Source organism: Phragmites australis, chromosome 6, assembly GCF_958298935.1.
Source record: "Phragmites australis chromosome 6, lpPhrAust1.1, whole genome shotgun sequence".
NCBI lineage: Eukaryota > Viridiplantae > Streptophyta > Magnoliopsida > Poales > Poaceae > Phragmites > Phragmites australis.
Window position 1 is genome coordinate 7,134,330 of NC_084926.1, and position 60,948 is coordinate 7,195,277.

The 60,948-nt window shown below is 46.4% G+C and overlaps 4 protein-coding genes across 6 annotated transcripts; 1 reads left to right on the forward strand and 3 right to left on the reverse strand.

Annotated features, from left to right (window-relative positions):
• Nucleotides 1–28,294: 28,294 nt before the first annotated feature.
• Nucleotides 28,295–28,985, reverse strand: LOC133921410 (histone H2B.5-like). The gene has a single exon (XM_062366263.1). It carries the CDS (start codon nt 28,889–28,891, stop codon nt 28,427–28,429), a length of 465 nt encoding a protein of 154 aa, XP_062222247.1. The 5' UTR covers nt 28,892–28,985; the 3' UTR covers nt 28,295–28,426.
• Nucleotides 28,986–29,419: 434 nt separating this feature from the next.
• Nucleotides 29,420–42,408, reverse strand: LOC133921409 (histone-lysine N-methyltransferase SUVR5-like). Of its 2 annotated transcripts, XM_062366262.1 has the most exons (13): nt 42,118–42,408; nt 40,581–41,255; nt 40,311–40,463; nt 39,001–39,303; nt 38,815–38,925; nt 37,483–37,593; nt 32,550–35,312; nt 32,255–32,416; nt 31,628–31,744; nt 31,428–31,531; nt 30,219–30,356; nt 30,034–30,121; nt 29,420–29,936 (listed from the first exon to the last, which is right to left on the reverse strand). In XM_062366262.1, exons 2-13 carry the CDS (start codon nt 41,139–41,141, stop codon nt 29,829–29,831), a joined length of 4,719 nt encoding a protein of 1,572 aa, XP_062222246.1. In that variant the 5' UTR covers nt 41,142–41,255; nt 42,118–42,408; the 3' UTR covers nt 29,420–29,828. The 2 variants fall into 2 exon arrangements, with proteins under 2 accessions (XP_062222246.1, XP_062222245.1); XM_062366261.1 differs by having other exon boundaries at nt 40,311–41,255.
• A 4,463-nt stretch (nt 42,409–46,871) lies between these two features.
• On the forward strand, nt 46,872–50,697 carry LOC133921411 (protein KINESIN LIGHT CHAIN-RELATED 2-like). 2 transcript variants are annotated; one of them, XM_062366264.1, is made up of 3 exons: nt 46,872–47,129; nt 47,461–49,465; nt 50,279–50,697. In XM_062366264.1, the coding sequence occupies exons 2-3, from the start codon at nt 47,544–47,546 to the stop codon at nt 50,505–50,507; spliced, it is 2,151 nt and encodes a 716-aa protein (XP_062222248.1). In that variant the 5' UTR covers nt 46,872–47,129; nt 47,461–47,543; the 3' UTR covers nt 50,508–50,697. The 2 variants fall into 2 exon arrangements, with proteins under 2 accessions (XP_062222248.1, XP_062222249.1); XM_062366265.1 differs by having other exon boundaries at nt 47,471–49,465.
• A 448-nt stretch (nt 50,698–51,145) lies between these two features.
• LOC133921413 (RING-box protein 1a) lies at nt 51,146–53,414 on the reverse strand. The gene is made up of 5 exons (XM_062366266.1): nt 53,182–53,414; nt 53,037–53,087; nt 52,862–52,921; nt 51,477–51,548; nt 51,146–51,393 (listed from the first exon to the last, which is right to left on the reverse strand). The coding sequence occupies exons 1-5, from the start codon at nt 53,291–53,293 to the stop codon at nt 51,356–51,358; spliced, it is 333 nt and encodes a 110-aa protein (XP_062222250.1). The 5' UTR covers nt 53,294–53,414; the 3' UTR covers nt 51,146–51,355.
• Nucleotides 53,415–60,948: the final 7,534 nt, after the last annotated feature.

The following is a 60,948-nucleotide window of genomic DNA, read 5'->3' on the forward strand; positions in this document are numbered from 1 at the left end:
ATAAGGTTTTTAGGAAGCACTCTGCGCGACTGTTCAAGTTCTTCATCACGGCTTGTCTTCCTGGTAACTTAGGCACCGCTCGCTGTCATCGTCAACAAATCCGGCACGTCATCAGCATGACCGATCGTGCCGTCAACACGGTGCAACCTGCATCCTCAACAGTCTTCACAACGTAGGACCAGTACGTAAAAACCATATTACTCGTATTTTATTTCATGTGATTCCTAATTTCGAATATAGTAGATCTAATCATTTGTAATGCTATCTTACACATGTCTAGATTATATTTTGATGATATGAACATGTCAGTTTATCAGTTTCTACTCATGAATTATTTATGGATTAAATTAAACATAAAAGTGTCTTATTTTTTAACAATTCAAAAACCTTATTGTAGATACTTAGGTTTATCAATAACTGGATTTATCGATGCACTAAGATCAGACAAGTCTTCTTATGTGCACTTTTAGAGATATAAGTCAATGTCACTATGTGGCTAACAATTATGAATGTCTACTGGGTGGTTAATGGCAAACCATAAAGAACCCTTACTGCTGAGCAGGAAAATGCGTTCACGGATGCCAATACACTCTTTGTAGGATGCATGCTTAGCGTTCTTGGTGACCGTCTTTGTGATGTGTACATGCACATACAAAGCGCGAAGGAGCTGTGTGATACACTGAATGCTAAATTCGGTGCATCAGATGCAGAAAGTGAACTATATATCATGGAACAATATCATGAATACAAGATGGTTGAAAATCGCTTTGTAGTCGAGCAGGCTCATGAGGTCCGATGCATCATAAAGAAACTCGAACTCCTCAAGATCAATGTACCCGATAAGTTTGTGGCTGAAGGCATCATTGCCAAGTTACCTCCTTCATGGAGAAACTTTGCCACTGCTCTAAAGCACAAGAGACAAGAGATTACTGTTGAGATTTTGATCGCGTCTCTTGATGTTGAGGGGAAATCTGGGGCTAAGGATGCAAAAGGAGGCGAGGAACAGACTAGCACCAACATGGTGTAAAAGCCCTTCCACAATAAGAACAAAGGGAAAGATGATAAGTCAAACAAAACAACCACCTTCAAGAAGAAAAAGATAACTACATTGCTTTGTATGCGGTGAGATTGTGCACATCGTCCAGGGGACCGCAAGGGAAGAAAAACTCCACAAAAGCAGAACTCAAAGATTGCTAATATGGTAACCATTAGCGAAACTGGAAACAGAGCTGCAGGGTATGAAAATTTACCTTCAATATTTTAGTCTACTAATTGGTAGATTGATACATGGGTTAATATTTATATGTGTGATGTTATCTCAATGTTCTCTTCTTATTAGGCCACCTATGATTCTTCCGTCCTAATGAGGAACATGTCGCATGCTTCTGTGCGTGGTGTTGGCACAGTAGATCTGAAGTTTACTTCAAGAAAGATCATGCAGATGAGAAACATGCAGCATATCCCTATAATGAATAAGAATCTAGTAAGCGGCTCATTTCTCTGTAAAGACAGGTTTAAGGTGGTGTTCGAGTCTAATAAAGTAATAGTGTCAAAGTATGGACAATTTATTAGTAAAGGCTATGAGTGCGGAGGTTTGTTCCGTTTTTCTCTTTTTGATTTCAGTAATAAGTCTGTGAACCATATTTGTGGTAGTATTAATGATGTTGCTAGTGTTTGACATTCACAGTTATGTCATTTAAGTTTTGGTTCTATGTCACGACTTTCTAGCATGAGTTTAATTTCGAATTTTTCCATTGTAAATTCTAAGTGTCATAGTTGTGTGTAATCAAAAGAACCTCGTAAGCCTCACAAGGCAGCCGATGAGAGAAATTTGGTATCACTATAACTCATACATTTAGACCTATGTGAAATAAATTGTGTGTTAACGAAGGGTAGAAAAGATATTTCATGACTTTGATTAACGATGCGACTAGATATTGCTATGTTTATCTGTTGAAAACGAAAATGAGGCTCTAGATCACTTTAAAATCTATAAGGCAGAAGTTGAGAATCAATTAGAGAGAAAGATCAAAAGAATTAGGTCGGATCGTGGTGGAGAATATTTCTCTAATGACTTCAACTTATTTTGCGAGGAACATGAGATTATTCATGAGAGGATGACTCCCAATTCACCCCAATCAAATGGGGTTACCGAAAGGAAGAACTGCACACTGACTGACTTGGTTAATGCCATGTTAGACACTGCAGGATTATCTAAGACATGCTGGGGAGGCCCTGTTGACTTCGTATCATGTTCTGAATAGAGTTCCTATCAAGGCTAAGGAGAAAACTTCATATGAAAAATGTGAAATGAGAAGGTCATCACTTTCTTATTTGAGCACTTGGGGATGCTTGGCGAAAGTCAATGCACCAATATCTAAAAAGCATAAGTTCGGATCTAAAATAGTGAATTGTGTCTTTCTGGGATGTGCTCATCGGAGCATTGCTTATAGATTTTTAGTGGTTAAATCTAATGTACCTGACGTGTATGTCCATACAATGATAGAGTCTCGTGATGTAACATTTTTTAACATATATTTCCTATGAAAGATTTACAAAGCATGTCTAGACTATCTTCTGAGATAATTCCTGAATTCACTCCACCTCTTGAGATTATTGAACAAACACATGAGTAAGATCCCGAGAGGATGATAGTGATGCTCCTAGGAGTAGGAGACAAAGGATTGTAAAGTCTTTAGGTGATGATTTCACTGTGTACCTTATGGATGACACTCCTAAGACTATTTCAGAAGTGTTTACAGCTCATGATGCAGACTACTAGAAGAAGGAAGTCTGCAGTGAAATGGATTCTATCCTCGCAAATGGAACTTGGGAGGTCACAGAACGACCCTATGATTACAAACTTGTGAGTTGCAAGTGGGTGTTCAAGAAAAAGTTTAGATCCGATGATACTATTAAAAAGTACAAGGCTCAGCTTATGGCCAAGGGTTATACCCAAAAGAAAGGCGAAGACTTCTTTGATACTTATTTACTTGTTGCGAGATTGACTACTATCCGAGTGATACTTTTCTTGGCTGCCGCACATGGTCGTATCGTTCATCAGATGAACGTTAAGACAGCTTTCCTTAATGGAGAGTTGGACGAGGAAATTTATATGGAACAACCTGATGGGTTTGTAGTAAAAGGTTAAGAAGGGCTAGTGTGTAAGTTGTTGAAGTTCTTGTATGGTCTTAAACAAGCTCCTAAGCAATGGCATAAGAAGTTTGACATAACTTTAACATCTATGAGCTTTTTGTCAATGAGTTAGATAAATGTATGTATTATCGTCATGGTGGGGATGAAGGAGTTATATTGTGCTTGTATGTTGTTGACATAATGATATTTAGGACAAACCTTGATGTGGTTAATGAGGTCAAGTCTTTATTATCTCAAAGCTTTGATATGAAAGATTTGGGTAAGGCTAATGTAATCTTAAACATCAAGTTAATTAAAGGAGAGAACATGATTACTCTTACACAATCTCATTATGTTGAGAAGGTCTTTAGCCGCTTTGGCCACCAAGACAGCAAGCCTTCTCCAATACCTTATGATCTCAGTGTGATACTTCAAAAGAATAAGAAAAGTGGTAGGGACCAACTGAGATACTCTCAGATTATTGGATCACTCATGTACTTAGCTGGTGCTACGAGGCCTAACATCTAATTTTGCTATGAGCAAATTGAGCCGGTTTACTTTTAACCCGGACGATGAACATTGGCATACGCTTTAGCAAGTCATGCGTTATTTGCTTAATACTATGAATTATGGTCTTCACTATTCTAGGTACATATCGGTATTGGAGGGTTATAGTGATTCAAACTGGATATCTGATGCTGATGAGATTTATACCACAAGTGGATATGTATTCACTTTATGTGGTAGTGGCGGACCCAGCTAAAAATTTTAGTTGGGGCAAACTCGAACGACAAACTAAACCAAAAGTACAAATACATCATAAATGCATCGTATCCACGTATTGCAACCACACAAATTAGAGTGTAAAAGGTAAATAGATGTCGATTTAAGATGATAGTGATACCTCCAAAATGAAGAATGATTTAAAATACTCCAAAAGATAAAGGATCAAACTGTCAATTTAACAATGATCAATTAGTTAGTGATAATGAAGCTCTCTATTTTGCGCACCAAACCACCCACTCGACTAGCTGCAACGGGTGGAGCGCCTACCGCGCAGTCCGCGCCCCTGGGTTCCTCTTTCTCTCCCTCCATCAAGCTCATGCTGCTCCTTGCTAGGGGATTAGGGCCTACCACCGCACCGATTTGACGCTCGTTGCCTATGCCTGCTCGTCGTCTGGCGGTCACCGCTGCTCGCTAGCACTAGGTTTTGCTTTGCCCGCACCGCACAACGTTTAGAGATGGGGAGGCTGGAGGGGATCGATGATTCGATTGTTGATTGGGTTGTCTCTAAGCCGTCAAGCCCACAATGAACCAATATCCTCCTATGACCTGTCTTCTTCGTTGTTCCCATGAATAGAACAGATGTTCGTTGCTGCATTGCTTCCGACGACAGAATTCGTAGAATCTCTCGCGGTCTCTCCGGAGGAGGGGGGGAGGGCTACTAGTGGTCGCCCTACCATGCCTATAGGGTGGGTCCGCCCCTGCTAGGTGGTGTTGTTGTCTCATGGAGCTCTTGCACGAGGTCAACTATGGAAGCAGAACTCACTGTATTAGACACAATCACTGTTGAGGCAGAATGGATGCGTGAGTTGTTGATGAACTTATCTGTAGTTGAGAAACCGGTACCAATTATCCTTATGAACAATGATAATCATATGGTTATTATCATAGTAAATATTTGTAAGGATAATGACAATTTCACAAGGCACGTAAAGAGATGATTGAAGTCTATCAGGAAATTGAAAAACTCTGAAGTGATAACCTTGGATTATATCCAAATAGCTAAGAACTTGGCAGATCCCTTTACAAAGGGATTGTCACGGAATATTATAGATAATGCATCAAAGGAGATGGGTATAAGACCCGTATGAGTTATATCATAGTGGTAACCCAACCTATATGATCGAAGATCTCGTGAATTATAACCTAGGAAGAATAAGCTATTAGTCTAACTGGAGGAGAGTACCTTTGTTTTTGACCCACTCGAGTAAAGATGCAATGCTCTCAGAGATCTGTAAGGTAAGTTGGCTATTGGCTTAATGTGTTCTGTTAGCTTTAAGTAGCGAAGATGCTAACCTACAATGCATTCTTGAAAGAGCACACCTATATGAGCCTGACTGTTGGTCACAGTCTATGAGACTTGGGTGATCTCTAATAAACTCATGAAGAGATCAAGGAGTACGACTTATATGCTCCACTAGCGGGGTAGCCTATAGATAGTCAAGTATTAGTTATGATTTTAAGTGAAACTTGTTCACACAAAACTTGCAATTCGAGGTATAGCCCATTGTCCAAGTTATAGATGAGTGTAACTTGAAGCTTTAGATGGATGTTCAACTTAATAGTATTTACTGAAATGCTGATATATAAAATAACTGAGGAGATCAGACAAATCTCTATAGGACTTTGAGATCTGGTAGGAGATTGTTAGAATTATAGGAGTCCATATATTTTTAATAAATCTCAAAAGTCCATATTACATAGAGATAGCTCATAATGAGGTACACCCTCTATTAGTACCATAATGCTAATAGAGGTAGAGGTTGGGGAGTTTTCTCCCTATGTATATCCAATGACCTCCTCCTCATTGTGTGAATTATATAGACTGCTAATTAGGAATAATCCTTAAATTGAGAATGCTTTTATTACGTGAGTCTATATAAGAGTTAGGGGTTTTTTGCCTCTTTTTCTCTCTGTTGCGCTGTCGTTATAGTCTACTCCATCCTGGTGTTGGCGTGTATTGACAAACGGGAGAGCAGGTCTCTGAAATCCTCACTCTTAAGATCCTATATCAGGAGATGGCGAATAAGGTTTTTGTCAAGCGCTCTGCGCGACTGTTCAAGTTCTTTACCATAGCTCATCTTCCTATTCGCTTGGTGCCACTCACTGTCATCGTCAACAAATCTGACATGTCGTCAGCATGATCAATTATGTCGTCAACATGGTGCAACCTGCATCTTTAACAGTCTTCACAGCACATGACTACGTAAAAATCATATTACTCGTACTTTATTTCCTACGATTTCTAATTTCGAGTATACTACATCTAATGATTATCTAAAAAATCCGTCCGTGTATAAATATATTACAAACGATTCTGAAACTGTAAATAACAAACTCGATATCACATATATTTTTGTGTAAACAGAACTATAGCCATCGGTGATAAAATTTAAAATACACCTATAAATATCTGTTGCAGGTAGTGCCGGCAAACTACACCGCGTTGGCGAGGACCCAGAGCCTAGTCAAAGTAAGGTGGCTGACGGCCACGGCTCCGGATTCCTTTCACGCTCGGCGCCTCGGCGTCTGGTCGATCGGGCTCGAGCGGCACGGCTTCCCGTGGCGATCGCGACCGGATCCGGCCGCGCGGCATCAAGATCTATCTATCGCTAATTCGTTTGTCTCCTGCTCCTAGTCCTCGCTGCTGCTGCTTTGCAATGATGTGAGGTAGGCCTCATCGCTGGGTCGCTGCTTTGCTCTTTTTTGCTTAAGGAAATATGCCGCCTTTCATGCCGCTCGTGTGTTTGATGCTGTTTGGATCCATCGTTGTTTATCAGTTGCATGGATGCTGTTTCGATAATTAAGGAGCTTTGCGATCTTAATGGTCGATATCTTTTTGTTGGACTCCACCTGCACCGGTGAAAGCTGGCGTCGCTTGGAGCCCTTCAGGCAGGGGCTATGCGCATGTTACGTCCTCTTGCTTTCTTGAATTCCTCAGAGAACATAATAATTCAGGGTTCCTTTGTGTAATCCTGCTTTTGCTTATGTTGTTTTTAACTAGAAGTAGGTTATCCACGTTTCCTTAATAGCTTAAGCGTTTGGGTAGAATCCTTGGAACGCATTTGGGTAAATTGGTTGGTCCGTATAACTCGAGATATATAGTAATTCGCAGAAAAAAAAATCAGGATATTTATTACCAAAGCAAATCTTATTACTTTGAGAATGATTAACGTGAAAGATAATGTCTGAAATATGGAATCTAAATATGAAAGGTGGTGTTGAAAGAATGTTCATATTTCCTCAACAAACTCACGTCGTAGTGTCGAAATAATGTTCATATTTTCCTCAACAAACTCACGTCGTAGTGTTGAAAGAATGTTCACATTTTGCTCAACAAAAAAGAAAAACAGTGATGCATACCATGGGATGCAATTCTAGTAGTGGCCTTCGGTGTCAGGTAAAATTTCTTAACAAAACTTGTAAAAAATTCTCCAAATCTCTTCCTTTTCAGGGAATAATTAAGAAGCAGTGCGGAAACTATTCCTCGCAAAACTATTCTATGACTTAAGCATCCATGCAGTGTTTAGAGATGAAATGTTTTTGACTGCGCTGTACTTGAATACCATTGCCTTGTGATCAAATGATTGGTTAATGTGATCTGTTGGCTCTTCTCTTGTGACCCTGTCACGATTACACGCAGCCGCTCATTGGACTCGACGCTGCCTGCGCGGTGCGGTGAGCCGGCGACTCGCCGACGCCACCAGAGCACCAAACAGCAGGCAGACGCGCGAGGGGATGTCCCGGCAGGGGTCAAAACGGGCCGTATTTTTTTTCTCCGATCCCCATAGTTCGAACCGTTTTAATTGTTAATTAAATTTTGAATATTTGAAAGAAATCTTGAATAGTTATATTGAATATCGGATTTAGATATAGATGTTAGATATTCGTCGGATATCGAATATTTGAGAATAAAATTAAATATATCCGATAATTATCTGAGATTATCTTTTAGAGCTTGTAGTTTTTTATACAGAGTTAGATGTAGATGATTTTATATAAAAATTATAGTTCTCGACTAGATCAATAAGTTTATAGTTGATAATGTTTTATTTAAAATTATTAATATGTTCAAATAATTAATGAAAGCTTCAGCTAGCACATTGGACACTCATAACTCCTCCAATTTCAGTTTAATATAACTCTTTCCGTAAAAATATATTATTGATTTATTTATTGAAATTCTAATGTAGTTAAATTTTAGATATATAGAATAGTCAAACAATCATAACATGTATAATATATATATGGTTTTTACTCAATATCCGAATAAATATTTGCGATCGATATTATCTGTATTAGACTCATCACATATTCGATCTTTATTCGAGCTCGAGACTATTTACATCTGCATATATATCTGATAGTATCCATATCTAATGATTTCAATAAAAAATATAAGATAAAATATAGGATCAACGATATTTCATATTCGATCCGATTACACTTGCGCACGTCAGCACGTTTTGAAGCCAATGCTGCCGCCACGGGACTTCATTAATGCAAATGATCATGTTTGAACAGTAATATGAATACACTGCTACAATCTCCTGTATTAATTAATCACAGTCTCATGTAGCAACATTACTCTATTCTAACGTGGAGCTGATTTGTACTATAGCACATATATAGTAGCAGTTGATACTCATTTTTGGCATACTTTACTGTAGCTATCTACAGTTATCAAGATCCAGAGTGGCAGGGCAACATTGATTTAGTGGACGCGTTAGAGAGCAATGTTATATTATTAGAGGAAGAGATGCTATTCCTAAGGATATTAAATTACACTTCAAGAGTTTTATGAGTTTCATCCAAACTATTAAATTTCTCTTGAAGTGTGATATTGCTACTTTCTAGTCTAGCAATGGATTCATTGGTCAAACTTAATTGCTTGGTCAACTCCTCAACCTTCCACTTCTCTTTACCAAGAATATTATTGAGTTCAAAGTTTCTATACTTTTCAAGGATAAATAAGTCATCTTGCTTCTCAAGAATATTTTTTTTACTCTCTATCGTTTTCATTAGTTCTTTTATTTTAAAAATGATATTTTTACTTAGACCTTTTAGCAATGATTCACAACCGCCATCGCTATCTATGACCTTGGGTAGTGATTTTACCTTACGCCTTTTTACCATGAGACACTTGGGAGTGTTGTCATCGTCTCTCATGTCGTCAAAGAGGGACTTTATCAGTGTAAAGGAGCGGATGGTGATGGTGGCTACCCCTTCATCATCAGAGTCAAACTCGGAGTTGGAGTCACACGCCTCACCGATGTGAGTTTAACCTGAATAGATCTTCTTGTGGGTCATGTACTTATACTTCTTGTAAGGCTTGCCCTTCTTCTCTTGTCCTTTTTCTTCTTTTTGTTAGGGCACTCAGCGATGAAGTGGTCAACCTCACCACACTCATAGAAAGTCCTCTTGAATGGTCTTTTTTGGACTTATCTTTCTTGTACTTACTATAGCCGTCCTTGAACTTCCTTACAAAGAAAGCAATTTCTTTATCATCGGAGCTCTCTTCCTCACTTGAGCTGATTCTTCACTTTGTTTGATCTTACTTGCCTTCAATGCAATATCTTTGGTCTTGGAGATTGAGCATTGCTTGACAAGGTTCTTGACTTCATTGGCGTCCTTCTCCATGAGCTCATGAGCAAGAATCCTACTAAGCACATTACTTCGTATGAGTCTCTTGTAGTCTCTTCTTTCGTAGATGAGAGTTACCAAGGTGAGATTCCTTGTTACAAAAGCTCTCAATAATCTTCTCACCATCTTGGGGTCATCTAGTTCTTCACTTTCAAGCTTTGTAATCTTGTTCACTAGCACAATCATGCGATCATACATTGAGGGGTTTCATCATCTTCCATCATGAATCTTCCCAAATTTCCTTCAAGCAACTTTATCTTTGATTATCTCACACTCGTGATGCCTTCATGTGTGACTTGAAATGTGTCTCATATCATGTTGGCCTCCTCAAGCCCATCCACCTTGTTGAACTCCTCGGTGCTCAAGGCACCAAGCAACACGCTTGCAGCTTGTGCATTGCGGTAGAGGTTTTGCTCAAGTTCGGGAGTAAGCTCTATGTCTTCATCCGATAGTTCAAAACTTGTACACATAATCTTCTAAATACTTGGATGAAAAGATATTATATACAATTTCATTTTATACCTCCAAACAGCATAATATGTGCCATCATAATATGGAGCACGCCCGGATAGCATAAAAAATGTAAGAATGAGATGTATTTAATTTATCATACTTGAAACCTATTTTGACTCCCCTATTCTTGTCGTCGCCCGATGTTTCATCCTTTGGACTCTTGGGCTTTTCTCTGCGGATGTCGACATCTTCTAATTCTCCAAGTGGTGAAGTCTGGTAGGAGATTAGGCTCTGATACCAATTGAAATATTGAGATGTCGCATAAAAGGGGTGAATAGATGTTCCTACAAAATAAAACTTCAAAGCAGATTAACAGAATCCGGAGCTTTCGAGTTCAATCCCGAGCTTCTGGATTCTGGAAGTTCCAAACTCAACCCAGAGTATCCATGTAAAGAACAAGAATTCAAAATAAAAATGCCCCTAATCAAGTCTAATTAATTCTAATGGTTACCACATATTTCAAATAATGTCTAAAGACTTTTCCACTGTTGTGCAGTCACAAGCTCACAATAAAGTAGATCGGGCAAATCGCCTAAAAGTCAACTAGAATAAATATGAACTCAAGTAAGCAAGGAGACAAAGATTTATTTCTCGAAGTTTGGATACCTATACTTGAGGTTCCTACATCTCCGTTGAGGAGCTCCAAAGAGCTGGATCTCTTTCAACCCTAATCCTCACCAAGCGACCACCTAGATCAAGCTTGGGCTTACTCAAATATCATTTTCCCTTACGGAGGCGAGTATGAACCTTCACAAATATCCCGAGACACACCACAAGCTTGGGTGCTCATCGGGTGATGCCTAGCCATCTAGGAGGATGAACCTCCAAGATCAACAAACGCGATGTCAAATGGCTTGACGATAAATTCAAGTGCCCAAAGATGAGAATGACTCACGCTAGCATTCTTTCTCAAAATCTCAACCCAACTCTCAAATTCTTGCAAGAATTAAAGCCAATAGGAGTGAGAAGAGTTTCTAAAAGGGTTTTGAATGCTTTTGTCTCAAGTTGGTTTAACAACAAATGCAAGGTGGGGTGAGGGGGTACTTATACCTAACCCTCCAAAACTAACCGCTACAACACTTTCTTGATTTACCTAGAGCTTCCGGGTTCAACCCATAACTTCCGGGTTAACTATAGACTTAGCAACCGAGGATCCCTGCTCAGAAACATTTCGGAGGCTCCGGCACCTGGAACTTCCGGGTCAACCTAGAGCTTCTAGGTTAAACTCAGAGGCTCTAACCAAGCACCCCTGCCCAGACTCAATCCAGAGGTTCCGGCTACCTGGAACTTCCGGGTTGGAATTAAAACATGAAACAGAGCACCTTTGCTCGGAGCTCCACTCGGAGGTTCCAGCAACTCGGAACTTCCGAGTTGCACCCGGAACATTCAAGTACATAGAGCAACAAAAAACTTCCCGGTGTTCGTGGGGTGTTTTCTATATCTCATTTTTTTTGTCTAAAAAGGTACTTTGAGCACTGAGACATCTTTATGTAGATCTACATGCATCTCTCCTGATAGTACAGTATTACTAAAGTCAAATCCAAAAGTAAAATAAATTTAAATCTATAGAGTATTCACATACCGCTTCTCTTTTTACTTTTTGAGGGTTCCTAGCATCATATAAATTCTTCATAGCACTAATACATGTTAATAAACTCATTTAATTTCATTAGTCTCTTAATCGCTTATCATCAATTGTCCAAAACTCATATAAGAGGCTTAGATGTACTTCCAAGAAATTCTATTGTTTACGAATTATGGTAACGATTATATTGTTCAAAAATAATGTAGCATCAAATCTTATCCATCCATCTGAGATCAAACAGCTCATAATGTTTTAAAGTTAGCATGACTTCGATTCTTATGCAGTCATAGGATCTCAATTGGTGGTAGTCATGGCCTCGTTGCTTACAAGAGAACTTGCAAAAATGTCTCAAAATCTCTTTCTTTTCTAGAAGATAGAAAGAAGGTGCAGAAACTAATGCTCGATCGCAAAATCGTTTTTATCCCTAACTTTTTTGAAACTCCAAATTTGTCAACATGTCACCTTTGAATGCATGTACTAGAGTAAATCTCACTATATGACCAACAACTGAAAAAAAATACATAGTATGAACTATATGAACTCGCTATAGAAATCAAGAAAACATTTGTAAGTAACTTCACTAAGTAACATTTAATTTACTTCCATCAGCATCTTAAGTGTTTGAAATAATATATTAAGGGCTGGGCTATTCAAATATTATTGTCGTGTGACTACTGAAATCTGCTGCCTGCTAGGTGATTACATGTAGGGCTAGCTAGCTCGCACTAACAGATTCAGAACAAAAATAATCGGGTATCCTATTTATTAGGCTAAAGTTTTAAATATCCCATTTGTTAGACTAAAAAAATGTTATATGGATCTGATTTATATGATAGATTACTAAAAAATAAAAAAATACCTAGTATTTATGTACCCTTCACCTATAAAATGAGTCCGCCCCTACTAGCCAGTGCATAGTCGTCGTTACATGCATGATATAGGAGATGATTCCTTGCAAAGCAGAAGATTCATACTTCAGCAGATATGAAAAGCAAACACGGGTGAATGAGATTCCCCTGCAACGCCGTTCACCCTCAAGACTGATGCTTTGCTTATCCTATTCTTCCCTAAAAAGGTTACAGCCTACTTTGCAAATATGGCCTTATCGGATTTACGAATCGCCGTGCGAGCGATTTGGCGAATCTGATAGTAAGATATATAAATCATCGAGGCTTGCTGTGTGCTTGACTTTGTTAATTTCAGTAGTAGTTTGTAAGCTAGCTGGCCGTATGGAACACATGCATGTATATTTTGCTACGGAAAAAGGTGGTAAGGGTGTTCGCGTGCGTATACGAGTTATATCGGACTCGGTGTTTCTTAGAGAGAGAAAATGGCATTAGAGTTTTGCTGTTTTAGGTAGTGTTTGATTGGCTGTATGATACAATATATATATCAGTTAGTTGAGGATATAAGCGTGTAGTGATGTTTGGTTTGTTAAATTGTATCCTTCCGTTCAAAATGAGATTGTACCAATTCATGAAATATTGCTCCAGATGCTGTACCGAGTGCTGCCACGATTTTGGTCGAACGAGATCATTCAGGATCGAACGTACTGACGCCCAGCCATTTTGATCACTTTTTTTTACCAAAATTCAAAATTAGATTATATGTGATTGTATTTGTCAAAATAGATAACATATTATCGTATTTATAATTTTAGTATATATATTCGACATTTTATTTATCGAAAACTGGTTTTCAGTACACCATACGCCAAAAAACCATGGGTCCGACCATATTCGGCACACGAGATGCCGAATATGACATTGTAGCCCATATTCGACATCTCATATATCAAAAATCAGGTGTATTTGGTACATGAGGTGCCGAATATACCGTATTCAGTACCTCGCGTGCCGAATATGATCTATACCGACTGTGAGTACTTTGATGTTGTACAAGGCCGATGAAGACGATGATTTTATGCTACCAATGCCTCGATGTTCCAGCAGCAATACAGGAGAAGGTTCAAGAAACTATGTAAGAGGACGTTCACACACCATATCGACATAACGTACGATCAACAAGAAAATAGGACGTGCTGCTACCGTGATAGCTTAAGATGACGACGAGGACAACGATTTTATACCACAACTACCCTCTCCCTGAGGCCTCTATCTCCGAAGGACACTGAAGATTATGGTGGATTTGCTTTTACCTATCCTCACAACTTCCAATTACCACCTCGGCAACGACACCCATATTACCCTGATAACATGGACTGGTACAAACTGACATTCTTTCACTAGTTTATGTCGCCACTTCCTATCGTCATCTTAAGATAATCTAGGTAAACGACAGCTATGCACTATTGTCGGTGTATTCAGAACCAGGGGTCCCTAAGTCCCGAGGCCAGGCCGGCCATCCACCACATGTCACCACCCTGCAAGGTAAGAAGCAGCGCCAGAGGGAGCGCAACAAGTCCCGCGGAGGAGGCGATACCGAGGTCGTCCCCAACAACGCCGAGCTCGGCTTCCAGGAGCCCGAGCATGCGGTCGCCTTCATCGACGGGGGCGCTTACACACCCTGCTCGCGCCGTGGCATCAAGGTCATGCGGCGCGAAGTGTGCTCGGCAACCCCGAGCGAGGAGGCCACAAGACCCCTGAGGTGGTCGGATGCTCCGATCACGTTCAGCATGGCTGATCACCCCGTCAGTACTGCAGCCGTGGGACGGCTACCTCTGGTAGTGTCTCCCACTATCTGCAATGTTAAGGTCGGCAGAGTGCTGATCGACGGTGGTGCCGGCCTCAACCTCCTTTCCAAAGAGGCTTTTGAGATGCTGCAAGTATCTTCCCGACGCCTAAAGCCGTCACTCCCCTTCTGTGGAGTAACTCCCGGGCACTCCCTGCCCCTCGGGCAGGTTGAGTTGCCTGTCACATTCGGGAGCCGGGACAACTTCCGCACGGAGTGCGTTCTCTTCGATGTTGCGGAGCTCCCTCTCCCCTACAACGCCATCCTCAGGCGTCCGGCGCTTGCCAAGTTTATGATGGCCGTGCATTATGCATACCTTACGGTTAAGATGCCCGGCCCCGCTGGCTCTATCTCCGTGATCGCCGACTCCGGCGGCGTCGTCTCCTGCGCTGAACAATCATACATGGCTCTAGTCTCAGCGCAGGCCGAGGTTGATGGCTCTACAGGGGGCCCGGGACCCTCTTCATCCAGACCCCGACTCGCCGCCGACACCTCTGTTCCAACGAAGGAGGTCGAGGTGGGCGAAGACGCTACCCAGGTTGTCCGTATCGGCAGCGACCTGGGCAGCAAATAGGAAAGCGCGCTCATCGCCTTCCTCCGGGCTAACATGGATGTGTTTGCCTGGCAACCGTCCGACATGCCCGGGATCCCTAGGGAGGTGATCGAGCATCATTTGGCCGTGCGTCCGGACGCCCGCCCAGTGAAGCAGAAGGTCCGGCGGCAGGCGCCAGAGCGCCAGGAGTTTATCCGCGAGCAGGTCCGCAAGCTCCTCGACGCCGGATTCATCCGAGAAGTCCTCCACCCCGACTGGCTAGCAAACCCAGTCATCGTCCCGAAGGCCAACGGCAAGCTTCGCATGTGTGTGGACTACACCGACCTTAACAAGGCTTGTCCTAAAGATCCTTTCCCCTTATCTCGCATTGATCAAATTATAGATTCAACTGCGGGATGTGATCTTTTATGCTTCCTAGATGCAAACTCTGGGTATCACCAGATTCGCATGGCCGTGGGGGACGAGGAAAAAACTGCTTTTACTACCCCGGTGGGGACTTATTGCTACATGTCAATGCCTTTCGGCCTGCGCAACGCTGGATCCTCTTTCCAGCGCGCTATTCGTATCACTCTTAACTCGCAGGTTGGCCACAACGTCGAGGCTTACATCGACGATCTCGTGGTCAAAACCCGAGACCGCGCCACCCTCCTCGAGGACCTTGCCGAGACTTTCAACAGTCTCCGCTCTACCCGCCTCAAGCTCAACCCGGAGAAATGTGTCTTCGGGGTGCCGGCGGGCAAGCTCCTTGGTTTCTTGGTCTCTGGCCGAGGGATCGAGGTCAATCCAGAGAAGATCCGGGCCATCGAGCAGATGCGACCCCCGGTTCGACTCAAGGAAGTCCAGCGCCTCGCCGGCTGCATGGCAGCTCTCGGGCGCTTCATCTCCAAGCTCGGGGAGCGAGGGCTCCCCCTCTTCAAGCTTCTGAAGAAATCCGGTCATTTTGACTGGACGCCGGAGGCCGAGCAGGCCTTCCGCGATTTAAAGAAGTACCTCACTTCGCCACCCGTGTTGGTGGCTCCCTCTCAAGGTGAGCCCCTGCTGCTCTACGTTTCGGCCACTCCTCAGGTTGTGAGCGTAGTACTGGTGGTGGAGCGCGACGAGTGTTCGGGGCCGGGTGCTGGGTCCCAGCTCCCAGAGGCCCCCGACCACTCACTTGTCCTCGTGGCTCCCCCTGGGCAAGGGGTCGAACCCGAGCATGCTGCTCTTCCCAGCCAAGGAATCGAGCCCGAGTGCCCGGCCAGCCCCGACCATACCGCCGACCCTGGGGGCTGTGGCAGCCCCCCGGGTAGGGCCACCATCCGGGCCCGCCGGGTACAGCGACCGGTGTACTTCGTCAGCGAGGTCCTCCGGGAGGCCAAGACAAAGTATCCCCAGGCGCAGAAGCTACTCTATGCCGTGCTCGTCGCCTCCCGGAAGCTGCGCCACTACTTCCAGGCGCACAAGATTTCGGTGGTTACCACTTATCCACTTGGACCCATTCTCCGGAACCGGGAGGGCACCGGGCGCGTTGTCAAATGGGCGGTCGAGCTGGCGGAGTTTGACTTACACTTCGTCTGTCGCCAGGCAATCAAAAGTCAGGCACTCTCCGACTTCTTGGCAGAGTGGACGCACGTCCCCTGCGTCGTCCCAGAAGAGATCTCTACCTATCCCGGGCGCGACGCGCCCGGGTACTGGGTTATGCACTTCGATGGCTCCCTCTCGCTGAAAGGCGCAGGGGCCGGAGTGGTTCTCACCTCCCCAACGGGTGAAGAGCTCCGGTACGTCGTACAGTTGCAGTTCCGCGCATCCAACAACATGGCGGAGTATGAAGGTCTCATCGCCGGCCTCCGGGCTGCGGTGGGGCTCGGGATTCGTCGCCTCCTGGTCAAAGGGAACTCTCAACTGGTCGTCAACCAGGTATCCAAGGAGTACCAGTGCACGGATCCTCAAATGGCGGCGTACGTAGCTGCAGTCAGGAAGCTCGAGAGACGCTTCGACGGCCTCGAATTGCGGTATATCCCTCGCCGCGACAATGCTCCGGCCGACGAACTCTCTCGCCTGGCCTCCTCACGTGCGCACGTCCCTGCCGGAGTCTTTGAAGAAAGACTCGCACGGCCTTCCGTCCTGCCTGCCGAACAGGATGAAGGGGAAACCTCGAACTCAATTCAGGGGACCCCGGCGGTGCCCTCAGTGGGAAGCCCCGTCAGGGCGCCGCCGTCCGGCGAGTGCGCTGTGCTCGCCGAATGTTCTCAAGATGCCTCGTGGATGTCTGACATCCGAGGGTACTTGAAAGAAAAGTTCCTACCCGAGGATGAGACGTCTGCCGAAAGGGTTGCTCGGCAGTCCAAACGCTATGCCATGGTAGATGGGAATCTCTACCGACGTAGCGCAGGAGGTGTCCTCCTGAAATGCATCTCTCGGGCAGAAGGCGGCGATCTTCTCGCTGAGGTCCACGAGGGCGAGTGCGGTGGCCATTCATCGTTCCGCACGCTGGTCGGGAAAGCCTTCCGGCAAGGTTTCTACTGGCCTACAGCCCTCCAGGATGCTTCCGAGCTGGTTCGGCGCTGCAGGGCGTGCCAGTTCCATGCAAAGCAGATTCACCAGCCAGCTCAGGCTCTCCATACCATTCCCCTGTCATGGCCTTTCGCGGTCTGGGGTTTGGACATTCTGGGTCCATTCCCCCGAGCAGTCGGGGGCTATGCATACCTATATGTCGCTATCGACAAATTCACCAAGTGGCCGGAGGCGGTCCCAGTAGTCAAGGTGACCAAAAACACGGCGCTCCAGTTTATCCGCGGCATCACCAGCCGCTTCGGTGTCCCCAATCGGATCATCACCGACAACGGCACCCAGTTCACTAGTGCCTTGTTCGGGGACTATTGCGAAGATCTCGGCATCAAGCTTTGCTTCGCTTCCGTCGCTCATCCTCAGAGTAACGGGCAGGTCGAGCGCGCCAATGCGGAGATACTGAAGGGCCTCACAACCCGGACCTATAATGTGCTCGCTAAGCACGGAAAGGGATGGGTAGACGAGCTGCCAGCCGTGCTGTGGGCCAATCGGACTACGCCAAGCCGCGCCACCGGGGAGACTCCGTTCTTCCTCGTCTATGGCGCCGAAGCAGTCCTCCCCTCCGAGCTCACTCTGGGCTCCCCTCGAGTGCATGCATACTCCGAGGGTGAGCAGGAACATCAAAGGCGCGACGACGTGGACTACCTGGAAGAGCGCCGGCGGCGTGCTGCTGTCCGGGCGGCTCGGTACCAGCAGAGTCTGCGGCGTTATCATCTGCGCCATGTCCGTGCCCGGTCTCTCGAGGTGGGGGACCTAGTTCTCCGACGCATCCAGTCGCGCGAAGGAATGAATAAGTTGTCCCCTGTGTGGGAAGGTCCCTTCACCGTGATCGCGGTCCCCCGGGCAGGTTCTTTCAGGTTGGCGACGGAGGAAGGACAGCCACTCCCGAATCCGTGGAACATCGAGCATCTCCGACGCTTCTACCCGTAGATGGTCGTGCTCGCGGCTCAGGTCAGCAAGGCCGGGGGTTTCTCCCCGCCCGAGCAGTCTGAAGGCTTCGCCCCGTGGGGTAAGTCGTTGTCACCCAACCTTGTAAATATTGCACATTAAGTATTTCAATAAGCAATCGCTATGTCAAAATACTTTGTCTGGATTCCGTATGTTTAATCTGTCTGGTGAGGAGCTCGGTTGTGCGAGAAAAAGTCCGCTCTCTCATTTTCCCCGCTGACAAAAGAATCCCGATCGGTATGCATGTGAGCAGTCGCTACTGACTTACGTCCGCCATGGTAGGCTGTGGTGTTCGATGTCGTGACAGGCTCCCGGGCACTACCGAGTTTCGGGGTGCTCCGGGTAATCCCATCGCTCGAGCTGCTCGAGTAGTCCGGAGCTCGGGCCCCCGGAGCGGGCTGTCGGTGCTCGGTCTGGTCTGTCATACCCGGGCACCACCAAACCATAGGACCTCTGGGTTACGCCTTTGCCCGCTCTTGTTCGCCGGTTCGGGTATTCGAGAGGTCTCGGGTCGAAAATGAGAGCAGTCTATAACAAGTACCGCACTGACAGAGCGCACCAGACAAAGAAATCCTATTTTTTCTCTTAAGTCACAGGCTGGCGATCACGAGCAGCTCGGCCGCGAGGGCTTCAATGCCCCGGTCTCTGGTCGGCTCCAGGGTCCTCGGGCGGTCCTACCACTTAGGCATGGGTGGTCGAGATCACCCGACCCTAGGAGCCTCGTATGCCTCTGGGCACTCAGGCGCTCCGTTAAAAGAATCGAGTCCCCGGGCACCCGAGCTCGGAGGCACATCCCTCCTGGATCGATGAGCCGGAAGGCCGACAGCTGTCCGGTGAGTGGTTATATTCAGACAAGTCTGCTTTAAGTAAATTTATGTCCTCGAGTCACTCTCGGGGGCTCTCGCGGTTTAATCTGTTCGGCGAGGTGGCCTCCTCGCACGCAAAACCCTGCCGCGTGACTACTTTTTCCCAGAACGACAGAACGGTCTGCAGAAAAGAGTAGCGTGCTTGCGATAATGTCTGACCGAAGCCCTTCGTGGTGGTCGTGGTGTTCGGTCCGCTTTTAAGGACCCCGAGCACTACCGAGTCCTCGGGTGCCCTGGGTAATCCTATCGCTCGAGCTGCTCGGGTAGTCCGGAGCTCATGTCTCGGGGGCGGGCTGTCAGTGCTCGGCCTGGCCCGTTTAAAGCCCGGGCACCACCGGACCGCGAGGACTCTTGGTCACATTCTCGCCCGCACGCGTCTCCCTTCTACTAACTGAGTGGTCGCAAAGTGAAAAAGTGTTCATCAGGCACGGCGTGTTCCGAGCGGGATCGATCCATCTCCCGGGCAAGGAAGTCTCTGTCTTTATTCTTAACTTAGGCGATGCGGATTCGTGAGAGCTTGAAGGCCGACTGTGCCAGTAACAGCGATCAAGACAACTTCATCCTCGGGGACGGGAAGGTCGGGAACGGCCCGACTGAGTACTCCCCGGGACTTAGAAGTAAAACATCGGAAGAAGCATCGAACACACAGAGGAACTGGAGTTGCGAGCCCAGGGAAAAACAGCCATTTAATATTCACAGGATATTTCCAAGGCATTTTCTAAGGGTTCACTCCTACATCTACAACAAAAGAAAAGAGGCCACAAAAGATCTAGTCGGCGGCAGAGGCGTCGGCTGAATCCTCTGAGTCATCCCCGGGGACTGGCGGCGGCAGCACCTCTCGCCTGAAGCCGGCCGCCACCTCGGCGGCGGTACTCCGGACCGCTGCCCGGGCAGCCTCCCCCTCAGCCTCGACCACTCCCTCCCGCGCCGGCTCCAGTGGGAAGTTCGGGTCCCTGCTTCGGTAGCAGGCCAGGACGTGCTCGGCCACTACATGCGCCAAGCCACGTCCCTCCCGGGCGGTGAGTTCCTGGACCGCCCAAGGCAGGGCCTCGAGGCGCTCGCAGACCTGCTGCAGCCCCAACACTTGTCGTGCGGGGCCGTCACCCTTCATGTCGTCGACAAGCCGTCCAAGACCACCCTTCTCCACGGCCCGTTGCATCCGCCGGAGTATGTCCTCCAGCATATGCTCGAGGTTGACCCACGAGACAAAAGAGGTCTCGAGCTTCTCCTTGGCGGCCCGCAGCTGTGCCTCGAGTCCCTGGTCCCCGGCCGGACCGGAAGAACCGCTAGCCGCGGTGGAGGCGGCAGCCTGCTTCGTCTTGGCCACCATCTCGGACAAGGCGCGTTCGCGCTCGGCCAGTTCCGCCTCGTGCTTCGCGTTCTCCTCCGCCCTGGAAGCTGCGGCGGCCGACGCAGCAGCAGCTTCGCCCTCTCGGCGACTCAGTTCGCCTTCTCGGCGACTCAGCTCATTCTCCCACCGGGCCAACGCATCCTCCTGCTGGGCCACCAAATCCTCCCGGGCACCGAGATCCGACGCCGATAGCTCATTGTCCACTTCCCTGATAGAGACGTCCTCCTCCCAGCGCTTGAATTCTTCTCTGATCTTCCGGAGATCGTCTTCCCAGCACTGGAGGTCGGCGCGCGTCTTCTCGGCCGCGCCCTCCCGGCGGACCAGCTCGGCTTGCCGCTCCTCCGCAGCCCGCTCCCGGGCTGCGACAGCCACCTCCCTCTCCTGCGCCTGCCCCATCCTGGCAAGGGCCTCGGCAGCTTGCTGCCTCGACGCCTCGGCCAAGCGGGCGGCGTCTTCTCGTTCCCGCGCGGCCTCTGCCCACGCGGTCTTCAGAGTTTCTCGTTCCCGCGCGGCTTCCGCGCGGATGTCTTCTAGGAGCTTCTGCTCCCGCGCGGCTGTCGCACGGGCCTCCTCCTAGGCGCCCGCCAGCTGGGCCTTCTCCAGTGCCAGGCGGGCGCGCTCGGCCTCGAGCTCCCCCTCCTTGGCGTTCACCACTGCGCCCAGCCGCCCAACCGCTACTTGGACACCTTCAATGGCGGCCAGGAAAGGATCGGCGGGCTGACCGGGCACCGGTGGGGCCCAGGCTTCTCCGCAGAGTGCCTCCAGGGGGGCCGAGCTCTCCGCAGGGCCTTGCACCGCCATCCGCCCCGGGCTCTGCCTGCCCGGGGTAGGCTCCGCCGGAGCCAAGGTCTCGGACGGCGGCCGCATTCCCGCATCGGCCGCCCTGTCCACCGGCCCCGGCAGAACATCCACCTCCACCGTTATCCGCCCCGGGCTCTCCGCGCCCGGGGTAGGTTCCGCCGGCGCCCTTCTCTTGGCCGCCGCCTCCGCCTCTCTTCCAGGGGCCGCCACGTCAATTGGCGCCTCCGCCGTTCCTATGCCGGCCTCCATCGGCGCAGTGGGCGGGCTCGGCTCTGGCCCCGGCGCCTGTTCTCTCTCCGTCGCAGCAGCGCCTGCGGCCGGCCTACGGGAGACAAATGAAAATTGTCAAAACTTAGTTCGGGCCGAAAATGCCCATGGAAAAGCAAGAAAGAAGACTCACCGATACCGCCATTTGGCCGCTGGGAGCCTGATGTCCGGGTCCGGCGCCGTCGGTCCGGACTCCTCCCGCCGTCTCTTCCGCTGAGGGCTCGGCTGAGCCACTACGCGGGCCGCGGGCGCCGTCATGCGGGCCTCGGGTGCCGCCGCACGGGTCTCGGTCTCCGCCGTGCAGGTCGCGGGCGCCGATGCAGGCCCCATCCGCACCAGGCGCGGCTCCAGCACCGGAAATGCCGCCGCTGCCGTCGGCGACGGCGGAGAATCCGGCACTAGGATCAAGGCCCGGGGACGCTTTCCCCGATCTCCCGGCGCCAACTCCTCAACAACTTCAGTGGCGCCCTCCTCTCTGGTACGGCGGCTGCCGCTTGCGGCGACCCCTTCACCAGCCTGCGCCGAACTACCAGCAACCTCATCGCCAAGTAGTTCCTCCAGCCCGGGGAGTTCGGAGGCCTCAGGACTCCGGCTTCTTGGCCGGTCCACGGGCCCCTGGGCATCGAACTCCGGCAGCCCCGCCATAATGGCCACCCGGCTGGGGTTGGCACAGAGCGCCATCTCCGGCCACGGGAGCTCCGTCCGGCTCATGTCCTCCGTTCCGGTGATCACTCGGGTCATCCCCCGCAGCTCCGCCTGCCCCAGATCCCAGCTCGCGCCAATCTGGGTCCTGGTGATGTCCTCCGGCCAGGTGTAGAACCAGCTTGGCCGGGCCCGCTCTCGCAAGGGCGCCAACCGACGGCGTAGAAAGTCCACAACCACCATGACTGAGGTCAGCCCGCCCTCGCGCAGTTCCAGAATGCGCTCCAGCACCGGCTTCAGTCTCGCATCTTCTGGTGGCGGTGCCTCCCACGTTGATCGCCGAGGTTTCGCCGCCTTCTCTGGCAATTCGAGGCGCTCGTGGGGGTCAATGTCGACGAAGAACCAGTCCCGTCGCCATTCCTCCCACTTGCTGCGCATCACCTGGGGAATGTAATGGTCCCCCAGGCCTTCCCGGAGCCGAAGGTTGCAGCACCCCGCGACGTCCGCCGTGGAGTGCCCCCTCTTCTTCCCCACCGGCCGAAGGACGAAGAAGTGGCGAAGCAGCGTCGCCGACGGCATCACCCCCACGAACATTTCGCAGAGATGCGCGAAGACCGCCAACTCCACGACGGAATTGGGGCTTAGGTGCACCATTTGAATGCCGTACGTCTCCAGCACTTGCAGAAAGAAGGCGGAGAACGGCGGCACTAGCCCCGCTGCCACGAAGGAGGTGAAGAGGATGGTCCGCCCAGGGACGGTCGTCGCCGGCGTCAGAGTCGCCGGCCTCACCGCCACAGCACCCTCCTGACCCTCCGGCACCAGCAGCTTCCTAATCTTGTCCGCCGCCTCCTCGTTCCTCAGACGAGACTCCGGCAAAATGCTGTCCGAAGTCTTGTCCCGGTGACCTCCTCCAACCCTCGTCATCTCGACAGGATGGGAGGTGTTTTTTTTTGGTGGTGAAGGAAGAAAGAAGGAAGAATGCTCCGGTTGCCTGAGAATCCCCTAAAGGCTTCGGAGCACGAAGAAGGCAAGAGCACAAGTGCAAGAGAGCGTAAAAAGGGGAACGGATCGATCCGTTCCCCCTTTTATATCTCAAAATTCGAAAACTGCCGCCCGAACGGTTCACTCGGCGAAGCGTCGCCTCGATCGGCGCAACTGTCAGGCGAATCTCCCGCCGATCGCGCGATGTCAGCGGTTGCCAGGCGTATTTTCCTCGATCTGCGCGGCAACCGCGCGTGCCGCCCGTATGGTTATCATACCCTTCGGAAGTTGTGTGGACACGCGTCCACTCATTTTCCCGTTGGAACGTACTTGAGGTCTAGGTCCGCAAGGGCCACCTCTCGAAAGCTTGCCACATGGCGTTCGCGCCAGCCTTGGCCTCGGTAGCGACAAAGGGCCCATTCACAGTCTCCGTCCCATCGGCTACCAACGGGCCCGGGGGCTACTGTCGGTGTATTCAAAACCAGGGGTCCCTAAGTCCCGAGGCCAGGCCGGCCATCCACCACATGTCACCACCCTGCAAGGTAAGAAGAAGCTAAGTCCCGGGAGAAGGTGCTCGGGGCCGCCGCCTCTGGTTCCCGAGCACCCTAGTTCCCCGATGATCCGCAGAGCCCAAATACCAAGAAGGAAGTGCTCGGGAGAGAGTGCTCGGGGCTGCACGTGGCAGCCCTCGAGGACTCGGTGCCCCGAAGGTCCCACCGAAGTGCTCGGGAGAGAGTGCTCGGGGCTGCACGTGGCAGCCCCCGAGGACTCGGTGCCCCGAAGGCCCCACCGAAGTGCTCGGGAGAGAGTGCTCGGGGCTGCACGTGGCAGCCCCCGAGGACTCGGTGCCCTGAAGGTCCCACCGAAGTGCTCGGGAGAGAGTGCTCGGGGCTGCACGTGGCAGCCCCCGAGGACTCGGTTCCCCGAAGATCTCACTCAAGTACTCGGGGGAGAGTGCTCGGGGCTGCACGTGGCAGCCCCCGAGGACTCGGTTCCCCGAAGGTTCGCGCAAGATCATTCAACGACCCGAAGGGTCCCGTCGTCAGGGTGTCATCCAGTCAAAGGCCCAATGCCGCATTTAATAGGCACGCGCGGTCTGACATCCTGACATTCTCAGCTGCCCACGCCCCAGTGTCAGACCCTGCCATGCACTGGCAGGGGGGCGTGGGTCCATTAAATGCACGGGTCCCGTCCCGTTTCATCCAGGTGCCTCGGGATAACGTTGCCAGAATCGAAGCGCTCCGCCTGCCACTCTGCCCTGGCAGAAGAACAAGACAGGGTGGGTGCACCGGGCACCTCTGAGGCTGCCCGGTGGGCCCCCTTTATGGCGCCCGAGGGCTTCCACAGTGGCGGGTGGTCGGATGCGCACCGCATTTCTCCACCGCCCCTGTCACTTCGCCAAGACGAAATGATTGCGCCTTTCTCCGTGGCACCTTGGCATTCGCATCCCCTCTTTCCCATTCAGGATATGTTGAGGTCGGCGCGCCTATAAAAGGAAAGGATGGAGAACACGTAAAAGAGGACCCCCCGACGAACAAGACCGAAGGAACCGAAAGTGTGTGAAGAAGAGGACGCAGACGCTCGAACCAGCTCAAGCCAAGCTAGAACACGAGAGCCTCAAGCTCTTTGTAAACGGCTCTCCCCTTAGAACCAGATACATCCTTGAAGAATTCCCTTCAAGGATAAATATAGCGCTCACACAGGAGTAGGGTGTTACGCCTCCGTGCGGCCCGAACCTGTCTAAACCCCGGTGCACCCATCTTTTCCTCGCATTAGGGCAATCATCTCCAGCCAGCCATCGCATTTGTTTCCGTTCCCGCTTATTTCCCAAACAAGCTTTTCCAGGATCATCCCCCCGGCCGAATCTCTAAAAAGGGGTCTCTCGGGATCCCTGCGACAGGAGTTCACCCTCCGACAACTATGCATCTTGAGATCAATGATACAAGAGGGAATATTACCACTAGAGGGCGTCCTTATACCCCTTAGGTTCACTGATCTCCGTCGCCTTCTACGTGAACTAGGCATCACACCCCTACTGAAGAGCATATACATCACTAAGAAGTTTGGGATGTCTTTGTTGATCAACTCAGTGTCTTTCGTGAACGCTTAACGCAAAAGATGAGCATTTGAATCAATGGAAAAAAAATAAGCAAAATGTCCAAATAGAAAATGACGAATCTAGATGTGGGATACATACTGGTTAGGTAACATTGTCATACTTCTTTGCCTCATAGAGAAACCAAGCACAGAAAAATAGTCGGTTAGTTCGCACACCCTAAGATACATCTGACGTCGCCCATGCAAGATGGCTCTAAGGTCATTGATGGTCATATGTTAGAGTAAAACGGTTAATGTGAAATAGAAGGGTCTTGTATGTAATTTAAACACAGCTTGAATTAGGTTGTTCTCCTTGAAAGGATCATCATTCCCTCCATGCATAACCTGTAATAAGGCATTTAATGTTATATCGATCGTTGTAGGTATCCACGAAAAACATGTATTAGAAGATCCCGCTATAGATTTATTACTCCTTGACAATAATGTTCTAGCTCTGCACCAAAGCACGAATTCTTCATTATTTAAAAAACACTAAATAATTATTAAATATCAAAATTAATATGTAATAATAATTAATAAATAAGTAACAAATAAAGTTATATGTCACTGCTCCTCACCTCGCGCTCCGCTGCTCACCTCTGTTGCTCCTCCTCACTCCTTATTTTATAGCAGGATGCAGGCGACGCACCGAAAGCACCAACAGCAACGAAACGACGCATCGATGCGCAAAAGAAAGCAATATGCATGCATGCTGGCCATTCGCACATAAAGCAAAGCACCGAAGCAATGACGACGCAATAAAAGCAGAACGTGACCGCACGACAGCCGATACATGACATATTCGGCACACAAGGTGCCGAATTGTGTGCTGAATACACCTAAATTTTGGTATATGATATGCTAAATATGCGCTACAGTGTCATATTCGGCACCTCGTGTGCCTAATATGGTTAGACTCACGTTTTTTTGACGTACGGTGTATCGAAAGTCAGATTTATAAATAAAATATCGAATGCAGATACTAAAATTATAAGTATAATAATATATTATCGATTTCGTAAATAGATATGTTACCTAATTTGGATTTTAGCCCGCGTCGCTCACCCTTTGCATTACTGCTGCGCTGCCGCCCGCCTCGCAGGCCAGCGCTACCCTGTCCTCTCCATCAAGTCTTCCTACTGGGCTATCCCTCCGCCGGCACCGGAGCAAGGGAACCGCCACCGTAGCAAGCCCGTCGCCACCAGAGCGGCCCACAGCACACAGCCGCCATGCCTCCCCGTCACCTCCTCCCGCCGACATCGTGTCCCCATCGCCACCCTAGAAGGATGCCACCACCAGAGTAGAAGATCACTGACACCCGAGCAGAAGGCCGCTGACTACGGATCAGAAACCCGCCGCCACCGGTTTCGCGAGGTGAGTTCGCGGGCCATCTCGACCTCCATTTTGTTATAGATACATGAAGTTTGTCTTGATTTGTTGCACAAATTGGTAGATCTATGAGGTAGTACGACTGGATGCGAGAAGCGCTGGACAAACTGAAGGAGCAGCTGTTGTTCGAGAACAACTTCAGGCCTCTGCCGTCGTCGGAGTTGGTGGACTCGTCGAGCCTATACATGGTGGTGCCGACTGTCGCTGAAGGGGTTGTATCACTGTGCTGATGCTACTGATCCCAATCCAATGGCAGTGGCTAGCAACAGCTTTACTCGTCATCTGAACTTCCAGGAGCCAATGGTTCGGATGTTGATAATACTGGTCCTGATCACTGAGCATTTTTTTTCCTACATGATTAATTAGTAACTAATTTTTTCCTCTATTACAAGGATCTTGTATAGGAGTATCCAATTTTCTGTTGATGGTTATTTGGTTACTGCCAGTTTGATGCATCTGGTTATTTTAGTTAGTTTGTTTAGACTGATGCATTTGAGACTGACTGATGTTATTTCAGTTTGTATGTTAACTTTCACGTTCTGTCAGGTTTGAGCTTGCTGCTGATTTGTGTACGGATAGGTGATGGGCATCAAAGTATCAGGTTATGTTTAGTCCTAGTGTGAAATCCTTTTGCACTATTGGCTGTTGCGTTATGTTGGCTATGAGCATTTGTCTGACCTGTTGTATGGTGGAAATGATCTTTTGCTAAGTTGTATTAATGTTGACAAGTGATGTTATGGATAGTTATTTGGCTGCTGCCAGGTTGATGTGTCTAGTTATTTCTCATTTTGCTTTACTATTTTAATCTGCCAACTGATAAGGCTGTCTGAATTGGTTCAACTGTAGCATTATGTGTCATTTCTTCCATATTAACCAAGTCAGAAAAAACTTGCCTACAATATAGATACAAAGTTGAAGCTATACCTGGAAAATGCATAGCAGTAACTATTAGCTTGTACTGTACAAAAAACACCACATATACCATTCATTCTTATCAACTAGCGGATAAATCTCGGGACATGCCAGTTATGCATTTTCTTGTCTAAATTCTGATGTTCCTCTTGACTTGGCTAGTGGAAGCTAATCGTCTCCCCAGTTATCGTTTGATGTTCCCAATACATGGTTCTGATTTTTGGTATTATCCAGAGCATTAGTCTCTGGCAACGGTTTTTCCTTCAATGTGCATGCAAGGAGCTGATCTAATACATGCTGAAATTGACCGGTTTCAGTATCCAAGAATCGGATCATACTAAACCTGACGGCTGAAAAATACAATCCATCAAGAGATGCTCAATGTTGTCCAAGTCATACGAACCAACATTTGCTGATTTTGCTTAATAGGAGGCGCATGCATGGGCCAGGCTTCAAAAGTGATGATCGTGCTGTAACTGGAAAAGTGAAAGCAAATTCCACGACTGTTGGTATTCCAACAACGTGAATAGCAAATTCCAAAATCAGCATGTTTGGCTTGGATTGATGGAGGCGGCGGAGGAGCGCGGAGATTGCGTTCCAGATCAACCATAACACTTTCATACAAGAACCAGACATAGTCAGAAGCCACCACAGGACTTCACTACACCATACCAGCCAGGTCTATAAACTACCAATACAGGGAGGGGAAAGGAGCCTACGGCCTAGGACGAGGTGAACTTAGTGACAGCCTTGGTGCCCTCGGAAACGGCGTGCTTGGCGAGCTCTCCGGGGAGGACAAGGCGCACGGAGGTCTGAATCTCGCGGGAGGTGATGGTAGGCTTCTTGTTGTAGCGGGCGAGCTTGGCGGCCTCCGCGGCGAGCTTCTCGAAGATGTCGTTGATGAAGGAGTTCATGATGGACATGGCCTTGGAGGAGATGCCGATGTCCGGGTGCACCTGCTTCAGCACCTTGAAGATGTAGATCTTGTAGGTCTCCACGCTCTTCTTGGCCTTCTTCTTCCCCTTCTTGTCGCCGTCCTTGCCGGCGGAGGACTTGCCGGCGGGGAGCCGCTTCTCCGCCTTGGGCTTCTTCCCCGCGGGAGCCTTCTCCGCCGCGGCCGCCTTCTCCGCGGGCTCCTCCTCCGCGGGCTTCTTCGCCGCCGGCTTCTTCTCGGCCTTGGGAGCCATCGATGCCGCTCGGTGTTGTCTCGGTTGGAGGGTTTCTCTCTCGATTGGAAGGGAAGAGCGGGGAAGCTGCGAAGGCTGTGTGACTAAAAGAGGAGAGGCGGGGCGGTGGATTTATAGAGGAAAACCACTGGGCGCTGATTGGTGGAGGGATGGGTGCCGCAGATCGCTGACGTGGAGGAGCGCGAGGCGTTGGGTGCTACTTGGTATGGACGGTCGAGATGCATTTTCGAGCGGATCGCTGACGTGGCGAAAGTGTGGGCGTGAGGAGGTGGAGGGAAATCTGTTTCGGCGCGCGCGTGGGGACCGAGTTATTTTTTTTCTCAAAAACTGATAAATAGATAAAGCTGAGGGTAACATTTTTATAATAGAAGGGAGACTGTCTTGCCGAAAGGCAAAAAATGAGAACACGTCTATTCTTTTTTTTTTTTTTGAGAAAATCTCTTGTTTCTGATAGCCATCAAGCAATTAGCAGGATAATCCGCACAATCTCCGATAGTACTGCATTAATGGCAAAAGAGGCACTGCAAGTTTCCAGCAAACGCGAAACTCCGACAACCGGTTTGGTTCACTTCATTGACTTCAACGATGGCGCTCATGAGCAGTAAAAATTTGAATTAAGGTATTTTACAATGATACTGAATTATCACCTACGAACAACTCAGCCTGAATTGCTTCCATTTCAGACTGCTTCTAACGAATAATCAGTTAAGCATGATGGTACCACGACTAAAATCAATGCTATGGTGTGCCTAATGCCTGCTGTCAGTCCTCTGTCACAATCTCTGTTGGATGCATGAATAATGAGACCCTACTGACCCTGCACTCAAGCTCTAGGAAAAAAACATGTTAAACCGCTCAGCGGCCTGTACAATTGTTAAACCTTCTGAAGATCTGCAGCTGAGCAATGAACGGTTCCTTATTTTGTCTCCCTGCAAAATCAATAAACACGGCCTCGGCAATTCTTAGCTCCACAATGACAGGGGCATCCATCGCCTGCTAGCAGCTTATGTCGGTAATCATAAGCAAGTTCTTCTCCCATAGCAATCTGGATAACAGCATAACGATAATTATAAACTGCCAATATAAGCTTAGATCCCTGTTAAACACAATGTTTGAAAATATAGAGAAAAAAAAAAGCTTACATCTTGATTCGCAAACAAGCCAATGTGAGCAAGCTGGCAATCTTTGCTCTCCACCAAAACCAAACGGGTACTGAGATTTGGGGAACAGCTGCCATGAAGGTAACAAACACAAATGAGCATTGGTTCCAGAATAAATTTGTTCCAGCGTTGGATCCTCCTAAAATACAATAAAACAGTCCAGTTACCTATGATTGATAAAGCGGGAAACATTCCCATATCTTCTGGAATCAATCATGTACGCGATAGTCCCTACACTCTGAACTATTCCCCTATCAATCTGAGAAGCGATGTCAAACAAGTAACTGCACCCACCTTTTGCCTCCCTGAAATTCAAGAATTCTCATCAGTTTCCCGATACAAATTTTTTTCTCGAACGCGCAGGAGAACTGCGTGTCATTTCATTAAAGAAGGAAAAACGGATACAAAATAAGACACCTCAACGAAAACGCACCCACAACACACACACCACTAACTAGATCAAAATAGCCGCGCCACAACAGGGAGGGAGACCTAGACACGACCCTAGAGTCCCATGACCAAAGGTAAGAGGTCCTTGGCCCCGGGAGCACACCAAATAGACCCTTCATCTGCCACCGCTCTGACCACCAGAGTCACGGAAGGTGAGACCTTGTTGAAGACGCAATCAATACATAATAATCCCTACCACTTAAAAAATACGTAATAATCAGTCCTCAACTAGGCAATACGTCATGCCCTCCCCGTGTCCGCTCCCTCTCCCAGATCTCCCAACTGTTGGGAGACATGTGGGTCCTGTCCATCCCTTGCTCCCCACGCCTTCATCTCCAACCACCCAATCCCGCACCGCCCGCCGGCCCATAATGTTCATGCCTTCTAATCTTCTACTAAGCATGGGTTAATGCACTTTTGCACATTCGTACCACAACTCAACAACGGATGACAATGCAAAGTCTGTAAACTTGGATGGATGTATTTTTTGGATAAATTGAACAGTTTTGCATTGTATTTTGAAATCGCTGTAACGCACTGGCACCTTACTAGTATTATTTAATATAAATCCAAAAGAGTTGCCAGTGTTGCACAAGAGGTTTGATTTGCATGGGATCAAAATTCAATGGGATGCATACCATTGGTACAAGGATGTGTATTCAAGCCATTAAAAACTCACATATTAATAACTCAAATCCACCTAGCTACCGCATTCAGTGACTAAGTGCCACATCTCAAAATTTGTGAGATGAACTAGCTATTGGATGAAAGATTTGGCATTTAGTTATGCGCGCGCTGTCTATGGACCAGACAATGGGGGAAAAGATAACCATGAAAACATCAATGAAGCTCATCTTCTGCACACCCAAGGACTTCAGTATTTTTTTCTAGTTTGAATAAAAGGAGCGTAGGAAAAATCATCAAACCTTTCTGCATTTCTTGTGGCCTCATCACCCTTCACAACCTCACCAATATACTCGCAGACAAAGGTGCCCTGTGGAATAGGTTCAGCAGCTCTAATAGCCCAACCCTGCAGAAGTTGACAACTTTGAAATAATTTGCAAGCTGCACTCAGGTACAGGGTTACGATCAGGGTTCAGGATACCCATCATGGGGAGTATTTCACCTTATTCTCAGCTCTGAAGAGTTCCAACTTAACCAGCAGCCCTTTCTGTAATACTTTATTCTGGCAGGATGTGTCACAAGTACATGATGAATTGCACTCGTATATTGGATACCCTTCCTGCCAATTAGAGAGGACATAGATACAGTCAAACTACACAGAATAACGGAGAGTAAAATAATAAAAAGGTGGACTCTGAAGTTATTCTGAGAGAATTATGAATAAGGGCTAAAAAGTATAACCTAATTCAAATAGATCTACTACCAGATGTGCTGAGCAAGTACACATTGTTTAGGCCTCAAGCCTTAGACGAGGCACACCAATTTTAACACTGGCAGATGGGTTTAAAGAATCATGGTTTATAGTAAATTTCTAAATCTCCAGAGAATGTTACGTACTTGCATCATAAAAACAACAAAATGATACTACATGCCAGTTGCACATACGACAATATCAAGTTATCAACAACCCTTTTGGTGCATAATAAGTGCAGAACAAGAATTAATAGACTTATCAAACCATTGAAACACTAAGAAGGACTAAGGAGAGTTGTTTGGTGCACACTTTTTTTTTCATATGGTAATAGAAACATCTAAAGCTCAAAGATGTGGCAAAGCTGACAATAATTACCTGCAAAATAAGTTTACTATTTTCATCGTATGCAAATCTGCCATGCATTGGTGTTCCATGGATATCCACCAGGTTACCATAGACACTATCGAAGAGACTAATGTGACCGCATTTCTCAGGAGAGCATTCGGCACGAGAACATAAACACCCAGCCATAGAGTTCTGCAAAAATGTGACTTGTTAGAAAACATTTTTTCTGAAGATGAACATGAGACGAAGACCAAGGAAAATCTAGACCCTGTATTAAACCAATATGTTCATCTTTTCCACGATAGAAAAAGATCCAAAAGAGTACCTCTGAATCAACAAGAGATGAATCCACCAAACGCTCTGTGATATAGTGAAAACCTTGCCAAGGCACGGAATTGCCATGAGGCAAAAGTTCCTCAGGCTCCATACAGAAAGAATCTTTTGCATCGACATCAATGACACAGACAATTGGAGCTTTCTCTCTGCCAAAGCTTACATCTTCACAGAGAACAACCCTCTTATTCTTAAGCTTCCATCTAAAGTGCTTTGAATCAAGAACATAATGGTATTCTTCCATGCCCCACGTTTCATCATCATTTGGAGGATCAATCACAGGAGTGTTAGAAAAATCAACTGCAGTAGGCTGTATAGGGAGCAAAGCGTTTGAATTAGATCTAGACTCACAACCTTTAGGGCACAAGAATTCCTCTTGATGCCATTCAATTTGGATGCCAATGTCACTACAAAGCTTTGCAGCTTTCACAAATATGTTCTCAGGCAAGGACCCATATTTTCCCTCCAATGCAGCAAGAAGACTAGTCTTACAGCATACAGAGCGGGCAACAGATAAAATATCATGGTGGCTTGGATGGGGTTTTGTCTTTTGAACCTTCGAAAATAAAGTCTGTGCAACATCTGAGCATTGGTAATCCAGTAACTTACCAAGGCTGGCTGTTTCAGTTTCAACTATTTGTGATGTTACCATAGATAGGCCAGAGCTTTGAAACTTGAAATTTTTCCCGATTCCAGAGCTACTCCTCTTCTTTATTGTACCTGTTGGCCGTAAACTTTTCTTGAAAGCAGAATAGTAGTGTCGACCGCGGTTAAGCTGGTACTTCCCATGTCCTGGTGGCATGTGGCCAACAGTACCTGGGTTCATATGAGCAACTTGATGGTGGCGGCCAAGATCTGGCAGAAGATCAAATCTGAGCCCACATAATCTGCAGGTGAATTTCTGTGAACCATCATCCTTCTCAACGTTGTAGTCATCATAAAGGGGCATACCACTTGTCCCTTCTGTTCGTTGAACAGATCGACCTCTAGGTCGTTGAGGGATATCAAGAAGCCTGAACTCTTGGGCATGATCTGAAGCAATGTGATGGTACAACAGATCCGTGTTCAAAAAATTGCTGTTACATGACATGCATCGAATGAGAATTGAATACTGGAGATATTGAGCACCATGTCTTTCCTGTACATGTCTTTCAAGAACTTTCTTGTTGGTAAATGAGTCCATGCATGCAGCACAAGAATAACCTCTGAACAGCCACCGGGCTTCCTTTTTGTGGACCTCTGTCCAATGCAATCCAAGAGCTTGATCATCAGAGAACTTGTGACCACATATTTTGCACTTCAGACCATATGAAGAATTAGTTCCCTCTTCTTGCAACAGCACCACAGATTCTTCTTGGTTTTCAGAATATATTTGCTTAGATCTATTTGTACCAAAGCCCCAGAGATTCTCCAGTTTCTCTCTCTCAGTAGATATCAACTTTAACAAAAACTCTCCAACGTCTGGATTTTTAGACACTTCAGCCAGTATCTGGGGCATATGGTCACTACCAAGACCTAGGCGTTGATGAGAAAGGTTGTTTCTCAAGAACCAATAAAGAAATTCACAAGCTTCGTGTAAACATATTTTATCTTTCCTCGATGTGCACCCCTTCAATGTATTGATGAAGACATCTTTAGAAATGAGTCGACTCTTTCCATCCCTGGCACGCTTAAGGAACTTGGGAAGGTGTTTCTCACAGTAAAGAGTATGACGCTTGGCATAATCCTGGCATTCAACAACATTATCATGAGAGCGAATCCCAATACAAAGAGGAGTATCTAAATCAGTATTTGCCATGGAAGTTGACGCAGTGCACCGATCAGTGTTCTCCATTACACGAGTTTTTTCACCTGAGATCTCTGCAGCCACAGTTGGCACCAATTTTACTTGCACAGCAACCTGGGAATTCCTGTCCCTTTCCGCACCTATACTGTATATTGCACTTGAGTTAGAAATTTCTTGTACCCATTTATATGGAGATTCTTCCCTCCTATGGAGAACCTCAGATGAACTCAATAAATTTTCAGGGTGCATTGTATCCGGGTTTGTTTGGAAGCGGTGCTTTTTACAAAAAATAGAACCATGCTGAGCTCGATGCTTGCATTTTCTACCCATATTAGTCATACCACCGCACAATGGAGTTTCAACAGTAAATGCTTTGTCGTCCCTAGAGGAATGGTCAACAAAATGCATACTTTGGTGCACACAACAGTAAATATCACCATCATTTGCCCACCTACCACACTGCCTTCCCTTTGCTTCAATGTATGCAGAACACTGCCGAGAATTTTTGAATGAATCTAACTCAAGTCTGGCATTCTGTAAAGCTGGGTTGGCACTACCTGATTCTGCAATTTCCTGGCCATCAGCATTACTTGGGAAGGTATCAACGTTATTCTGATATCTTGATTCCAATGCTCCTACAGTTTCAGGCATGACAGAGTTACTAAGGAGGTTATTTCGGTTTGGGTCCTCACTTGGAGTCCTGCAGTTAGCATCTCCCATGTGTGCAATTTGCGTTTCTCCTCTGCGGACTTCAAGTTTTGGCCGCTTTCTACTAATTTGTTGGTCTATAGCTGGATCATCATAACGATTATTTTTCTCAAAGTTGCCAGCATTACCTGCTGGATGTGATGAAAAGAACAGTTTCATGACTTCTTGTTTCCATGTTTTCCACTCAGGGACTAATTCCGGCTGCACTGATGCATTCCACAGTTCATCAACCTTGTTCCAGAGAACAGACTGCCTAAGTTCCTGTTAAAGAAGGGGAAGAAACTACAAGGTTGGCTACACTTTCACCAGCTTAAGAAGTAGTAGCATATCAAATGTAACAAGGAAATAATCAATATAAGACACCAGTCTGGAAGTAGTGATGAAAAAAAAATCATATAAAATTTCATCATGATAAATTCAAATTACAGGACACCAACTACATCATTGACGTACTTGAAGCCACACAAGGTTCAAGTTACAGCATGAAGTTTAACAATTTATTGCTCAAGGACATGTGATTTACTTGGTTTTACCAAGTGCGGAGAGATTGTTTCTACCTGTCACACATACACACACACACAGAATATCCTACAATGAGTGACAACCCATGATGCTTTGAAACAATTGGCTGAATAACCAAATTCAACACAAAGAAAACAGAAGAAGAGTAAGCTAGCTCTATTGTGGTTTCATCATGGCAAAAGAAGCCTAAACAGCCCATCAATGCACTCCCACCCCATCCCCCCAATCGACCCATGCACCTCAACTCCTCAAGTCACAGAAATAATCTGTAACGCAAAAACTAATAATATAGAGTCTGTATATTGATCAAACGTATAAGGTGAGAAACCTAACCATAAGTCACAGAAACAGTCTGTAACGCAAAAACTAGAGTGCGCTAGCTCATAACATGGGATAGGATTTGTGAGGTTCAAATCTAGCCATACACATCTTGTGTGAGAAATTAAAAAACGACTATGAATAATTAAATGAAGAACTAGGTCAACAGTTAACAAAATAGTCATGTTGATAGATTTACCAACATACTAGAGTGTAATAGCTATCAAATAACTTCAGTATTCCGTAAGCATGTAATTTAAGTTAGAAACTCAGAAACTACAAATACAAACAAGACATTGTCCAATAACCTATTAGAAATGACTAAAGCAGAACTAACCAGCACCAGAAATTATAAAAGCTATGGATGGATGCAATTGGGCAGGTTAGGTCTGGCCCTACCTTTGCCCTGCATGGCCCACATGTAAAGGATGAGTTCAATGGGTCAGTTCGAACCCATTTTTTTGTGGAACCGACTTAAACACCCTCCGCCCGGCCACAGGGATGGGGCCCTAGATGGGATGAGCAGCTCAGTGATAACAAATCCCAAACGCAGCCGCCATTAAAATCGGACCAAAGAGGAAAGATCTATACCGGCAGTAAGAAATTTAACTAAGCAAGAGAAGCTTAGACAAGCAATCCTGGAGAACCCATGATCCTAGCTGTCAATAGGGAAACAAATCTAAGAAACAAGGGCTGGGCAACTCCACATGAAGGCCTATAAATCAATCCATCCCCGCATCCATTCTATTCTCAAAGAGAATCGTGACTAGGTTTTTTTCCCTCACCTGTGAGGATAAAAAACTGAGCAAGAAGCTAAGAATCCATGGCTGCGTGCAGATGCATGAGCTGCCGTGCACCGTTGCCACGGACTGCCCCAAACCACAACGCTGTTACTGCTCGCACCAAAATGTGCTGCAGCGTGCCTCCACTTCCGCCGCTAGCCTGCTACAACATCGGAACCTTCTCTGTGCTTGGCCACAATCTGCCAGATCTGGGCATCATAGAGAGGGGAGATCGAGAGATGGGGAGAAGAAACTGCAGTGGAGAAGTAGGAAGGTTTTTGATCTTGTGGAGGGGTTGGTCCGCATCACCCGGTGGTTAAGTAAGGATCCAGCCTCAATTGAGCCTCTCTTTTTTTCCTTGGACAGCTCATGCCCCTGGGAACAAAAAATTTAGGGGCAGGCCCATGGGCTGACCTGCCCCTTTCACCCCTAAATCTAGAAAATCTGTTTGGTACATGGCCCATGTTGCAATATGTAAACACAGCCAAAGGGCGGCAAACAAAATGGCTGCCATAAATGAGGGAAATTAGTAAAAAAAAATGACTCTAGGACACGTCGATCAAGAGGCTAAGGAAGTGTAGAGAGCCACAGGGGCAATTAAAAAAAAGTAAAAAAAAAAGCCTGTGACACATGGGTCAAGAGCTAAGAGATATTATGGCAAACTACAATTGTGGCTATAAATACCTACCTAAGAAAGTGTCGCCTCAAGGTTAGGCATGGCAAAGTTATGCTTCGAACTGAACACCACCTAAGTCAAAAACTGGTAAAAAAAAATGTGCAAGATAAAGAAGAGTAGAAATATATGGTACCTCGTAAAGGATTTCAACAGTCTCGGCATCATGTGCATTCTTACATTTTTTGTTCCACTGGTCAAAAAAAGTTTGTAGCCACTCACAACTTATGTAGCTCGGAAGAATCATCTGAAATTAAATAGTTTAAGGTGAAACAATGCTGAAAAACATAGGGAAGAGGCAGTTGACAAGTTAGCTATTGAAGAATGAAGCATTTTTGGGAAGTTTGTAGCATCCCTATATGAGCTGTCTTTTTGTATAGACAGGCCTTAACAATAAATATACAGCTTATCAGGATAATTATTCAGGATAATTATCCTTGAGTATATTCTCCGACTTGAGAAATCTCCTAATCAACTGGCGATAACAGTTATTTAACTTTTCATATAAAGACTGGAATGTAAGTTTCCAGTAGTGTTGTATGAAAACAAGTTACTCTTCAACTCGAATTTGGGCCTGGCTCAGTTGGTGGGAACTGAGCCACACTTGGTTGGTGGGAGGTGTGGGTGTACACCCACCACCCAAGTTCGAGTCCTATTCAACTCAAATTTGTGTCCCTATTTCCTTCTTATTTAAAAAATCAGCTAGTTCCTCCTAAGTGATTGATTTTTTTTATTTATTTTTGAAAAAAAACAAGTTACTCTTCGAATTAGGGTTTAGGGTTTTAGGGTAACATGACACCTTTCAAAAAAAACAAGTTTCTCTTTTTTTCTTCTTTAATGAAATGACACGCAGCTCTCCTACACGTTCGAGAAAAAAACTCTTCGAATTACCTGAAATTCCACTGATTCTTGACTCAAACTTCCAGATATTTGTTAAAAAAGAAAGAGACTCTCTAGGGCAAAAGTACCATAAATAGAATTATCCTTCTTATTTCAATTTTGATCTGGAAATTGAGTTGTTAATGAATCCACTTGATTCGCTGACGCTAGTTCACTCGCTGGCTCTATTTCATGTTATGGTGAGTTGGTGATCGTCTAAACGGAATTACGTGATACATCCTAGATAAACTGACCACATATGGTACACAGCAATAACTATGGCTCATCCGGTAACAGAAAAAGGGGGGAAATGGTTTTATGCTCACACTTGCCTAGGGAAATATACTACCTAATTTACTGTCATTGATGACAGAAAACATGTAAGCACGTAAGATTATAAAGAGATGACCATAGACCCATATGAAATTTTAACATAATGCAATCAGTAAAAATGAGGAAGGATGTTTAAAAAAATCATCAAAAATAAGAAGCACTGCAAAGTGGACAAAATGGGACATTCTACTTGCAAAGAGAGAGTTGACAAGATGTTCCATGAAATGTCCACATGAAATAAGGTCCTCAGATTTACATTTTGAAGTTTGACGAGCATCTTCCCAAGATCAGTATAATCATTACAGCACGATGCTTCCAGAGCAAATTCTTTCCAAGTTGTGGCCTTCCGAGCATTCTCAATTACGGCCTATTAAACATATAAACTGTGTCAAGATCAACATGGTGCTACAGACATAACAAAACAAGTAAAAATGTAACTGACCTCTATATGAAGCTCATCACTAAAATTTAGCATTGAAATAGCAAGTTTCTGCATGATGAATCGTCGAGGAACACTCAGATCCTTCACCAGCTTTCTCCATTTACGATGAGTTCCATTCACAAGTGGCAAAGGATATTCCTCTATTGGAAGAACAAGAAGCATGTCTACCCAAGAATAAGTTCTTGTTCGTGGGAAGAAAACAACAATGTAACTCTTCCTGTCATGTGTTGGTTTTGCCTTGAGAGTAGGTAAAGGACAGTCTACTCTACAGCATCGAATTCCTGTTTGCCATTTTCCCCTCCACTGTATTCACATGAAAAGGGTAAAACAAGTTCACAGAGGACGCATTAGAGATAATGACAGCTCTCAAAATGACAAAATAAAAAGAAGCAAAGTAATGAACAGAGTACTAGCAAATGGTTAAGCTCAGGTCCCCTTGTTTAGCTTGTAGGTTGCTCAGCGAACGAGAGAATTCTCTATTTTTTCAAAGTAAATTGCACCAGAATCACCTATATGGCCAAATATATTGCTGTCCTCATGCATGACAGGAGATCGTATTATTGCAACACCTAAAGCTCACATGCGTGCACAGAAAATAGTCATTTGAATACCAGGGAACCCCATTTTCTACTTAGACAATACATGGTTTCGAATGGAGTAAACAGAAGAAATTAAGTATACTACTTTTTGAAAAATTCCAAGCAGAACTCTGTATCACAAAACTGTCCAACTCATGAAAAAAACTTTATATAGAAATCGTACTAAAAAAATGTTTGCTAGGACATGAGAAGCAGGGAAGGTATCTAGTAGGAACTACCATTAAAATAACATAATGAAGGTTGAAATGGAACTCAGCCTTGTTTTTTATTGTTATCCTATTTTAGACTAGTTTTTTATTGTTAGAACCCCGCCTTAACATTCAGAATTCAGCATCAGGACTGGCATTCATAAAAATATATGTGCTTCATCGTTACCATGTATGCGAGGAAGCCCCATCTATATCTTAAACATTTTTGTAAGACTAGAAAAAAAAGTGTAGCATTTTTTAACTGAAACATGGCCGTAACTAAGCTATAATTAGAAATTGATAAACAAACAAGAAATTTTGTCACCCCTACACACTTGGTGTTCTTATTAAATGCACAGGAATATATCTCTAATAACTTAGCAAAACTTTTATCTCTGGAAGCTAGAACATGACAAGTACTTCCTCCTATAACCTAAAACTCAAGCTAATTTAGGTCTAAACTATGTTACATGCTAAATATAATGCACAGCCTCAATCATGGAGTTTATAGAGAAATGTGTACCTTCACCCAAAGTGCTGCAGCGTGATCTTCTTCATCTCCAGCATTCCCCGTAACCAACTGGCTCACTTTATAATTAGTAGCACCATTACAACTATTGTTATGAGCAATCTGGTCCATGTCATTTATAGGTGAGACAGATGTCTCATTCTCTTCCTGCGGAGAAGATTTATTATGTATTAAATCAATACTGCATGCTACTTCTGATAGATCTTGAAGCGTGCACTGCAACTCTTTCTGCACTGCACGACATCCAACCAAGTCAGTTCCAACCTCCTTACTTGCTGAACCAACACTATCATCCACTTTGACACGCTCTTCTGCGATCTTATCTTCTTGAGAAGGCAGGACATCCCCATTGGATTCAGATGACCTTAGTAATGACACTGTACTGGGACTGGGAGGATGATGTCTCTCTTCCTGAAGATGATGCACATCCACCTTACTAAAACTCTGTTTACTAAAGTTGACATCCTCACTTTGTGAGCACTTATTTCCTGCGCTTACATTCAACTGACATCTTAAATCATTGGAGCAAGAATTGTCACTGTTCTTCGCTTTTCTTGGTTCTGCCGCCTGAGGTAAACCATCCAAGTTAACAGGATAATTTTCAGAAGAAGCATCAACTAGCTCACCTGTGCCTGTTTGAGAAGCATTGTTAACCTCAACAGGGTTACAGATTATAGCATCATTTGTTGGATGGACATCAGAGCCTGTCCACCCATAATCTTCATGTGATAAGGTATGCTTCCTATCATAGGCAATAGATGAAGTTTTCTCCACATCATTCTGCAACTGGCACTCCACTTGCATAATAGGAGGATCCATCAGCATTTCTTTGGCAAGTTGTGTTCCACCAATGCAATACAAAGTAAAGCAGGACTTCCAAAAGCAGTGCAGGAAATATCCTCTACTGGTGTGAAGTCCATAAACACTGGTGACTTAATTCTGCACATAAAAATAAAAGGCTGCTGCTTAGAGTATTTGCAACACTAGAGAATGAAACATATATATGGCAGGAAAATAAAAAACAAAAGACCATGAAAAAATATCTAACAGAGCTATAGTTTAAACAGAAAATGAGGTCATACTTAAAGATAACGTTTTGTTTACTGAATGTGTGAAACCATCACTGCACTAGCTATGCATAAATATGTGTATTAGGCGGGCTAGGTGGTCACCTAAGCAGGTTAGGTGGAGCATAGGCGCTAGGAGGGAGGGCGGCGCCTAGTGCCAAGGCACGCTAGGCAGCCGAATTTTGAAACAGTGATATGAAGTGCAGGGTTGGAATCAAGCTAAAAATGACACAAAATAAGGAGTTGCACTCAACAGTTGGCAACACATAATAAATAACTGGTCGTATATGACAGCATTGTGACACAAGTACTCTGACTGGTGGTGAACTCACAGCTCGCATACAAGATACAATGTGCGCCTTTGAATCTGACACGAGTAAATCAACATGCAACATTTCGAACTACGCCAAACAAATAAAGTCCACGTAAATTATACACATGAAGTCACAGTACAATTTTTGTGGAACTACAGTGAAATCGCGCGGGGATGTATGGTGTCGGTTAAACGTGCAAAACTGGCACAAACGTACTGGCATCTTCGTACAAAATCAGCGCCATTAAATGTGTCTCGTCAAAACCCTAACGGTCTGTTTCAATGTACACGAAAACTCAGCTAGCGAAAGGAAATCTCCTAGGTCTTCGATGTGCACGTAGATTAGGACCCTGAGTTGTTCGCGGTTATGGGCTACGACCCTAGATTTGCTTGGGGAGAGCGGAGATGAAAAGGAAAGTACCCTCCTTGACGACGCACCGCGGCGGCGGCGGCGGCGGCGCCGAGGGAAGCCGGCGTCGACGTCCGTGGCGGCGAGGGCAGCCGGGGGCGGCGCCGGCGACGGCAGGAGGATGCGGCGGAGGCGAGTGGAGGGCCTCGAGGATCCGGCGCCGGGAGGAGGGGGCCGGGACGGCTGCGACCACGCAAGGAGGGAGGGGGCGGAGGGAGGCGGTGGTGGCGACGGAGGGTTTGCGACCTGGCGACGTTGCGAGGGGGAGGAGGGTGGGCGGCGTGCGCGATTCGCCCCCGGTGAAAGAAAAGGGGCACAGAAAAAACCGAAAATCCCCACCCGATTTACCACCTCCGGTTTTACCGTTTGGGCCGGTTTCCGGCTCGAAACGGCCTTTTTCCGGCTTGCAGCGGCCCGTGGAAACAGATTCGGTGGCCCGAATTAGTATCCTCAGTTGGGCCTTCGGAGATCCTAGTTGAATAGGCCGAGTCCATGCAAAAAGCGGCACGTTGCGTGCGTCGACGGAACGGCCCAGCTTTTACCACAGCCTGACTTCTGCCGCTCGACGCCTCTCTCTCTATCTCCTCTCTCTCTTTTCGGGAGCAGAGCTGGAAAAGAATCGAAATGCAACCGAAAGGAGCGCCGCGTCTTTCAATTCGATGAAGGAATCCCGAATTCTAAGGAAGGTCCTGTTAGAACGATGACGGATGGATCTAATGGGAATAATGCACCGAATCTTAATGGTATTCAGGGGATTCAACTGGAATTTATGAAGACCATCCAGGCCTGAACCCTTCCAACGAAAGAGTCGTGGAACATCGAAGGGGCTATACACAGTTTCTCGGGGTTGCCAGCCAGCTCCACGAACAGGCACGCCGCGTTGTACGGCTAGCATTGCTGCCCTTCGGGGTGGCGTCCATCGTGTTACCTCGCAACGCACGGCCAAGCGCCATCCCAGCGCCGAGGACGATCTCCTGGCCGGGACGCGTCTGAAACGGCGAGATCCGGAAAGCTGGCACCTCTGCAGTCGGCATGGTAAGATCATCCCAACTATTTTTCTTTTATTTCGTTTTTTTCTAATTTCTTTTCCTGTTTTGGTTTTTTTTTCTTATCTTCAATAATTTTCTTTCGAATAGATTCGTAAGGAGAAAGAGAGATAATTACGTATCGGAGGGAATGGCTTTAGTAATCTCTCAGTGAAAGAAATTGTAAAGATAAATCGTTTGAGCGCTGAAAGTAAAAAAGTAGAAGGAATTCTGGGTCACAAAATAAAATCGTTGCACATGTCTAATCCGTTGCCAGGTTAGGGATTCAGGAACACGCTGCTCGCGTTGCCTTTCACCGGATCCAAGTCATCAACTGTGTCTTCTAAGCTAGAGCATGCGTCAAACCGTGCGTTCTCTTCTGAGACGTTTTGCTCCGGTGCCTGCAATTTTCTTTTGCAGTCACCCCGAGTGCAGTTTGCGGACATACAAAGTGTTGAATGTAAATAAGACAGTAGAGACGAACTCGGGAATTATGAATGAAAAATCCTTATGTTCATTATATTGAACCATACAGGTTCGTGTTCGTTCGGAAATCATCCTTTTCGAAAGGACATCTCTTCCGAAAGGCCAAAACTAACTATCAAAAACATTTGCCGGCGTTGATCGTTGATTTGTAACAGAAAGGACAGCCCAACCGATCTTGCCGGTTGTTAACCTTTTCTTTTCCTTGTTATATCGACGTAAGTACTAATCGGTAACTGAAAACGCAACCATACCATTTCCCGTGTACACGAGTAGTCGATTACACGACAATAAACTCAACCGTTCTATTGTCCTGACTCACGACGGCCGGGGGCCCGTGTCACGGGCCGGCGCTGGCGCACGATAAATCATCACGCCGACTACAGGTACAGACCAGCACAGCCGCAGGCATTGACCAACCACTACATGCCATCGCAGATTCACAGGACGGCGCACGGCTCCGTCGGAATAACAAATACTTCAAGTGTCCACCTCGACGCGGCGCGGATGCGACTAGTGCGATGATATCGGGGTGGTTCAGGGGTAATCATCCGTCCAGCCAGACAAAGCGGCCGTCGAGCTCGCCGGCCGGCCGGTGAGACGAGCAAGTCTCGCCTACTCTGAAGCTTCCGTTCTGCCATCCTGCACCCGCAACTGGTGCGTTGTTTTATGTTTGTTATGCTAAGACCATCTCTAACCCGTAACTGGGTTCATGAAAGTTAGACCAACACTAACAGTGAAGTTATTCAGTGCTACAGTACTTCGCAAAGTAATATAGCACTGGAAATCGATCTTCAGCAGATACCCCGTTGACGCTACAGTGCTGTACAGTATTGCTACAGTGCTGCGGAGAGAGAGTGACAGCGGGACCGGAGAGAGAAAAAGAGGAGTAAAAGGTAGGAAATGGAGGTAGCTGCTGGAGATGAAAAAATAAAGGATGCTGTAATAGTGATAGGTGATGCTATAATAGTGTTTTTAGGATAAAAATTTAAGATAGCTGTTGGAGATAACCTTAAAAAAAATTAATTAGGTTCTTCCTAAATACAGAATGTAACGCGAATAATATTCTGAAATAACACGTGGTTAGGTAAAAAACACTTAGAGGGCAATTTTCAAGACACTATAGCGACGTAACGCACCCGCAACTGGTGCGTTGTTTTATGTTTGTTGTGTTAAGACCATCTCTAAACCGTAACTGGGTTCATGAAAATTAGAAAGAGAATTTTTAAATTGGGTTCTTTTTAAATACAGAATGAAACATAAATAATATTTTGAAATGACACATGGTTAGGGAAAAACACTTAGATAACAAATTTTTTCTCTCTGTATAATATAGCAACGAGAAACAAGACATTGTAGTGAACGTAACGAGAACAATACCTCTAAATATTTTATCTCGTAAATTTATTATTAGCGACAAATTAATCGACTAATATCTAAAATAATACATATTCACTTAACAAACAGAGTAGATACGTTTCGATAGAGCATGTATGCGAATAGCCAATTTTTAGTACAGTCCATATACAGTAGATTGATTCATTGACTTTTTTTTCTTTTCGTCTGGTTGGCTTTAGAAGCTTAAACTTTCACTTAAAATTAAGATTTTCTTATGGCATCTATCAAGATGAGTAATTTTAACAAAGATAATTTGGTCAAAAGAAACTGAAAAGAAACCTTAAATGCCGCTTTTGCAACCACAATAAGAGTATCATTTGTCTTTAAAGTGTCACTTTGCTAAGTTAATTTGGTAAATTATTCACATTGTCTTAGGCATTACCATGCCAAGAAATATGAACATATTATGAGTGGTTGGCTACTTAATATGGATGCTAATAAAAAAAATTATTCTGATTGGGGTAGCCGCTCTATTTTGAACAATTTAGCTATATTGCAATGATATGATTTTTAAAACAACAAGAACAACATCTTTTTTTAGACACTCTTCAAAGAAACGTATTGATTCAAATTTTAGAGAGTATTAAAAAAGGAGGATCAATGGGAAGAGATCAGAATGGCTTACTAGAATTTGAAGGTGGCGGCTATAAAGCTTTTAGTCAAGAATGACTGCAATTTAGTTATATGTTATATGCTAGATAATGTCATATAACCACTCTAAAATTAACTATCTTATTTTATTTCTCTATCAACAATAAGCTATGATGATGTCATAATACAATAAGAGTTGTATGCATCTCGGATACAAAAGGCTGGAACGTTATCTTTTTAAAAAAAAATATATAACAATATTCTTTCCATTTCGTTCAATTCCTGATTCATCTTCTTATTTCTATTTTTTTTCTTATCTCCAATAGTTTCTTTCAAAAGGATCATGGATGGAAAAAAAAGATAAAAACTTCAACAAAAAATTTAAAAAAATCGTTAAAACATTGAAAGAAATCGAAATCTTTCGGACTCACTTCGCGGGTATGGTCCAATTGCAACATGAAACCCTCCGTTTCGGTTTTGCCAATCCATCGCTCTCGTACCAATCGATCATCCACTCTGGCCTCCTGCTAACAGCCGAGAAACAGCAAAGCCAATCCCTGCGCTTACTTGACAGGACAAAAGGAGAAAATAAAACAGCTCTAAAAAGGATCATGTCAGATTTAGTGTTTAGCAACTAAATATTTACTTTGGGCTACGGTATCCAAATTAGCAAACCTTAAACAGAGTTTGGTTAGCTCATGTCAGATTTAGGGTTTCGCAACTAACCTAGTAAGCCTTTGGCTAAATTAGCCGTTTAGATGTGTTAGTAGGCTAGCAATGAAAATGGAGATAGGTGTCACATAAAGAAAAAAAAGAGGTACAAGATTTGTCTAACCTACATTTCTTATGGGATGACATAAGTCGTTGCTACAAGTTCAAATTTACCTTTGAATATCATATCGTTCATTATCTTACATAGTGACTAGAAACCTCTTTACACAGAAAAATTAAAGCGTGTTTGAATTGTTATTGCCTAAGGATTCGACTCTCAAAATCTCTACAGGTCGTTGGTGCTAGACCATCTAAACACTTCTCGAACTAATGTCTACACAAACGTTCTTAGGCATTTGCGAATGCAAATGCAACTAGGGTGAGACTGAGAAAGATACATTGATATCAAAATGTTAATCATCTATAATCTTATCATAGGAAGAAGGAACTCAATTCGAGTGACCCAAGATTCAATCATAACGCACTAATTACTTGTGAAATAATAAACGGAAATTAACTATTTGCCCGCGTGGGATGCCGCTGCCGCATATGCGGGCCGATTGCACCAAGGCACGAACCATTCCGCCCCCTCCCATCGGCCGCACTCGTCTTCCCCCCGACATCGCCTCCATCCTATCGGAAGGCTTCCCCGACCCCTTCCTCCCTTCCCTATCAAGCTCTCCTCTTACCACGACGAAGCTGACGATTCGTTCCTCCATTTTTCCCATCCTGTCGCGTGAGCTGTTCGATCCTTCGGCCCGGGCCATAGTTGCAAGTGCAATGCTGCGTGGATCGAGCTGCTGAGCGCTGATCACGGTGAGGCCACTCAGATCCGCCCAATTGCCGCGTGGGATGCGTTGATGTGGGAGGCAATTTGGGTTCTGTGTGGTCAGAAGCGTGGGATCCCGCTTATATTTTGTGAATTAGTTTCTGCCCCACTTCCTGATACATTTGCTGCGAAAGTTGCAATTTTGTTGGTATTATTTTGCGCATTGGTTTCATCATATGGATGAATCCTATCTGATGTTTATCTGCTTGCCCGCTTGTTCGACATTAATAACTCAGCCGATTTGGACTTTATTCATTAATTATTCTTACGGGTTCAATTTTGAAGCATTTACATATCGCCTTAATTGTTTTTGTTCAGTTTCTTTCAGGGTATTGCGGAGAGCTTGTCCGTCCGTTTCGGCTTCGGGGATAGAAGAAGCTTGGCATAATTATCTCAACAAGATGCCAGGAATCACAGTGGATGAAGTTGTTTCAGAGGAGGCGCCGAACGGGGTGAATTCCTCCCAAAACAACGAAAATATGTCCGCCCCAAAGTCGACGGCAGCTTCAACAACGGTGGCAAGCATGCAAAGTGAGGCACTTGAGATGCATGTTGAGGGTTCCGGTGCTGCGGAGCCCTCAATTGAGCAGCTCTACAACAATGTGTGTGAGATGGAGAGCTCGAGTGAGGGTGGTTCCCCACCACGCGAGAGCTTCGGGTCGGACGGGGAGGAGTCAAGGATTGATTCGGAGCTTCGCCACCTTGTTGCTGGGGAGATGGAGGCTATGAAGGTAATTGAGGAGGAGGAGGAGGGTGGGAGTGTAGCCAATGCGGTACCTGCTGCTGAGAATGGAACCCCAGTCAAGACACAGTCTTCCAATTCGTCCAAGAAGTCGAAGAAGGCCTCAAAATCACAGCTTGAGTCTGATGCCTCTGTTGGCCCCAATGGCAAGGCATCTCTGGAGGAAGGCGAGAGTGAGGTCAGCAAACCAGGTAGCCGAGTTGGCCGTCGACGGAAATCAAATGCCAATCCACAGAATGGAACAGAAGATGCTGGGCTTGATAACCCAGACCTTGGACCATTTCTTCTTAAACATGCAAGAGACTTGATTGCCTCGGAAAACCCACGTCGGGCACTGAAATATGCTCTTCGTGCCACCAAGTCCTTCGAGAAATGCGTAGGTGGAAAGCCGAGCTTGAACTTGGTGATGAGTTTGCATGTTGTTGCAGCAATCTACTGCAACTTGGGAAAATACGAAGAGGCTGTACCTGTGCTGCAGCGATCCCTCGAGATCCCTGTAATTGAGGAAGGTCAGGAGCATGCTCTTGCAAAGTTTTCTGGTTGCATGCAGTTAGGGGACACCTATGGGATGCTAGGTCAGACTGCACTCTCATTGCAATGGTATGCTGCTGGGCTTGAAATTCAGAAGCAAACATTGGGAGAGCAAGACCCTAGGGTTGGAGAGACTTGCCGGTACTTGGCTGAGGCCCATGTGCAGGCACTACAACTTGATGAAGCACAAAGATTGTGTCAGATGGCTCTTGACATCCACAGGGAGAATGGCGAGCCAGCCTCGCTAGAAGAAACAGCTGATAGGAGGCTGATGGGTCTTATTTGTGACACCAAGGGTGACCATGAAGCTGCCCTGGAGCATCTAGTGATGGCTAGCATGGCCATGGTTGCCAACGGCCAGGAGACTGAGGTGGCCTCAGTTGATTGCAGCATTGGTGACATTTACCTCTCCTTGGGTCGGTATGATGAGGCTGTGTTTGCTTACCAGAAAGCTCTTACAGTATTCAAGACCAGCAAAGGGGAGAATCATGCAACTGTGGCTTCTGTTTTTGTGCGTCTAGCCGATCTGTACAACAAGACAGGAAAGCTAAGGGAGTCGAAATCCTACTGTGAAAATGCCCTCAAGATTTATCAGAAACCTATTCCAGGGACTTCTCTGGAAGAAATTGCCACCGGTTTAACTGATGTTTCAGCCATATATGAGACCATGAATGAGCATGAGCAAGCACTGAAGTTACTCCAGAAGGCCTTAAAAATGTACAGCAATTCTGCCGGCCAACAGAGCACAATTGCTGGAATTGAGGCTCAGATGGGTGTCTTGTACTATATTTTGGGTAACTATGGAGAGTCTTATGATTCCTTCAAGAGTGCGATTGCAAAGCTCCGCACTTGTGGTGAGAAAAAGTCTGCCTTCTTTGGCGTTGCCCTAAACCAAATGGGGTTGGTATGTGTTCAAAGATACTCAATAAATGAAGCTGCGGAACTTTTTGAGGAAGCTAGGGCTGTTCTGGAGCAAGAATACGGGCCGTATCATCCAGATACTTTAGGTGTATCCAGCAATCTTGCTGGAACCTATGATGCAATGGGAAGGTAAGCTCCCTACTTATTCCTGCTTTACTTTTCGCCACAAAATCGACTCTGCACATCACCAGCTACAGCCTGCAAGTATTCATCCTTCCCTATCTTGCAGCATATACACCTGGCAGAACAACAATTTGTAGAAGTGTTTTCTTGCACACTAAACCTTTCATATTCTTCAAAAAAATATCACTAAGTGAATATGAAAACCAATAATGTTGTCTTAACTAGGTATTGATGATTTGTCCATATGGCCTTTCACATAATGAACTGCATTTCTGCACAATTGCTGGTATGTAGGGTAAAGGTACTCTTGCAAGTGGGTATTCTTTGGTCTCGTAGTCTTCTCATCTTCCAGCTAGGCACACGATTAGCATCTTTATCTGCTTTTGCTACTAGAATTGAGTTGATCAGATATTGATTGCTAATAAAGCTGGATCAATTTAATTGAAGTAGGACCATCCTACATCATCTTTAGTTGCTTGTCGCTGACTGATCTGTAAAGAAGGATTGCACATACTTTATCCTCTTGCTTTATCTTTTTTCTATTTCCTTTTTTCTCCCATTGTTTCCTGTGGAAACTTCATGCTACTTTGTAGGACATGTGGACTGTTAGCTTTATAGTCTGAGTACAAGTGTACAACAACTGGCTGGATCAGAAATGTCAACACTCTATATCAGATTTCTGAAGCAACGATTCTATCTTTCTGACACACTTTTCAATCACACATCATCAGGCTTATGTCCTGTAATGCGAAAAGTTTCTGTTTCATTTTCACTGCAATTATCGGTTGGTACTTAATATTCCTGCATCTTGTTTACCAGACTGGATGAGGCCATCGAGATCTTGGAATATGTTGTCGGAATGCGCGAGGAGAAGCTGGGCACAGCAAACCCAGACGTCGACGATGAGAAGCGGAGGCTTGCAGAGCTGCTGAAGGAGGCCGGCCGGGTCAGAAGCAGGAAGGCGAAGTCCCTGGAGAATCTGCTGGAGACCAACCCATATACCGTCACCAAGAGAAACAGTCGCAGCATGATTCACTCACTGGTCTGAAAGGAAAATCACCGTGATCGAAAAGGCAAGGATTGTTACTAAGGTGTATCAATTGGTTTGTTCTTATGAGTCGATGAGAATAGTTGTGTTTACGGATCTAGAAATACGAAATGATCAAATTGATTTGTTGTAAAGTTACAGATGCTATAATTGGTTACTACTTGTTCAGTGTTGAAAGCTCTTTTTATTATGCTTGTGGAAGCGAGTGCTGGGTACTGTTTCTCTCTTTTTCTGCCTGTCTGATGTGCGAGCTCTTTTGGCAGATCGCCATATCAAAGTATATATGTTCAGCACAGTTGTAGCTGTACTTCTTTTAGGTGACACGTCTATGCTGCAACTCAATTGATCCTGCTTAGATTTAATTGCCAGACCAAGTCGCCTGCGAAAACTTGCTGTTCGATCATTAATCGGTCTACCGTTGTGGATGGCAAAACCAGATATCATCGCGAGCCAGCTGTTATTTCCAAGGGTTCGATTCATGGAGCTTCTGGTAGTCAAATAGTCAAGATTCGCTACAAACTTTTTTCTAGAAAATATAAAATTGATGGCGTTTCCCATTGTGTAAAAGGTTAAAACTTCTATCATGGGAGCATCACAAATTCATATGCAGATAGAGGAAACTGAAGTAAACACTACGATAGCCACCAAATGCCACTTAATTTCTGCAAATAGTGATATTCCTCTGCAGCTTTACGCGAGAAAGAGTTGCTGAACAGTGCCTCGAGGGTTTAAACAAAAATCCCAGCCTCAGAAACATTAACCATCCCTAGTATGTCCTTAATCATCGGTAACAACTGCTGCTAAACTGCCAGAAACATGACACAACTTCACGCCCAAGCCATGACTGTCTAGTGACCATACTTCTGGAACTCCCACTCACTGTTGTCTGCAATGTCAAGTCACAACAACTTAGAAGGTGGCCAGGCATGAGTAATAATCACATTGGTCAAGTTGCCAGGGTTAACCAACCTAGAGGGCACACTTGACGGGTCTTGAGCCAACGGCTGATGCAGTGGAAGTGGAAGGCATGGTTGCAAACTCCTGAGATACACAAACAGATTATAATCTCAGTTTAAAAAAAAAATCAGTGACCCCAGTTAGATTTTAAGGAAAAAGTCCACTTTACTCCCCTGAACTATACTAGTGGTCCTGATAACCCCCTAAACTTTCAAACCATCCATTTTAACCCCCCTGAAGTTTCAATACCGGATCACTTAACCTCCTGAGCTGGTGACGTAGCTGGTGAAGTTTTTCCCATTTTGGTAATAATCACATTGACTAGTATAGTTTTTCCCATTTTGGTAATAACCAGGCATGAGTAATAATCACATTGACTAGCTGGTGAAGTTTTTCCTATTTTGGTCGTCGGAGGTGATGTAGCAATACACGTGGATGTGGAGAAGTCCACATCATCGAAAACCGCTTTCATGTCACTAAAACCACCATTGGAACCAGCTCAGGAGGTTAAGTGATCCGGTATTGAAACTTCGGAGGAATAAAATAGACGGTTTGAAAGTTCAGGGGGTTATCCGGACCATTGGCATAGTTTGGGAGAGTAAAGTGGACTTTTTCCTAGATTTAAATACTTGGCAAAATACAGTGTGTGCCATGAGTGGTACAGATACGAATCACTAAATCAGAACCAGTCAAGGAGCCCAATTAGCAAATAAGATGTAAGACAGTCTTATATGACTTCATAGTAACAAATCTATATTACCCCTTTCAATAATCACAGAAGTCCAGTTATCACCTTCATCTTTCAATAATTTTGCGGCGGTAGAGAAAGATACAAGAACAGAATGTTTGGCTAGAGAACTTGGCCTTGTTTTCTAGAGGAAAACTAAATACATTACTACCATGCATATGGTTACAAGTGCACAATACCTAAACAAGCACCAGGGCCCCAATACCCTACAAATAACCAAGCAAGTCTTCCAAGACACCCCAGGGCCCCAAAGGTTGGATGGCTGGAGTTGGGATACCATAATCAAGGCAGAGAAACACACAGTCAGGCAAGACCTAACTAACATCATGCAAACCAATGCTAATTGCAGCAGGCACGGGCCTACGAATACAAGTAGTTCCACTACCATGTATAAGTTTGGCAACCAAAGCTATCACCGATAAATAAAATCAAACACTTCCCAGTAGCAAACCCCTTCCAACCACTCCACATGAGTCCAAAATAAATAAATAATACAGCAAATTTCACACCACAACCATCACCAAATCGAGCAGCAGTGTCATGCTACTGCCACCGCGCCACAACAGCACGACGGACTTAAGCGCAGCAAGTAACCCTGCATTCAGTACCATAATGGGGAAAGAACAAGGGAAGCAGATGGGAGTCGTACCCCAAGCGACGGTGCACTCCTCGCTGGTGGCGCTGGCCTGGTTCGCCTGGCACTCGATGCCTGCATCATACACACAACACAATCGCAGATACCCACGACACCGCGATGTCAGATCAACAGGCACAAAACCAAAACAAATCGAAGGGGGGAGAGGGACGCGGGGCGGCGAGCTCACAGAGGTCCATGATGTGATTGCGGCAGATGGCGCAGTTGTCCACCACAATGTCTGCGCGCGGGGAAAACGTGGATAAATTTACGTCAGATCGCACGGATTCAAACGAAAAATAGCGAGAAGGAGAGATGTGGCGATGCGTCCGTACCCCAAGCCCAGAGGGAGACGGCGTTCCACTTCTTGATCTCGAAGCGCTTCGCCTTCTTGCTGGCTGCGGCGGAGGAGGAGGCCGGGGCCACGGCGACGTCGCCATTGTCCATCGCGCGGCGAAGCAACCCTAGGATCACGAGAGGAGAGCGGAGAAGAGAGGAAAGGGGCTAATTATTTTTTTTTTCCCACCCTACCGGCCATCGGGCTCCACTCGAATGTGCTGTTTGCCACTCTCCATTTTCTCCCGACGCCTGTCATTTTTCTTTTTCTTTGGCTACGACGCGCAATGATGTTTCTACCCTTCTTTGCCTTCCTCCCCTTTTTCACGGGCGGAGGCGGGTTAATTAATTTTTTATCACCCTATTCGATAGTAACTTTTCATATAACATCCATTTAAACTGTTGTGATAAAATATCATTTGGACCCCATGAAAATATTTAGTTTGCCACTTTGAGCTTTTTTCCATCGTCATTTTTTTTTGCACCTGCCAACGTGGAAGCGAAGTGGAAATGATCTTTATGCCCCTTGATCACTCCAGCTCGCCAACGCCTTCGACATCCTCATGCACGTCGTGGGGGGAGGGGGGTGGGCGACAAAGGAGGCGTGGAGGAGTAGCCACCGCCGACGGCGCGCACGGGCGGCCCTAAGATGAACTGCGGCGCGCGCCGCAGAGTCGAGCGGCGATGGCTACGCATCGTCGGCCATGGGAGTCGAGCTGCGGCACTAGCGCATCATCAGCCACGGGTTCTAGCAGCAGCGGCAGCGACGCATCGTCGGCCACGGGGTCAAGCGGCGGCGGCGCATGCAACCCAGAAATGAGGGCGACGGCGTAGGCAGCCCCGAGATCCACCGCATGAGGTCCTTGTCCGCCGATGACACTTCGATGAATAGCCCGGATGGGAACCTAAGGCTCCCGCATAGCACGGTTGCGAACACCTTGGCAGCCGCCTCGCCACCAAATGATAGTGCGCCGTCAGGGAGTAGCACGCACATGACCACCCTAGCACTTCATATGTAAGACCCAAACTTCTCGGGATCTCATATGCCTCCTATACCAGTCCCTAAATCAAGTAACTGATACACATAGTATAATAATCGTGGCATCATAGTCAAATTTCATACATAAAATATTAAGGTAGAGTATAAAAGGTTTACAAACCATACAGTATATTACAAACTTAGTCTAATGGCCAATAAAAACATAACATAAAGAACTACCCAAGACACAGGCAACTAGGGTGTGAATGTGACTTCTATCTCTACTCTTCATCCGCGCATTTATCCTCGACATAGTCGATAGTGGCTTCCTCATCTGAATGATAGCGAGAGTGAATACGAAAGGTACTAAGCAAGCTATATACTACTTTAAATGGTTGATAAATGTATAAAGGGTATTTCAAGGATAAGGTTTTACAATTTAGTTTTAAGCGTAAAGTAGTTTTATACAGTCATTCAGTTGTATTCTTTACTGGTAGCTTTAAAACATTTTAAAGTAGTTTAAAACCAGGAAACAAGTTATATCTAGGGGGTTTTCGATCCTGAGAGGAACTACACCCCACTCTGCAATCCCTATCATTATATCAAATGTACTTCTAGTATCACACAGATTCTGACAGATTGAGCCAGCAATCTTATCACACGGGTATCTAGTTAACACACTTGCTCATCAAGATACACACATCCAGAGTCTAATCAAACGTGACCATGCCTTCGCATGTTCATAACCATGTACACGGCTGTTCGAATAGGTTTACACTCTGCAGAGGTTGTACACTGTACCCACACGATATGCTCAACCCTCCAACCGTTGCAAGTGGAGAACCAAATCATACCGAGACACTACAATCACCTTTCATGTTGGGCTTTTCTACGAGATATCCCATGTACCAGAGGCCTTGTACTGAATGTCATCCCCTTTTTAAGTCATTGACCGATTCTCGAACATTCAAACACAGGGACATATTGTCACTTGACCCCTCGCTGCTCTCCAGCCTCCTAGTATGATGCACAACCCAGTCCAGTGAGAGAAAAGCAAAGTCCTGCCTATACAGAACGCATGGTTGCATGAGGGTGGCTTAGCATGACGATGCAAGATTAGATGCTTAAATGATCAGGGTAGGTATCTTCTGGCAATGAATATCACAAATATAACTCAATCCCTCAAAAGCATCCTCGACTGGAGGACCACTCTATCTGCTCCTGCAAAAACAGTTTTTACCTATTTTTACACATATTCCGCCATATCCCACACGATATCAAAGATTTCACAACCATAACGGAATTCATAACCATCAAAGATTCATGGTATATGAGTTAACATTGATAACAATAAATTGTTATTTCTTAAGAGATGTATTTTAAAAGCAACGTCTCCGATGAGACGTATTCAATCCTAAGCATGCTAGATATCAAGTCCAACGTTAACATAGATAACGACAGGTAACTCCTAAGTTATATGTATCCTGGATGATAATATTTAGGCAGTACAATTGTTTAATAGAAGTAACTATCAAAAGTAGTTTGTAAAAGTGCAATACATATCATATGCGATAATACCAGTTTTCGTTGATCATGTAGATTATTTAAAATCATAGGTTTAATATGAACAAGGAGATAGGACTTGCCTTCTCCAAAGTTCTCTTCTAAACTTTGATCAAAATCTAGATCTTCCTTGCTCCTGATGCTTTCCGCGCATCACTCACAAAATTCTACTTGTTCTACAAATGCGACTACGATCAATAATAAACTATACTAAATAAGAACAAATAATACCAAATAAAAATCCAAAAGAGTGTTGATGGATACCACAATGGTATAGATAGGTAGATCTTGAATTTAGATAAATTTCGGCGAAAGAATCATCAAAATTGAAGCCAGATTAGGGAACTTATGACTCCTGAAAGATTTAATCTAAAATTAAACTAAGAAAATATGAAAATACACTATTCATGAGTGGGACCCATGCAAATAGTACCCTTGGCCCACATGAACAATATCCTAAATTAGGTCGAAATGGGTTTGGACTGGGCCATACTTGGGCTTGGGCTGGGCCAGGCTTAGGCTTGGACTGCGTAGTACTGGACTGCACAGTATCACGACCCACTTGGGTCAGGCCAGGTGGTTTTTTAACGGCTGTTGAGCTAGGTCGACCTGGCAGGCTAGCCGGCTACCGGGCTAAGCCATGACCCGACTTGGCCAGGCCGCCCAGACATGGTGCGTGAGTGGCGGCCCACCCACGCAAGCGCGAGCACGCGGGAACATGGCAGGGTTCGGTGGCGAAGGGGGATCGGGCCGATGATAAGCAATTGCGGCGAAGACGCGACGGTGAGCTTGTCAGATTCACGCTCCAGCCGAGGGTCCTTGAAGGCAAATGGTCGTCGAGCCTCTACACGTGACAACTAACCTGTCTGGGGGTTTATCGACGACGAACCGTGGTCGGAGCAGCGCCATACGACAATCGAAGCAAGTCTAAGAGACGTTGCAAAAATTGGGCAACACCTCCACTCTTCTAGTGCGCCTTGGGCCACCCGCAAGCCTACAACTAAGTCTACGCAGCTAACATGGCACGAAAGTCAGCTCAGGAGAGGGCTAGGGGTCACTGGAGTTGAGCAATGGTGACAGCGACAGGGAAAACTCACGGCTGCATGACGTCAGGTGATGGGAAGACACGAGAACAGTGACATGCTAGCTAGGAGGTTGCGCGAGGGGACTGGATGCTCATCGAGCACAAAGAACGGTGATGGGCAGGATGGCAGCCGGTGATGCGTTGAAGCGATGACAGCAATGCTGCTGGGTCCTTGGCTTTGGCAGGCTCCTATCGGGCTTCTGGTCGATGGAGAGTGACACATGGACAGTGATGAGCTTGTGGAGCTTCTCGACAGCTCGTTGGGGGGGAGAAACAACAGCGACGGAGCTGCGGCGGAGAGCAATGGTGCGGGTGGTGAAAGGGAAAAGGTGGAGGAGAGAGGTCGGGGCTATGCCTTTTATAGCCCTATGGCTCGACTTGAGACGGTGCTGGGCTCGTGACGTCGTGCTTTCGTCGGCAAGCAGCGCGACGGTGAGGTGGCATGGGGCGCCCACCTTAATCCCCGTGACATGGCCACATTGCGTCGTCCATGCGCGGGCGCGGAAGTCGCACGGCTGTAGGCACATGGGCAACGTGTTGTGAGGGCAGAGAGAGAAGAGAGAGCGAGAGAGCGAAGGGCTTCACGGCTCATTCAATGCGTCGGCCGTGATATTTCCTGGGGGAGTGTGGCAGTCGCAGTGGTGGTGCGCAGATAGCGTGGAATTGGAGGAGGGAGATGACGCGAGCAGCGAGCGGATGGGCGACATGTGGACGACCGGGCTCACGTGTGCGCGTGGGCGAGTAGGCGACGCTCGCGGAAGCTGGGCCGGCAGCGCGGCTGTGGCCCAGGCGCTAGAGAAGGAACGGGGAAGGGTGCCGGGCCTGTTGGGCTAGCTGGATGGGCTACATCGAGAGGGAAAAAGGAAATGCGACCCGAGAAGAGAAAGAGATTAGCCCCGAGGTATATAGAGAAAAGGCAAAGGAAAAATGCTTTTGGGATAAATTCAAATGAGGGATTTGAATTTGAATTTATGAGTAAAGATCAGAGATTTAGAAGATGATTTGAATCAAAATGATTTGAATTCAAATTAGAGTTGAGCTGAACAGAAACTAAGAGTGGATTTGAATTTGAGAGACATTGAAATTCTAATCTCCAAAGTAAGAACCACAACAACAATAAACAAAATACATATGAATAAACTTAATGCAGGGGTTTATTTAGAAATTAAGGTTTTGCATTTCGGAGTACTTAGCCAACCTAATATATATGAATATATACATACTTATATATATATATATATATATATATATATATATATGTTCATATACACTTTTACTTGGTGTTTATTTGGTTTAATTTATTACAATTTTTTTAATTTGAAGTGAATTTTGCAATTAACTAATGTGCTAAAACTCATAAAGTTACACCACACGTCCACCTTTCCCCGTACTCGCCGCTGGCCACCACCCCGGGAGCCACGTAGTGCGGTGTTCTCATGAGCCCCTTCGTGTGACCCTCGCCGCTGACCCATATGACGGACCCAAAGTCTGTGAGCCGCACGCGCAAGGCTCCACCCTCGCTAGATGGGTCGAGGTCGAGGAGGATGTTGTTTTGCTTGACGTCACGGTGGACGCCACCGTGGTGATAATAATGCGTGAGTGCATCGGTGAGCTACGCGATGACGTGGGCTGCGTTGAGCTCCGGGACGGGCGCACCGTGGGTGAGGCAGTGGAGGCGTCGTCGTATCAGGCACGATGATGATGTGGCCGCCAGCGCTGAGAGAGATGATGTGAGGGGAAAATGGAAGAGAGGGGGTAGAGTGGTCATTTTCATTCCACTTCCACGTTAGCAGATGCAAAAAAAATTAAAAATGCCATGTGGCGGTGGAAAAGAGTTCAAAGTGGCAAACGAGAATGTTTATTTACTTGGAGACTAAGTGATATTTTGGTATAACAGCTCGGGTGGGCGTTGTCGGAGGGTGAACTTCTCAAGCAGGGATCCGGAGGGACCCCTTTGAGATTCAGCCGGGGGGATGATTCTGAATCCGTTTTGCGGGTGAAATAAATGGGCGTAAATGAGATGCAGGTGGAATGGAAGGATCGGGTGCAGGAAGTAGTAAATTCTAAGGAGGTTTTTAGACATGTTCGGGCCACACTGAGTGTAACACCCTACTCCTGTGTGTATGCTATAAATGCTCTGAGAATGCCTCTCTGAGTGTTTACTGGGTTACAAGAATATCTGTCTAGTCTAGAGCTTCGTGCTCCTTGTTCTTCAGTGATCTAAGCTTCTGTGCTTTACTTGGCTATTGTCCGAACTAGCCTCAATCTTGCCTCCATTCCTCACTTGTCTTCTCCGGGGAGCCCGCCCCGCCTTTATAGTCGCTGGGACGGTAGCGTGCCCAGAAAGTGATGGCGCGAGTTCCAAGGCACCGTAAATGGAAAGCAACCATCATGGGCTACTGCGCGAGGTGACGGGGAGGGTTGAAAACGCGCCCCCATCCGGTCTTGTATGTCATCATGCCGTTCTTCAACGGGCGCTGCAGGGAGGGCCTACCGAGCAACCACCGAGCAACCCGGCGTGCCCGCTCGGTCAGAGCAAGCCTGACATAGCAGGGTGGCAGGCGAGGCGCCTTGGGCTTCGCGATGTTATCCCGAGGCGCGCCGGATGTCCCGCGATGGGACCCGTGCATTAAATATCCCCACGCCCCCCCTGTCAGGCCATGGCAGGGACTGATAGAAAGCGTGGGGGGAGCAGTTGGAAGTGATAGGCCACGTGCCCTCTTAAATGCAGCATCGGGCCTCTCACCAGTTGACATCTCACCGCTGGACCTCTGTGAGGACCACCGGCGAAGGACTTCTCAGGCCCTCATGGAACCGAGTGCTCGGGAGCCACTGTTAGCCACCCCGAGCACTCTCTCCTGGATATGCCCTTTCTTGGTCCTCGGGGAACCGAGTGCTCGGGGGCCACTGTTTACGGCTCCGAGCACTCTCTCCCGGAACTGGCTGTTCGGGTCCTCGGGGGCCACTGTTCACGGCCCCGAGCACTCTCTCCCGGAACTGACTTCCCTTGGGTCCTCGGGGGACTCGGGTGCTCCGGGCCACTGTTCGCAGCCCCGAGCACCCTCTTCCCGGCACTTGGTCTTCTCGGGTCATCGGGGAACTCGGGTACTCGGGACCACTGTTCGTGGCCCCGAGCACCCTCTCCCAGGACTTAGTCTTCTCGGGTCATCGGGGAACTCGGGTACTCGGGGATCACTGTTCGTGGCCCTGAGCACCCTCTCCCGGGACTTAGTCTTCTCGCACCTCGGGGAGATAGCCCTCGCGGGAGGGCGCCACATGGCACTCTACTGTTCTGGCCTCGGGACTCGGGGACCCCTGGTTCCTGTGTCACCGACAGGTGTCATTTGAGAAGTTATCATTCGACAAAGTGGCAAAAAAAATAATTAACCCGGCTGAGGCACCCTACGGCCATCTTCGCCAACTCGACATCAGTCACGATGGCCAAACATCCTGGATGGGGGGCACCCATCTCCCTGTCCATGATAGCCACATAGGGTGATAAGTCCACAGCCTCCAGTTGGGGCACACCGCCACAGGGCCTCGAGTTTGCTCATCCACGCAAGGCTTATGACATGTTTGGTTGGGATGATGCTTTTTTGGCTTTTGGCTGAAAAACTATTTTTCTAGTTTCTGGCTGTTAGCTTTTGTAATAATTTTTTAACTTCTCAGCACACTAAAAGCTAGAAAAGCTCATCTCAATTAGCTTTTCAGCTCTTAGTTTATTTTCTCAGAAGCTAGCTTTTTAGTTTTCTAAAAGTCAGCTTAATAGCTGGGTTGTTTCGTTCGGCTTGCCAGAAGCCAGAAAGCCGAACCAAATACAGCCTTAGCCCCTGGATGCCCCACTCGACTTCGGATAGCGAGGCAGCGAGCAAGGCATCGTCCAACCCCACGTACGTGGAGAGGTCAAGTGAGGTGTGGTTTAGGTGGGGATGAAAAGGAAAGAGACAACGGTGACGCAAGGGCACTTGTCATCACGTGGGGAAGATGATGGCTGCGGTGGTGGCGACACAACATCAATGGTGGGTGGCCAAACATGTGTAAGGAGGTTGGAGAAGAAGGTGATGAAGAAGAAGAGTGGTAGAACTGTCTGTACATCCAACGCCATGTTAGACATATCCAAAGAAAAAGAAAAATACCAAG

Bases quoted from the DNA above. Each gene is read 5' to 3' on its own strand.
- LOC133921410 (XM_062366263.1), bottom strand. From the start codon at position 28,891: ATGGCTCCCAAGGCCGAGAAGAAGCCGGCGGCGAAGAAGCCCGCGGAG.
- LOC133921409 (XM_062366261.1), bottom strand. From the start codon at position 41,141: ATGCTGATGGATCCTCCTATTATGCAAGTGGAGTGCCAGTTGCAGAAT. The intron at 38,926-39,000 runs GTCAGTTACATT...TATGTTTAATAG, and splicing joins GTGATGAGCTTCATATAGAG to GCCGTAATTGAGAATGCTCG. The intron at 31,745-32,254 runs GTAATTATTGTC...TCTAATTGGCAG, and splicing joins ATAGTAAACTTATTTTGCAG to GAAGGGTATCCAATATACGA.
- LOC133921411 (XM_062366264.1), top strand. From the start codon at position 47,544: ATGCCAGGAATCACAGTGGATGAAGTTGTTTCAGAGGAGGCGCCGAAC. The intron at 49,466-50,278 runs GTAAGCTCCCTA...CTTGTTTACCAG, and splicing joins ACCTATGATGCAATGGGAAG to ACTGGATGAGGCCATCGAGA.
- LOC133921413 (XM_062366266.1), bottom strand. From the start codon at position 53,293: ATGGACAATGGCGACGTCGCCGTGGCCCCGGCCTCCTCCTCCGCCGCA. The intron at 52,922-53,036 runs GTGAGCTCGCCG...TGTATGATGCAG, and splicing joins CAATCACATCATGGACCTCT to GCATCGAGTGCCAGGCGAAC. The intron at 51,549-52,861 runs GTACGACTCCCA...TGTGTATCTCAG, and splicing joins GGAGTGCACCGTCGCTTGGG to GAGTTTGCAACCATGCCTTC.